At 32.5% G+C, this 72,089-nt stretch overlaps 4 protein-coding genes, 3 long non-coding RNA genes and 1 pseudogene across 7 annotated transcripts; 5 read left to right on the top strand and 3 right to left on the bottom strand.

Annotated features, from left to right (window-relative positions):
• On the top strand, positions 4,270–8,122 carry LOC109344781 (annotated as a pseudogene).
• Positions 16,714–20,844, top strand: LOC109345034 (pentatricopeptide repeat-containing protein At5g55840). The gene is made up of 4 exons (XM_019583786.1): positions 16,714–16,780; positions 16,873–20,240; positions 20,382–20,441; positions 20,683–20,844. Exon 2 carries the CDS (start codon positions 16,895–16,897, stop codon positions 20,153–20,155), a length of 3,261 nt encoding a protein of 1,086 aa, XP_019439331.1. The 5' UTR covers positions 16,714–16,780; positions 16,873–16,894; the 3' UTR covers positions 20,156–20,240; positions 20,382–20,441; positions 20,683–20,844.
• On the top strand, positions 21,115–21,783 carry LOC109345035. The gene is made up of 2 exons (XR_002107380.1): positions 21,115–21,222; positions 21,312–21,783. It is a non-coding gene; the product is annotated as an uncharacterized LOC109345035 (long non-coding RNA).
• LOC109345033 (methyltransferase-like protein 13) lies at positions 23,771–27,278 on the top strand. The gene is made up of 9 exons (XM_019583785.1): positions 23,771–24,071; positions 24,158–24,271; positions 24,884–24,952; positions 25,042–25,061; positions 25,144–25,196; positions 25,308–25,338; positions 25,448–25,526; positions 26,756–26,913; positions 27,092–27,278. The coding sequence occupies exons 1-8, from the start codon at positions 23,900–23,902 to the stop codon at positions 26,905–26,907; spliced, it is 690 nt and encodes a 229-aa protein (XP_019439330.1). The 5' UTR covers positions 23,771–23,899; the 3' UTR covers positions 26,908–26,913; positions 27,092–27,278.
• On the bottom strand, positions 27,374–30,901 carry LOC109345032 (polygalacturonase QRT3-like). The gene is made up of 3 exons (XM_019583784.1): positions 30,615–30,901; positions 30,263–30,490; positions 27,374–28,401 (listed from the first exon to the last, which is right to left on the bottom strand). The coding sequence occupies exons 1-3, from the start codon at positions 30,795–30,797 to the stop codon at positions 27,400–27,402; spliced, it is 1,413 nt and encodes a 470-aa protein (XP_019439329.1). The 5' UTR covers positions 30,798–30,901; the 3' UTR covers positions 27,374–27,399.
• LOC109345031 lies at positions 36,811–55,555 on the bottom strand. The gene is made up of 4 exons (XR_002107379.1): positions 55,536–55,555; positions 38,213–38,215; positions 37,235–37,243; positions 36,811–36,957 (listed from the first exon to the last, which is right to left on the bottom strand). It is a non-coding gene; the product is annotated as an uncharacterized LOC109345031 (long non-coding RNA).
• Positions 40,313–41,749, top strand: LOC109345030. The gene is made up of 2 exons (XR_002107378.1): positions 40,313–41,256; positions 41,395–41,749. It is a non-coding gene; the product is annotated as an uncharacterized LOC109345030 (long non-coding RNA).
• Positions 49,588–52,288, bottom strand: LOC109345029 (polygalacturonase QRT3-like). The gene is made up of 3 exons (XM_019583782.1): positions 51,847–52,288; positions 51,352–51,588; positions 49,588–50,850 (listed from the first exon to the last, which is right to left on the bottom strand). The coding sequence occupies exons 1-3, from the start codon at positions 52,063–52,065 to the stop codon at positions 49,837–49,839; spliced, it is 1,470 nt and encodes a 489-aa protein (XP_019439327.1). The 5' UTR covers positions 52,066–52,288; the 3' UTR covers positions 49,588–49,836.

Raw genomic sequence — 72,089 nt, 5'->3', positions numbered from 1 at the left:
ATTAGTATAGAAAGATACTAATTAATATATCTTAATCAAATTTAGATATTATAATTGAATATTTGTTCCCTATAATTAGAGATGACAAAAAACCTGGACGCACAGGTAAAATTCGTATGAGCATAGGTGTAAGTCACAAATGGGTACCCGTAGATTTTACAAGCGGTTTCTTTAAACTACCTGCTATATATACGAGCGAATATCGGTATAATGGTACTCGTGCCTCTAAGTATCCACAATATATGCAAATACATTTATACCTTTTATTAAATATAAAACATATTGCATACAACATACCAATGTGTCTTATGTCTTTTGACTCTTCTCTTCCATTTATATCCCATGATCATGTCCCTATTCCTGTCTCTTCCATTTATATATTGACACATGGAAAATATTAAATAATTTTTTTCTAATTCACATTATTATGACCCCCAGAATTACTATTAAGCCCTTTAAATTTCCTATTAATTACAAAATTATCACACTCCACACTTTCTCTTTCTCCTCCCTCTTTCTCTCTCTGCATTTTGCATAATAACAATGGTGGTCGTCATTCCCTCCCACCCTTTACTACCATTGTCTAAATCACCTTCCTCTCTCATTTCTTTAACATTATTCAAACTTTCTCAACCCTTGATTTGGACGCACTTCTTTCTTTTAAAACCACTTTAGATACTTCCGAATAACTCACAATCATGTTTCAAGACTCATTCTCACAAATCTGGAGCTCCAAGGTTCTCTCTTCCCCTTAACTTCTCTCACCCACCTCCAAATTGTAAGCCTCAAACATAATCACTTCACTAGTAATGGAGGTTTCAAAATAAGCCCAGTGGGTTTAATAGGAATTATACTTGGTGATGTCTCACTCCTTGGGCATGTAGTGCTTTTCTCCTCTATTGCTACTTTTGGAGGAGCTATTCTAAAAAATTGAAAGAAAGAAACCATCGGGTGTGATGAATAGGTGTGTGAAAAGAGTGAGTCTAAATATGGGGTAGAGAAAGTTTGAACAATGTGAAGGAAATGAGAAAGGAATGTGATTTATAGAATGTTAGCAAAAGGGGAGAGGGTATGTGCGCCATCATTGTTGTTGAGGGTATATAGGCCACCATTGTTCTCCAAAATGCAGGAAGAGAAAAAGGAAGGAGAAAGAGAAATAAAATGAAAGTATGGAGTGTGATGATTTTGTAATTAATGAGAAAGTAAAAGGGTTTAACATTAATTCAATGGGTTATAATAATGTGAATTAAAAAAAATTGTTTAACATTTTCCTTAGATATAAAGCAAAATGTATGGAAGGCGTCCACATAAAGAATAAGAACGTGGGAGTGTTAAGTGTCAAAATGTTAATGAAATGTATATGATTCAGAGGCAATTTGTGTGAATTTATGATGTAATTGCATACAATTCCCAATAATCTAGTAATTTTATATTGTTTAGGAATTTAAGTAATTATTGTTGTTTGTAGGTGAAGATATGATGAAAAAATGAGAGAAAAAGAGAAGATTCAAGTTTTGAACAGCACAAGCCTCACTCAAGCGAGGGAATGCTCGCTCAAGCGACAAATCAGAAAAAAATGAAGAAAACACTAACATCCCTCACCCAAGCGAGGGACTATCGCCCGGGCGCTATTCAAGACCAAAATTAGCCAAGCTTACTGTTTCTCCCTCGCCCAAGCGAGAGTGCCTCACTCAGGCGAGGTGATCATGCAGAAATTGTTATCTTCTCTCGCCTGGGTGAGGTGGTCAGATTTTGGAAAGTATCTACTCTCGCTCAAGCGAGAATACCTAGCTTGAGCGAGAGTGTGGCGGTTAGACATGAAATAGGCAGTTTTGGAAAAGGAAGAGGATCATCACTCTGGAAAAAAGAAATCTTGGCACGAAATATAGAGAGAATAGGATAGAAATCGTGGAAACGATTCTATTTCACATGATTCTTTGTATTAGTTCATGATTCGAGCGTTGTAATAGCGAGGATGAGTGGCTAGTTCTTCATAGTTGGAATGGAAATGTAATCCTCTTAACTTTTGTACTCCTGGATTCAATTCTATATTAATGTTGTTTGATTTTGGAAAGTTTATCCATTGTTTATTACATACATTATTACATACATTATTTTGAAGAAACCACTTATTACATACATTATTTTGAACCCGGAAACAATTAGTGGTGTTTTGAAAGCCGTCAGATTACAACAATGGAGAGAAGTGTCAAAATGGAGTACCTTAATGAGTTCATGCTAAACTTGATCAGTCTAAAAAGTTTTACTATAATTTATGTATGTCAAATTATAGTCCAAACCACCTTAAGTGGACTGTAGGTTATGGTTGCTGATCCAAATAACATTATTTTTTTTAATTCAATTTTAATTATTTTTAAAAACATATATCATTGGATATTAATGTGTAACTTTTTTAACATATTTACTCTTTTACGACATGTTTTTGTAAAGAATGTATTAAAATATGTATTACTAATATTGGTGTGCAAAAGAACTCAACATCTAGTCTAACTTCTCTAATACACCCATATGATTATAAGTTTATAAACTCATTATGTTTATCATAAAAAATCCACTTATAACGTCACAATCTAAAAAATCTTGTTGCTCTTCAATTGTAGTATCAAGATTCTCTCGCCCACCCAAATCTGAATTATAGGTTGAAGTTGCACTAGTCATACTCTCCTTCCCATTAACTCCACTACTAATCTAATCTACAACTTCATTCACAATATCAACATATTTCTGCTCACGGTCTTATAAGTCCCCCAAACTATACCCAGCTAGAAAGTTATTGTCACAAATTTAGTTTCTATGAGTATAATTTTTTTTACAACAATTTCTAACTCAATAATGCAGAAATAAACATCCATACAGTTTGCAACATGAGTGCAACAATGATGTATTTCCATGGCAAATTCGACTAGTGAAGCGTTGGAAGAATATTAAAGTTATGTGTGCAATCCAGGAGTTGATTGGAGTCCAATCCAACTAGAAGGTACTTGTTATGCCCCAAACTATGTCAAGGTACTTTCTACCTATAATATGAATGTTTATTACCAAGCCAAAGGTTTACAAAATGAAAAAAAATATCAGTAGCCTTAACAAGGTCTCCATTCCAATTTAAAACAACTCAGTTACTTTGGACATAAAAACTCATTTTAAGAAAAGACACCTAATAAAATAACCAGATCCTATGAACTATTGAGATTTGGTTGGCCGATACTTTTTGACAAATATAGCCATGGATATGAAAGTTGACCCAATTATCACAATTTTAGTAAATTAGGCCTATCTAAAAGTTAAATAAACATATACAACAAAAAACTTGTTAGAACCACCTAAATTTCTAAGGAAGAGGAAATGTGTCGACATGGGAGTAAAGAAGCATAAACAATGGATGGTATTCAAAAGCTATAACCTAATGGAAGTATCAATAATAATAATGTTGATTAATAGCCTATCTTGATTAATATGAGCAAAAAATGTTTGCGTTAAATGCAATGAATTCCTAATATCATTGATTACAAAAGGGTATTGTTGGAGAAATTTGGTTATAAATAAAAATGGACCTTTTAGATGACTTCAAAGAGTTGAAGAAATATTGTTGAGAGAATATGGATGAGAGCCATGTTCCATCATATGAATTCTCAATAACTCAAAATATTACAAATAAAAGAGATTAAAAAGAGTTAGGATACAACTATTAAGTTGTGAATTAGAAAATATTAGTAAGGAAGTTGATATTTATCCATATCCATCACTTTAGATGGGAACTCCTACTTAATGAGGGGAAGCCTACAAGGCTATCACTATACAATCCCCTTTGGTCCAATATAGACACTCAAAGGATGACCTCAACAAACAATTTGGCAATGTCAATCACATGGAAAGAAGTTTTATTTGCTTTAACTCATTATATAGAAATCACATCCCTTTGTTGAAAAGTTCATATTAAAAAAACAATTATTATATAAAAATTGCGAAAATAAAATATAATGATTAATATTAATTGTTTTCATATCTTACAATAATAATTATTTTTAATTGAGACATTTTTATTTGTATATTAAATATTTGTAAATTAGAAATGATTCTTTTACTAATTAAAAACATAATCACATGAAAAAAATTAAAGTTTATGAAAACAAAAAAATATTTTAAACCGTGCATGGACTAACAATTAGTTGAATTATACTACCGGTTGCTACAGAAGAACCATGAGGGGAGCATCACTGCTCACAATTATCGTGAGTGCATCATAGAATAGGCTCCTCTTATTCCCTGAACGCTTCACCTTCTTCCTTCATTCTCATTTTCAACCTCTCACTTTCTCAGTCACCGCCACACTTCACCCTATCGCCACCGCAATGAAAACCGTTAACCGCCTCATCTCCGCCACCAGAATACTCTCCTTACGACACGAAACCCCGCTCCACCTCATCCTACCTTCCAAAACCTTCTCGTCATCATCTTCTTCTTCTTCAAACCACGGATCCTATCCCAAACTCACAACACCGTTAGACAACGACATAGGTTGGGACACTCCCTCCTCCTGGTCCACTGGTTTCGCCACCGATCTCTTCAACGGCCAACCCACCCCTCCTCCTCCCACCGTTGCTGCAGCAACCACTAATTCTTACTCCCAGCCAAACAAACTCTTATCCGATTTACAAGAAACAGAGGACAAGCTGAGGGAACTTGAAGCGGAGAACCGAAAGAGCAAGGGTTTCGTTGACGGTTGGAAAGGGAGAATGGTTGAAACGACGTTGTTTTTGAAGCAGGTGTAGGAACTAGGCGCGAGAGGGTCTTATTTGAAGGATTCGGAGAAAGCATAGATGTATAGGTTGCATAAGAAGGACCCTCAGGTTTACACCGTTGAGAAGCTTGCTAAGGATTATAGGATCATGAGGCAGGGGGTTCTTGCTATTCTATGGCTTAAGGATCTTGAGGAAGAAGAAGAAAAGAAGCTCGGTCACCCCCTCGACGATTCGGTTGAGCTTTTGCTTGACAATTCCCTTAGTGAGATATACTTTCTTTGTTTAGTACACCTGTTATAACGCGACAACGAAACATAATGTGTGAATTTTATTGTATGTTTTGTCTATTTTAGAAGTAGAACAGAAATGAATGTGAATTGTGAGATTGAAATGAATTATGTTGCTGAGAATTGTACACTTGCAATGACATGTCATTTAACTTGATCAAGTGATGATTTGCCAAATTTTGTGGATTTCATTTTTTTTTATATTGAGCAACACATATTTGATTGTTATGTTGTTTGCTGGGCTTGAAGGTTTCTTCACGATCCATTCTTAGTCTTGTGTGGCTGTTAATGGGTTGCTTAATTTAATTATATCATCACCCACTGCTGAAATTGAATCACTATTATGCCATTTTGTTTTCTTAAAAAGAAAATATATTAGATGAGAAGATAGAGGTTTACAGAGAGAAGATAAGACATTCTCATGAAAATAAAAATAAACACCCTAAACTAATCAAAAGGGCCTTGCAACAAAGCATGCTAAACCCTCTGCATGTCTATACTATTATGCCAATTTTAACATTATGTGTTAGACGTTGGGACTGTAAGACAGTAAAGCTCCATTTTTTCTTTAGATTTTCTTTATCTTAATCATTAATGTAGAGGCATGTATATGTGAGGCACAATAGTGTGACTTGAATTTGATGTAAATTTTGAATAAGTGAACACTATATTGAAGCAATGTTCTCATTGATGGAGAATGGTGAAGATATATATGTTTTTCGTAATGGTTTTTTATTTCTTGTAATGATTTTTCTTGTAGATTCTTTAATTCCCATGATTGGGAGTTCCATGTTGCATCCCTTCCTTACAAACCCGACTTTGAGGTTATGCCTGAGGGGTGAGATGGCATTACCAAAGATAGGGACGAAGTTCATTATGAAATCTCCAAAAAGGAAAATGACATGCTCTATCGAGAATTTGTTGAGAAGTTGAACTTCAACAAAAAGAAAGTAAGTTCCCTCTGTAGGCTTTTCTAATTAAGAGCATACATTTTAAGAGATATATTATTCTTATGTCTTTCCTTCACTCTTATTGTACTATTGTGGAATAGTAGAAGTTGCACCTTTATCCTAGTCTTGTTTATGGTAAATGAAAGAGATGAAATTAGATATCCGCACTGTAGAAAATAAAATGGTTATGGAGATCGCTTGGCATGACATATTGGTGAGAGTTATGTTCTCTGTGATTATAGATCACCTCCGTGGTGGTGTTATTCGATGCTGGTGTTATTCGATGCTGGTGTTGACCACTGATCAGTTTACGTTGTTACATATAACCAATGTAGTTTAGAGCTTAGTGTTATTTATGAACAAACAGTAAGTCATTGATCAAGACCCTGTTTCTTCTAATTATTTAATTTTATTTAAAAATCAAACTATCTTGTGAAGGATTTACTTTTATATGGGGATCCAAATAGGTGATATAGGGTGTGAATCTTGGGATTATGGGGCTTTGCGTGGGGAGTATGGTCAGAGGGGCGCTAATGCAGAGGACAAAGCTATTTAGATTTTCCAGTAGATTGCAATTTTACAATTCATCAATTATTAACACTTGTTTTAGGAAGAAATAAGTGGAAGGCTTGTTTTGGTAGATTTTTCTATAACTATACGACTACACCAAGGGTGACTTTGAGTCCCTGTCTATTTATCTTGGTCTTGGATGTGCCTGCTGAGTATATATAGTAGCCCATGCCACAATATATGTTTTTTGCAGTAGGAGCCCTCATAAAAATTAGAGGTTCAGGAAGACTAAAAAACTTTATGGATCATGAGTAATGCTGATGCAGTGATCTTTTACAAGTTAATTTTCATTTTGGTCTTTCATTTGATGTTTTTGAAAGTCTTGCTTTTCTGCAAAGGAATTGAATTTTGGTCCCTTTTGTTTTTTAATGACATCTAAGAAAATGTTATATTAATGGAGGAGAAACATTTTCATATCTATCTACAAGAATAAAATGAGGGAAATAGTGCAAACTGCAGAGAAGCACATTCTTACGTCTTACCTATCTACTAGTGCTAGAAATAACGGGAGAGTGTAATTTAGACAAGACACCTAAATATTAGAGAACCAATCTGGGTTTTTGCTAGGTTGGTTAATCATGGAGGCTGCATACATACTGGTGGATGGAAAGGTTCAGAATGAACCAAAAAGATCTGCATATGAACTTGATTGATTTATAAAAGCCCATGATAGGTTGCTTCCCGTGGATGCCTGTAGAGAAGAAAGAAATTTGCCTTGCATGGATTTGAACTGTAACGGATATATATGAGATTGTAGATGGAAAATTATCTTAAGTGTTTAATTGATGGTAGAAGACACTAAAGGCCCTAGTAAGAAACTGAATCCAATGGAAGATAATGATCACAAATGGTTGGCTACGACCTAAAAAAATTAGGAGAAACCATTAAACATAGACATGACTATAGATGGATTTACTGAAAATTTAGTTGATCCATATAGGCCTCAGTAGTGAGATAAAAACTTGGTTATTTTCGGTTTTCCTTTTTTGTTTTATACAAAATATTTTCCTATAAAATAATTTGCTGCCCTTAAGTATGGTTGTAGTCTTATGTACTACTATTACAAGTTTTTGTTGATTGATGTATTAATACATATTCTAAATAGTAAATACTATGCCCATGATCCTACAATGAGTGCACAGCTCCCTTCACACCTGTGCCTCTTCATTGTCCCTTGTGCTGCACTGCTGCTAGTTATATTTTTGTTTGTGGAACTTACAGAATAATGTGTTTTTGGTTGTGCATAGGTGGCTGGAGAGGTGTCACATGTATAGTCGGCGACGCCCTTCGGATGGATGGACTTTTACCGTAGAGAAAATAGGACCCCCGGGTAAGCATGGAGGCGTTGGAGGGTGGAAATTTGCTAGCATGCATGACAGATCAACCCGGCCACTGAATGAGACAGAGAAAATGTATGTGAGACGAGAGACTCCACGTTGACGACGCAAGACCCTTCCTTGATTTCATGTTGCTTATGTTCTGAACTTAGTACTAGCTCTAAAAATTAGATTTTCTAGTCCAGCACATTCAATGTTTGGGATATAGGGATGCATTGTTAATTGCTTTATTCTTTTATTTTTAATTTTTTGGGTGAGTTTTTATCTATTTTAATAAGCTGAGTTAGTTCACTCCCATTATATTGCTTAAATTATGGACAATAACGTTAAGATCCTCTTTGATGTCAAAAACAAGTTCACCACCAGTCCACTAGTAACTTAATGCTTTGTTTGGTTGAGGAAAGAAAATGAGGAAGGAAAAATATGAGAGACAATAATGAGAAAGAAAAAGGTGAATGAATGAGTTGATTTTTATATTGTTTGGTATGAAAGAAATGAAGAAGAAATAGAAGAAAATGGATAAAGATATAATGTTTAAAGTATAAAACTATCCTTAAATGGTAAAGAATAAATAAGTATTATTATACTAGTAAGGGTTAAAATTGTTATTTCATTAAATTTTATTCTCTTCATTCACCTACTTCTCATCTTTGGAGAAAATTACTTTTTGTGAGTCTCACATCTTTTTTATCTCCTCCCTTTCTTCTTTCTCCTCATCCGAATAGGTGAAAAACTCACTTTCTCTTCTGCTTCTCTTCTTTCATCTTCTTTCCTATCTTTTTCTCTCAAACTAAATAAAGGCTAAATGCATGAAACCTATAATACATTCTTAAAGTGTTAAGTTGATTGAGGTGCCCAAAGGATAAATCCGTTAAGAAGGACACTACATCTAAAGGACATGTGTGCATCAAGAAGTTAAGACTTGCAGATTCAACATAAAGTCATCAAGAGAGGAACATATCTTCTATCCTGATGATGTGCTCCCCATCAAGAGATTTAGATTTACGCATCCAAAGCGAAGTCGTTCAAAAGTGTCATCTTGAATGAAGTACATCCAAAATATTAACTTCATTTTTTCTAAACTACATTTAGAGTTTTAGTTGTTCAACCTTTTTCTATAGAGTTCATACTCTTTATAAAACTGAACTTTATTAAATGTAGAATTCTGAATTAGTTGATTTATGAATGTTTGAATATTTGTTAATGAATGTTTATCTTCTAATATTCAATATATTCTTAATTGTTAAATGGAATGTTTTTGGTAGGAGAAATTTAACAATGCCAACAATGATACGTAGAAAATGTAGTTTTGTTCTATACCATGAATGGAAACAACTAATGATAAGTTATAAAGCATTAAAGACTCAATTCATTTTGAAGACAATGTACCATTCAAGTCTCAAGGAAAGAATAACAAAAATATCAAGACTTTAATATTGAGAAGACAACAAAATAGAACGATATATAAAAATCATAGTAATGTGTGTAGTTTTCTATGTATGTGTAGAAGCAAGACCAATGAATCATGGCAGATGAACCATTGAATAATTTAATGATGACTATTTCAAGGTCTTGGAATTACTTCTTGAGTCTTGAGATTATGAAGTCTAACTTAGAAAGTTGGAGTAACACTTTTTAAAGTGTCTTAAAAAGTATGACAACAATTTAATCATCCACTATGTCTTTATGATGGAGTCTTCCTCCGCTTCACTATATATAGGGGACTTGTGAGGAAGAGACACAATAAGCAAGTGAGAAAAACATCATAGAGAGAAAGTGAAAGAGTTTACATCCACATAGTGTAAGATTTGTATTCATAATGATATACTAGAGATTTTGTATTTCCATTCTTTTTGGGTGAGATTGAGTGTTATCCTCTTTGTAAGAGAGAGTCAAATATTGTAATCCTACTTTCTATAATGGAGATATTTTCTGGACTAGGTCTCGTGGTTGTTTCCTTCTCACATTGAGGAGGTTTTTCCACGTTAAAATTTTTGGTGTTATTCTTCTACTCTTCTCTATTTTCTTTATCCACTTGTCGTTTCTGCAGGTACCCATTTTGCATCACACAGAGGAGGGAAATTGGTTTTGAATTTCCCAACAGTGGTATCAGAACTCCTAGGTTCATTCGGGGAGCTTAGCCTGTGTAGTCCAAGATAGAAGGAGCCGCTAATATCTCATTTGATGGAGATATATTCAAGTTGACAGCTGACAACTATTCCTATTGGAAGCCCATGATGGATCATTTATACTGCATGGATATGCATGAGCCTATTTTTTGCAAAGACAAGCCAGAAGATAAGGGTGACAAAGATTGGGAGGTTTCGAATCGAAAAGTTGTTGCAATGATTCGGAAGTATATTGATAGAAGTTTATTTGAGCATGTGTCCATATACACAAATGCTTATTAGTTGTGGTCGAAACATGAATCTATGATTCAAAAGAAAACTCCTAGAAATAAAGCATCTCTTGTCAGAACGCTGGTGAAACTCGACTACAAAGATGGTCAGAGCATGATAGAGCACTTGAATTTATTCAAGGGTCTTGTCAATCAATTGACAAAGATAGATATGAAGATAGATGATGAGTTGCAAGCACTTCTACTACTAAGTTCGTTACTTGAAAGTTGGGATACAATGGTGATCACGCTCAGCAACTCAATCCCTTATGGGAAGGTCTCAATGGACATTGTTTCAGACAGTCTATTGAATGAAGAATCCAGAAGGAAAGAACGGCATACATCCTTCCACTCTGAAGCAAATATTGTAGAGAGACGTGGAAGAAGTGAATCTCATGGGAGGAATGAATCTCGTGAAAGAAGCAAAAGCAAATTCAGAGGTCGCCCTCAATCTCGCATGAGGTCAATAACATGTTATTATTGTAGTAAAGAAGGACATAAAAGATCTGAATACAGTTCCTTAAAGAGATACTAGAAAGCTGGAAATGTCCATGAAGATTTAGTTGATCCAAGGAAAATGGTCATAAGTCTACCACATCCGTCATCGCAGATGATGATGTTCTTCTCATTGAAGAAGACAATTACCTAAATGTTGCATATGGTGATTGTGCTTGGATCGTTGACTCCGGTGCTTCTTTCCATGTAAGTCCACATGAAGGTTTCTTCTCAAACTACAAGAAAGGTGATTATGGTACTGTGAAAATGGGAAACCATGTTACTAGCAAAATTGCAGGAATTGGTGATATTGTGCTGCTAACAGACACAAGAGGATAACTTATACTGAAGGAGGTGAGACATGTCCCAGATATACGTCTAAACCTTATCTCAACGGGTAAGTTGGATGATGTTGGTTTTGTAAGCCACTTTGGTAATGGAAAGTGCAAACTAGCAAAGGGCAACCTTGTTATTGCTAGAGGCTCAAAAGAAGGATCTTTGTACAATATGCAAGGAGGAATTTGTTTTGGAGAAGCAAATGTTGCTACCGACTCCAAAGATCTTTGGCATAGGCGATTGGGGCACATGAGTGAGAATACACTTCAGATTCTCACCAAAGACCACCTTCCAGGTATAAAAGGTCAAATTTTAGATTCCTGTACTGATTGTCTTTATGATATACAACATAGAGTCAACGTTCAGAGAACAAACAATCCCTCACAGAGAGATGAAGTATGGTGCATTCAGATGTTTGTGCACCATCTGAAAGATCTCTTGGAGAAGCCTACTACTCTGTCACATTCATAGAAGATCACTCGAGAAAAGTATGGGTGTACTTGTTGAAAATCAAAGATCAAGTACTATCAGCATTCAAAGAGTTCCATGCACTAGTATAATGTGAGACTGTGAAGAAGTTGAAGTGTCTAAAAGCATACAATGGGGGAGAGTATTATGGTCCATTTGAAGCCTATTGCAAGGCTTTTGGTATCAGACTAGAGAAGACACCACCAAAGACTCCTCAGTTGAATGGAGTACATGAGAGGATGAACCGCACAATTGAAGAGAAGATCAGATGCATGTTTCAAGATGCCAATCTCCCCAAGTCTTTTTAGGGTGAAATAGTGAAGACTGTAATGGATCTCATAAATCGAACACCTTCAAGACCCTTGAACGAAGAAATTCCAGAAGAAGTATGGTACAAGAAGGCATCCTTCAACCACCTGAGAGTATTCGGATTCAGAGCCTTCATTCACATTCCAAAAGATGAGAGAAAGAAGTTGGATGCTAAGACCAAGGAGTGCATTTACCTTGGGTCTCCAAAAGATGAATTTGGGTACAGACTATGAGATCCGATAAATAAGAACATTGTGATAAACAGAGATGTTGTGTTCTTTGAGGATCAAACGATCAAAGATGTTCAGAAGAAAAGCCAGTGCAAGTCCAAAGTTCGCATTGATTCAGGGGAGAGATTCCTCAACAAACAGATCCTGATCATCAGATAGATCCAGAACAGATAGACCAACAGGTAGATCCTACTCACACGGAACTTGACCAGATTAATGAAGAGTCAGATCATGATGAAGTGGTGGTAGACACACAAATGCATCAAGAACCCGAGCTAGTAGAACATCATATGCAGGTTGAACTGAGGCGCTCTGGAAGAGGCAGATTACCTTCTTCACAGTATCCTGAAGAAGATTATATCACATTGACAAATAATGATGAACCTGAAGACTTCTTAGAAGCTATGCAGACATTTAATAAAGAAGAATGGATTAAAGCCATGGAAGATGATATGAACTCCTTACATGAGCACCACACTTATGATCTGGTGGAGTTGCCCAAAGGAAGAAAAGCCTTGAAAAATAAATGGGTTTCTAGGCTTAAAGTTGAAGAAGGAAGCTCAAGACCAAGGTACAAAGCTCGGATTATTGTGAAAGGATGCAATCAGAAGAAAGAAGTTGATTTTGATGAGATATTCTCACGAGTCGTGAACTCTTCCTCCATAAGAGTAGCATTGGATCTAGCAACTATCCTAGACTTAGAAGTTGAACAACTTGATGTCAAAACAGCTTTCTTACATGAAGACATCAAAGAAGAAATCTATATATAGCAACAAGAAGGTTATGAAGAATCAAGCAAGGAACACGAATCAGGCAAGGAACACTTAGTGTGTCATCTGAATAAGAGTTTATATGGTCTGAAACAAGCCTCGAGACAGTGGTACAAGAAGTTTGAATCCTTCATGACCAAATACAGTTTCAAGAAGACAACTGGTGATCATTTTGTATTCATTAAAAGGTATGAAGATGGAAACTTTATTATCCGCCTCTTATATGTTGATGATATGTTAATCATTGAGCGTGACAAGACCAAGATTGTTGGTTTGAAGAATGCTTTAAGCAAGTCCTTTGCTATGAAAGACTTGGGTCCTGCAAAGCAGATCCTTGGAATAAGGATAATCAGATATCGTTTCAAGAAGTTGTTATGGCTATCACATGAGAAGTATATTGAGAAAGTTCTCAAGAGATTCAACATGGATAAGGCAAAGCCTGTTAGTGTTCCACTTGTTGGACATTTGAAGTTAACAATAATGTAATGTCCAACTAGTGATGAAGAAAGGAAAGAAATGAGCATCATGCCTTATTCATTTGTGGTAGGAAGCCTAATGTATGTTATGATTTGTACAAGACCAGATATTGCCCACACAGTTGGAGTTGTGAGTCGGTTCTTATCCAATCCCGACAAAGAGCATTGGAATGCAGTAAAGTGGATATTGAGATATCTGAAGGGAACTACCAAAAGATGTTTATGCTTTGGTAATGAAGATCCTATGTTAGTTGGATACACAGATGTTGACATGGTTGGAGATGTAGATTCCAGAAAATCCATATCAGCTTATCTAACTACTTTTGCAGGGGGGCTGTATCTTGGCAATCCAAGTTACAAAGATGTGTTGCATTATCAACAACTGAAGTAGATTATATTGCAGCATCTGAAGCTGACAAAGAGATAAAATATATGAAAAATATCTTGCATGAGTTGGTCATCTTCAAGATAGATATGTTATGTAGTGTGATAGCCAAAGTGCAATTCATCTAGCTAAGAATCCTACGTTTTATTCTCGGACAAAGCACGCTGATTATTGTTATCATTGGATATGAAATGCTTTGGAGGATGGTGAGTTGCAGCTAGAGAAAATTCATACAAATAATAACTGGTCCGACATAATGACCAAGACAGTTTCACTCAATAAGCTAATAGACTATTGTAGAAGTTCAGAACTGGTGATACCTATTAATTAATTCAGGAAGGGGGAGATTTATTGGGAATCCTTCCACATCAATTAAGAAGGATTCTCAACATATAGAAACTATTGCAAATAGAAGAGAAAACAAGAGTCGGGAAAAATAGTTTATCTAAAAGAAAACCTCAAAGAGAAAAATATTATATGTGCTAAACTGAATTATATTTAACTACTCTATACGATCAAAAAAATTCATACTTTCACAACATAGTGAGTTGGTCGTATCAAAGCCCTTCAATCTACTCGTTAAATTGTGTTGTTTGGAGAGGTTCCAAATACTCAAGGTTATAGAAACGTCACAAATACTTAGTGTTATTAAATTTAGACAAGTTAATGATTCGGTTAGCGTATTGAACCAATGAGTCATTGGTTGGATCAGTGAGTCAATGGTTGAACCGATTGACTCGATTTACATTAACAAATCTAATGTTTTTGTAATATTAGCTAACATTATTAAATAACTCTATATTCCAACTTTAAAAACATTATCATACTTATTTAACCAATCAACCAGGAATATTTCACTAATATGAAATGTCATAAATAAGTTGAAAACATTATCAAATATCATATTTTAATTGCAACAAAAGTACATATAAATTTAAAATGTAATTAAATAAGGAAAGTTTTGTTATAACATAAGTTAACAGATGCTAAATATAACTAAAAATAAGTTAAAAGTATTTGATTTTTAAAAAGAAATATTTTTTGAATAACTCGGTTGGTCCAACCGGTCTAACCACTCGAGTCACTTATTTTAGGCTTAAACTAACTGAGTTGAACTGAGTCAATTCGAGTTTGATACAAAATCAATTTGATAAAAGATTCGGATCGATCATATGTTCGGTTTACGTTGAACTGATTAGACCGACCGATTCGAGCCGAGTTTTATAAGATAGTAGTTAAATTATGTTGTCTTTATTGATTTCAATTATTACCAAATGTGAGGTTTTATCCTGAAGTGTAAGACATCCATTTTACAACTAAAAAACTTAAGGCTTTATTATTGAAAATATGGTAAAATATCATATCAAATTTAAACCTTTTAAATACAAGTCCAAATATTCAAAATTGTATTCATTCAAAAAATAGGGCACAATAATCAACAATATTGTGAAACTCGAGCCGAATATCAAATCGGAAAAGGTCTTGTATATGGTTTAACAGGTTTAAGCAGTTAAATCATCTGGTCAGACACGGTGATTTCATATATAATTTATCATTTTTATCTATAAATATATTGTTATATATAAATACAAAATTTTATATAATTATATTGAAACAATATCTTTCCGTCTTTTTTGAACCGGAGTAAAACAAAACATTAGAGTAATGTTCTATTTTTTTTTTTTACATTTTAATTGAATCATCCAATTCACTTCCCGAGTTATTGCGGTTCAACCGGATTTAACATGGTTGAACCATAATTTCTCTGGTTCAAAGCGGTTCAATCCCTCACTCGGATAAGACTACAAGTCAGAGCCATTTTCAAGTCTGATCAGTAATCACACCGGTTGGACCGTCCGGTCCGGTTATCACAACACTCATAATCAACACCAAAACTCAAAACCATAATAAATATAAAATTTACTTCAAATGTGAAAACTTTACAAAATCTTTAGCTTAAACTTCTAAACATAATTATTAGCAAAACATCATATTTTCAAAATTTAATATTTCATAACCATTTTTTTAATATTTTGTAAATATTTTTCATAAAAGACATGTTAAAGAAAATAAGTCCAAAATTAAAGTATAAGTTACACACATTCACAAAGATCAGCATTTTTTTCTAAATTAGAGCCAATAAGTCCAACATAAATGAATCATTAACTATATTTCACCTAAATTCTTCTGCTATATATTTTTGGTGACGAATGTGTATAGTGCATATGTAACAAACAAACACATGCATGAAATTTTTTATTGTTTAGTTTTTTTAATTCAATGCAAGTTGATTGTTAAAATGATAATATACATGTATGAGATTTAAATCTTTATCATGTGTATGAAAAATAGTTTATTTGTTGTTTTCACACAAAATAAATAATATTTACACAATGCTCTGATTTATACATGGATTATATTATGATTAAATGTTTTTTTAATAACTATATAATCTAAATAACACCAAGGCTACTAATTGATTTTGAAGTGTCATTTCAGCATCTTGATCAAATCCACTTTCATTGGGATTACTCATTGATCAAATTTGATAAATATAACAATAGATTGATGGAATTTGATAAATCTACTATACTTAAAAGGAAACATTATAGATAAAAAATAGATTAGTTTATTACTTACTAGAGAGAAAAAAGCCATTAAATAAAAAAATGAGTTTAAAATTATTCATAATCAATATAAATTTTTTACATTATCAACACATCATTTATCGATAGTTTATTTGAAAATAAATAATAATTAACATATGAGTAATAAATAATTTATTGTAGTAAAAAACACACTTTGCTAGTGTACATATATACATACAATAAATATATATATATATATATATATATTAAATCCATAAAAAATTCAAATATTATTAGATAGTTTTGTATTTGTATTACAACGAACTAAATTTATTTACCTAGAACTCTAGAAGAAGATTAAAAAAGACGAATTGGGAAGAAGACAAGCACCCTTCACTAACTTGCTTTATTCTTGTTCTAGGTAACTTCCTCTTCCACCTTCGTTTTCTCACTTGTACCTTTGTCCCTCTCTAAACCCACTCTGTTTTTATCCTTTTTATCTTTGATTTTCAGCATAAAGTTTGCACCTTTGGGAATGGTTTTGAATATGGAGAAGAGTATATACACATTTCTCACTATACACCGTTGGGAATCACTCAACTCTATGAATTATAGGTTAACTTCTCTTAGGCCTGTTCATGGAAGGTTGGCTTTGAAATTTCTCAAATGGGTAATTAAGCAACCCAATTTGGAGTTAAATCAGGTTACACATATTATATGCACTACAACACACATACTTGTTAGAGCTAGAATGTACAATTTTGCCAAAACAACCTTGAGATATATGTTACAAATGCCACTTGGATTGAACAATGTTTTCGGTGTTTTGATGGATACTTACCGCGTCTGCAACTCAAACCCTGCTGTTTTTGATTTGTTGATTAGAGTTTGTTTGAGGGAAAAGATGGTTGGTGATGCTGTGCAGACTTTCTACTTGATGGGGTTTCGGGGATTCAAGCCTTCGGTTTATACTTGTAACATGGTGCTTGGTTCGTTGGCCAAAGATAAAAAAGTTGAGTTGTTTTGGTCCTTTTTCAAAGGGATGCTTGCCAAGAGGGTTTCTCCTAATATTGCTACATTTAACATATTGTTAAATGCTTTATGTGAACGAGGGAAGTTTAAAAGTGCTGGTTTTCTGTTGAGGAAGATGGAAGAAAGCGGTTATTTTCCAAATGCAGTCAGTTATAATACTTTGCTCAATTGGTATTGCAAGAAAGGAAGGTATAAAGCAGCATCCGAGCTTATTGATCGTATGGCATCTAAGGGTATTGCGGCAGATGTTTGTACATATAATGTGTTGATAGATAATTTGTGCAGGGAAGGTAGGAGTGCAAAAGCGTACTTAATGTTGAAAAGGATGAGAAAGAATATCGTGTATCCTAATGAGGTCACTTACAATACTCTTATTAATGGGTTTGTTAAGGAGGGGAAGATTGGAGTTGCTACTCAAGTCTTTGATGAGATGTCATCATTTAATTTGTCACCTAACAGTATCACTTACAATACTTTGATTGATGGGCATTGTAGCAAGGGAAACATTGATGAAGCATTGAGACTTTTGGATATGATGGAATCACATGGTTTGAGATATAATGAAGTAACGTATGGGGCTCTTTTAAATGGGCTATCCAAGCATGGCGAATTTGGATTGTTTCCGAGTATTCTTGAAAGAATGAGGATGAATGCGGTGAGAGTGAGTCATATAAGTTATACAGCAATGATCGATGGATTGTGTAAGAATGGTCTGCTTGCGGAAGCTGTCCAGCTGCTGGATCATATGTTAAAAGTTTCTGTCTATCCTGATGTTGTTACCTTTTCAGTGCTCATAAATGAATTTTTCAGGGCGCGGAAGGTAAATAATGCAAAGGAGATCATGTGTAAAATGTATAAGGCTGGAATTGTGCCGAGCAGCATTTTGTATTCGACGTTAATATTCAACTATTGCAAGATGGGAAACCTAAAAGATGCATTAAATACTTATGCAGTTATGAACCTCAGTGGTCATGTTGCAGATCACTTCACATGTAATGTGTTAGTTGACACTTTTTGTAAATGTGGGAGACTTGAAGAAGCTGAGTATTTTATGGATCACATGAGCAGGATTGGTTTGGATCCTAACTCTGTTACTTTTGATTCCATGATAAACGGTTATGGAAATTCTGGTGATGCACTAAAAGCATTTTCGATGTTTGATAAAATGAATAGTTTAGGCCATTTCCCAAGTCAATTCACATATGCTGGCCTATTGAAAGGACTCTGCGTTGGTGGACATATAAATGAAGCCAAAGTTTTTTTGCACAGACTTCGTTGCATTCCTTATGTCATTGATAATGTTTTGTACAATACAATACTTACTTGGACATGTAGATCAGGAAATTTATCAGATGCAGTTGCTCTTTTCGATGAGATGGTTACAAATTGTTTTCTACCTGACAGTTATACATACACTAGTCTTATTGCGGGGCTATGCAAGAAGGGTAAAGTAGTTGCTGCACTCCTTTTTTCTTGGAATGCAATTGAAAAGGGATTATTATCTCCAAATACTGCTATGTACACTAGTTTAGTGGATGGTCTTTTTAAGGAAGGGCACTCAAGAGCTGCTATGTATATTTTTGAAGATATGCTGACCAAAGGTGATGGCCCTGATACTATTGCATTCAATGTGCTTATTGATCGATACTCAAGGAAGGGAAAAATGTCAAAGTTAAATGGTATCCTTTCAGCAATGAGGAGTAGAAGTCCATGCTTCAATTTAGCAACTTACAACATTCTGCTGCATGGATATTCAAAGAAGCATGCCATGGCAAGCTGTTCTATGCTATACAATGACATGATCAGACAAGGTTTTGTGCCAGACAGGCTAACATGGCACTCTCTTATTCTCGGATATTGTAAGTCTGGATCGTTGGATGTTGCTGTAAAATTTTTTAGAAGGATGATACTTGAAGGTTCTATAGCTGATTGCTTTACATTTAACATGCTTATTACCAAGTTCTGTGAAAGAGATGACATAAAAATAGCGTTTGATCTGGTAAAACTAATGAGTTCGTTAGGTATTATTCCTAATGTAGATACATACAACGCCCTTTTTAATGGACTCATTAGAACTTGTGCTTTTGATAAAGCCCATTGTGTTTTGCAAGCCTTGTTGGACAGTGGTTCGGTTCCTACATGTAAACAGTATATCACTTTAATCAATGGTATGTGTAGAGCGGGAAGTATAGAAGGAGCAATGAGGCTGCAAGATGAGATGAAAACACTCGGTGTCAGCTCCCATGATGTTGCTATGAGTGCTATTGTTAGAGGTCTTGCACGTTCAGGGAAGACTGAAAATGCTATTTGGATTCTTGATTTCATGCTTGAGAAGCAAATCATTCCAACTGCTGCTACTTTCACAACCTTAATGCACATTTATTGCAAAGAAGCTAATGTTGCAAAGGCTTTAGAATTGAAGAGTATAATGGAACATTGTCGGGTGAAGGTTGATGTTGCTACATACAATGTTCTTATATCTGGCCTTTGTGCTAATGGTGATGTTGAAGCTGCTTTTAAACTTTATGAAGAGATGAAACAAAGATATCTTTGGCCCAATACTTCCATATATATAGTTCTTATTGATTCTCTCTGTGCTGGAAATTATCATATTGAAAGTGAAAAGCTGTTGAGGGATTTACAGGCCAGGGACTTGGTTTATTTGGATTTAAATGGATGCAGTGAAAGATTAAATGGGTTATTGATGGTTGCTGGGAAAGAATTAGTAAACTTGAGATACAAAAGGAGAAGAAAATTTGGTTGATCGCCGGGTGCTTTTTCTCCAGAATATGAGTTGGCTGGTGAGGCGAGATGGCAGTCTTGTTACCGAGCCGAATGTCATATCGCTGGTATGGTTTGCATTACATTCCTCTAATCATATTCTCTTGGTTACTTGTACAGTATGCAACCTTGATTCTTATTTTTGTTTCAGTAGTACTTTTTTATTCATTCCAACTACTTATCTATTTCTTTTATTTACTTCGCTTCAGGTTGGATTTCACGAGAAACACTCTTCTTGGAATAAGGTTGTACACAATGTTGGAGTGCAGGTATTGTTGTTTTATTGCATAACTAAGCTGTGGCACACTGGCACTACATCACTCTTTTTTTATTCTCTTTTTGGCTGCTGAACTGAATGTGTCTTGATTTGTATGCTATACGATCTTAAAAGCAGAAAAATTAAAGAAAATGGCAAACAAGCACACATGGCTAATTTCAGTAGCTTTTTTAATCTCAAACCTAGATTATTCTAATGATTTACAATCTGAAAATAATTTCTCGTGTCTGTAGGGATCTATTCTGTAATAGATCTGCAAGTGATGATGGACATGCAGGAAGTCTTGAGTTGGTGCATTCTTATTTATAGGTGTCTAATCAGGTCATTGTCACGAAGCATTTGTTTGTGCTAATATCATTGTTATGTATAGGTGGTGTGGATTTTGAGATAATAATAATGAAAAAGATCACCATTAGCAAAGCAACCACTTCCTGCTTCTCGAAAGTACCTTGGATGTGTCATCATCTTCCCAAAACAGTGGTTGTTCCAGATTTACGGAATGAACAAGTGTCAAATGAAAGGCTCATGATGTGATAAAGGTATTATGCACTGCCTACAAATCTATGAGTAGAATAAATAGCTTCAGTCTGCTGAACCTCCAATACGTGCTTTACTTATGCAGGAAATCTGATCGTGAGTGTTTAGCCGCTCCGCCTCATACCCTGATTAATTGGTGATTGCATGTTAGCCGGTGCTATGAGGTGTTATTCATGATGACTTACTCATGGCCCAACAAAGACCTCAAAGATATGCCTGCTGGCTGAATACACCCTGTATGACCTTCATAATGCACCAATTATTGCTATTTTCATACTGAATTGTCTGTTTCAGTCTCTAACTTAGCCTTTGGTAAATCATGTAGAAATTTCTATCTTGCGGTGATGCGGTATGCTGCATGTAATGGTTGTGTAGTTCTTCATGGTAAGCGCTTTCACTTCTTCAGAAGCAACCATTTGTGTACTTTTGCTTTATGAAGTCACTAGTTAGGGAACCAAGAAATGGGTCATAATCAGGGCTGCAATCATTTTTACAACATCACTGATACGTTTAATTTGACTGGCTGATAGTGATGGAATGAAAAAAGCGTCCGGCTTAAAGGTGAAGGAGATTGGTGAGTCACTTGAGGATGAAAATGCATTTGAACTGGAATATGATATAGAGATAGACAAGTCTAGTTGTTTTTTAGATTGAGTTTTGTTCAACATCCTAGCATGCTAGATATGTAAAATTTCATCTTAACCCTATACATTCGATGTTACAAGGGCTACCCTTATATGTCTTTAACTTTGAACATTGTTTATGTAAGCTTTAATGTGCAAAGTTCTGGAATTTTCTGGGGTCTTGATTTGAACGTTGTTTTTACTTAGAACTCTTCATCTTGAGCAGCATTATGCCCTCTAATTCCAGGTAGTTAGACTTTCTTGGCCATCAAAATTAGAAAATCAACCTCAATTAGTAAAGGGAGGAGATCCACTTACTCCAAAAGTAAGTCTTTTAAACTTACTCTACGTCCTAATCATTAATTTGAAGGAAATTCAATGGTTTGAATTAGTGAGTACATTTAAACTATTAAATTTTCCTAGAATTGATGGTTAGGATGTGGAGTAAGTTTAAAAGATTTATTCTTAAAGTAAATGGATCATGTCTCATTAGTAAAAACAACAAATAGCCACAATTCCTATATATCATACTCTTACATTTTTCCATTGCTCTACTTGCTGAGATGGAAATGCCATACATAATTCTTAGATCTGAAGCAATGGATAGTTGCTTTGTATTTTAAAAGGTCAGCAGTGTAATAGTTTGTGTTTAAGTTGTTTTTATCATGTAGCAAATCATAGTGATCCCTCTTTTTGAAATAGTGAATCTCTTTTGTAGTAAATATTTGAGACTTCAAAAGTAGATTGTACTTGACACATTATTAAGAAACTACATTTTCTATATTAAGAGGACAGAAATATTATATTTATATAAAGATGACATTATATTTAATTGTAATTACATATATAAAATAATATCTGCCCTGAGATAATACTTCACTAGTTTTAACCTTTTTCTAATACTTCACTCGTGAATTTTTTTGTATAACGTTTTTTTTATCCGATATGTTTTCACTTTTTTGAGTAAAGACTAATTACTTTTAAGTGTGTAGCTGTCTTTTTTAACGAGTGTCATTCTTTATAATTAAAATTTTAATCTTTTAGTTATCCTGAGATCTAATAGGACTTTGTATCATTATATTAATACTAGCTTTGATCTCACGTATCCACAGAAAATGAGTTCAACCCTTAAAATTCCGGCTCAGGTAATTTATTTAAACTCATTAATTTTAAAGTTTGATTTTAACTAAATATAAAAATATATTGACAAAAAAACACTTAAAAATATGAAACTTTAAGTCTGACCCATTTAATTCAATTTCACTTTATAATGTTTTCATTTTCAAATTTCTTCTTGGATAAATTTTAAATTAATTAATTTAATATTTAATAAAAAGTTGTTTTAGAAATGGAATATAAACAGAGATATAATACAATTTATATTATAATATATGACCTATAATGTACTGTCATTGCTCTCTATAATATATGACATATTCAACTAAGCTTATGATCGGGAAAAAATTAAACTAATATGAAGCCATAATAGTGAGCTTATTTTGTTAACAGTCCCGTTTAATAATTTACTACGAAGAAGGGAGACAATGAAAATGATTATAAAAAGAAGTTAATACATATATTTAATACATCACCCATCATTCATATATTAGTCTTCTAAGCTCTCAAAATTTTAAACACCAATGGATAAATATTAAATTCTTGTAATAAATGGTCAAATTGAAATATTTGGAAAACAAAATTAAAGACAAAAAAATTATCATATAACTCATCTACACTTGTTACAAACTAATGTACAATGACCATAATACCCCTATCTACAGCATAACATATAGAGAAAACTATATTTTATGAGGGTATAATCATTTTATACACTCTGTTAACTATTCAAAAAGTAATACAAATAAATGGTAGATTAATGATATAATGATTATGTATACATAGTTATATAGGGAACTGGATCTTCTGTCCCTTGGAATTCTTGTCCCTATGTCCCAATCCAATCACTATTTGCCAACAAATAAAAATAACACTTTATTTTAATTTTATTTTATAAAAATAAAATATTAAATCCATGTGTTTAAACATGAATGGTGTGAGACAGAATTGGGAACACCATTTTGGGACAGGTGATCCCCTTTCCGTTATATAGTACCTATAGTTATTCTTTCCTTCAGCATTCATCATCCTTGTGTTCCTAACTTCCCATATTTACCTTATGAGATTTACATCAATGAATGAATACAACATCATCTAAGTCCTAAATCAGTCACAATTACATATCTATCTAACTAAGATTGAAACATTCAAACATTGAAACAGAACAAGAGTGATGACAACAGCAGGGTCACAAGCCTACGGTGAACCATGGTATTGGGACAACCGTTACTCCAACGAGCCTAATCCCTTTGATTGGTACCAAAAGTATCCCACTTTAGCTCCTATCATCAACCTCTATGTTCCTCGTTCTCTTCACATCCTTGTTGTTGGTTCTGGAAATTCAGGTTTCTTCTTTAGATCTCTAAACTTAACATTTTTATGATACCCCATTTTGTTTTTATTCAAAAAGATACGATTTTTATATTTACAGCTTTCAGTGAAGGCATGGTTGATGATGGGTACACTGATGTTGTTAACATTGATATATCTTCTGTGGTAATTGAAGCTATGCAAAACAAATACAGTGATCGCCCCCACATGAAATGTACTTTTCTTCCTTTCTTGTGTTGAACATTATGATTTTATTTTTCAGATTGCCAATTTTGTAAACAAACACTGGATAGTATATGAATTTGTAGGACTTCGATCCCTTAAGCGTGTGGCCCGTAATTTATGCATATGAGAAAAATCTATTATGAGAGGTTTATGCTTACATGACTATACAAGAGAGATTGGTCTATCATATATTTTGTAGGAGGATATACCCAGAAACCAGAAAATGTAAATATTAGACTCTATGTTAGAGGGTGAGCCTCGGCAAGCAAGGTAAGGATGTTTGCCTTATGACCTATAGGTTATGGTTTCAAATCCTGGATCAACCCCTTTGTTTGCGAGGATAAGCTTGTGTATATCTATCTCCCAGAAACATCTCTGTAGCATGTTGTCCAGGTAATAGTCCCGTGCTCTAGGTCGTCCTTTATTAGAATCTATGTTATGGAGGTTTGGAAGTGGTCAACTTTAAGAATTTATTATTTATTTACACAAGAGTCGTTGATCCATGTAATGGACCTCAACTAGTTGGATTAAGCCCTACTTGTTGTAAACAAGAGTTGTTGATGATGTTTTTTAAGGTAAATTATCCTTAATGATTTTGCAGATATAAAAATGGATGTCAGAGACATGAGTCCTTTTGAGTCTGGGTCTTTTGGTGCCATTATTGACAAAGGTATGTTTACCTTTTATAGTTTTTTTGTTGTAATTAGAGCACCTATTGGACAATGAATCAGGCTGATACTTTTTGATATTGTTTTTCAGGGACTCTTGATTCTATCCTGGTGAGTGATAATGCTCATTGAAATACTTGTATGTTCAAAAATCAAGAGTTTTGATTTGCTCATTGCATATTTTTGTTCATAGTGTGGGAATAATTCAAGACAACATGCGATAAAGATGCTTGAGGAAGTATGGAGGTATAATAAAACCATTATAAAAGTATAATTATTTAGAGCTCCTGTTTTATTTTGTATATTTTTATTGTTGATCTATTCACCATTATTGAAGCAGTTGATGACATACTATAGGGTCCTCGGGGATAAAGGAGTCTACATTCTGGTAATTGCGTCTCTTTCTTATGGTACCAATCTTCATTCAGATTTACTCTCGAATAAATCGGCGAATTGTGTCTGTCTTTCACCTGATCAGCCTTGACTCCGTGTAATAGGTAACATATGGAGATCCACTATATCGCCTGCCTTTGCTAAGGGATTCATGCTCTTGGACAATAAAGCTCCATGTGATAGGTTGGTTTTAAAACCTAATGTTAATATCATTCTCTATTCCAAATTTTATGACCCTCTTTACTATTTCTCTGTTCTGTATTTCTCAGATGTTTGTTTCTAGGCTTCTGTTTTTGCCTGATCTTTAGTTCTATCATTTACTTTTTTAATTCAGAAAGTCCCAAATAGCATACAAGTTGGAGGAAATCTGTGGGTTACTGCCTCGCAGGCAGTGGCAGATCTTGAATAAATTTTTTGCAGGAGCCACTAGACAGTAGAAACTAACTAAAATGATTCATTCAAAAGTTTGTAATGAATCATTCATAAATTTATCGAAATTTTAAAATAATATATTAACACAAGTAACAATAAAACATACAAAAAATGAAGTTTTAGATTTTAACAACATAATTTATTGTGCATATCGATACACCTTTATAATAATTTATTGTACATTTATACTTTAGATAAAATGCAACTCTACATTTTAAAGGAGCCAGTTCTTCTTATTGAATGTTCCAGTCTATTCATAAATCACTTGTACATTGGAGTTTGCGGCTTTGTGCCCAATAACGTAATGTACAACCTAATTCATAAGGCTTTATGGCCATGTCTATGATCATGAACTTAGTTTTTTCATACATAATCGAGGGAGGGTAGATTTTAAATTGTCTGTCTTTATGCAAAAAGGATTTGGATCATCTCCAACAGCTGCACCTTTCCAGCAGCTTCTGGAGCCATGAGACCATGCGGAAATGATGCATATTGTGAACTTTTATTTATTTATAATCATCCCATATGGAGATGGTGTAGGAAAGAGCTCCAACAACTGTCGGAGAGGTGCAACCGCTCGAGAGGATCCAAATCCATGTGGAAAAAAATTGTCAGTGAAATCTACCAATAGAGTTATGCATAAGATGTAAGGTGGTTGGCACTGTGGAATATATTATCCAATTTTCACGGATCTTAATAAAACATGAAATAGCCTATCAGAAACGAATAACACTAAAACTGATCTAATCCTTCGGAGAAAAGTGATGGCAACTTTTCTGATGGTTCCGTAATAAACTCTGAATTTAATGCTCTTTTATTGATTATATATACATAGGGGTTTAAAATGAAGACTGCATTAGACCCGACTGCATACCACATTCGCTGCATCAAGCTGCAACGCAATCAAAACCCGAATATGCATTCGAAGTTGAAGTACTAATTATGTCCTTGTGAATAACCAGAGCCTACTGTATTTGCAGATAAACTGGCATCAGAAGATGAACCTGATAATCCAGTTTGGGAGCTGACAAAACCAGTTCCACTTAATGATGATGGAAGCTCTGTGGATGAAGCCTTAGGACAGAATCCTGATGTCCACTATATATATATCTGCACTAAGGAAATTAAATAATTCATGGTACCTTCTCTTTATGCCCTTGGTCGTTAGTTATTTAATACATTTCGTATGCAACTTTTCGGAATAATTAATCTTCATGATTTGATGTTCATACTTCTTTCTCAGTAAAGTTGAGTGTAACTTCATATATCCTTTGCCATCTGAGCTTATATCATTATTATTGTAACACTTGTGGCAGGAAATTTCTGTAAACTCTAGCATGGAAGCATTATTGGGCAGTTTAGAAAGGAATGCATGCATCTTCACCCTACAATCTTGTGTTTACAACTCTCTTAGTTGATCTTAGAATTTGTAATGTTAAATCCAAAGTTAATGAACTTTTCTTTGTAACAGTTATGTACTGTGGTTTTCTCAATGATTGTGAGATTTAAAGACAGAGGTATTAAGAAAATAAATAAAAATAAATCACATGGAACTTTTTTCTTCTTTCCATGAGTCACAATTTCATTTACGAGAGTAAAATATATGATCAACTCACATAATAACTCATTGTTCAACTAAGAAGGAAACAACCCCTTTAACTGGCTTTTCACTTTCCACAACTACAATATTATTTGACACATTGGTCACTGAATGTGCTATAAATTTAGGCCCCTCTTGAGAGAAAAATGAATACTGAAAATGACTAATCCTATTAGGGAATACCAAAATGTTAGAAAAATCAGCCACCCATTTTGTGCCATTTCCATCCATATTTAATTTCCCAATAGTTGATTTGATGCTCATACCAGCAACAATGTTCCTATCAATAACCACTTGATCAATGTTACTGAATTTCCCATCTAGACTTATAATTGGGAACTTAGCTTTAGGGTCCCCACTGAACATATTATCAACTATAGTTAAACCAGAAATTTGTCCATTAATTGACTTCAAAACAATATTACCATCCCCTAAGAAAAATGCATTAGTGACATGAACTTGAGTCGGATCTTCCAAGACTATGGCATTATAGTCCATGTAACAATTGTCAATTCTAGTTGCTGAATTTCCTGGTAACTTCACCAAAATGCCAATGCCACCAAAACCTGTGGCCTTATTATAACAATGCACACCAGTAATAATGTTAGCTTGTCCCCTTAGAAGAATACCAATGGCAGCCGAGAAAATTGCGACATCTGTGATTGCATTGTCATTGCTCGCGAGATCAATGGCAGTGCCTGTGAAATTCCTCTCCCCTTTGTCGCCGCCCACCGTTGAGTGTTGTCCAAGGAAAGAACTAGATATGAAGGTCTCATGGCCGCGTTGGACAAGAATTCCTTCGGTTTCGAAATGGAGGAAGAAGCAATTGTTGATCCTGATTCTAGCTGAATCAACAATGGAAATCCCTCCACCTTTGTAGCTCGAATCGAAGAGGATGTCATGGAATGTTATGTCTTCGTAATGAACTACATTATTTTGTTGAGGTGTGGTTGTTGATGCTATTAACTCAATAAGATAGCGATCAGATGGGAATGAATCAGAAGCTCTCAAGGTTCCTCCTTTTACCTAATCAATCATTCATGTACAAGTTAAAGTGCAAGAAGATTAAATATGGTGCTGCAACATTTACCAATCAAAAATTTAGAAACTGTCCAAGGTTGTCACTATTTTTGGGATACTAATAAACAAGGATAAATCATAATTTGCGTAATTTCACTAAAATTCAAAACATGTTAGTATTATTTATTAAAAAATGAATTTATTTTAATAAATTATATTTAATAGATTTGTGTCAAACTCAATGTTATTAATATCGACGTTATTAACATTTTTACCGGTCACCAAATCGACCAGGATGTTGATGATATTGATATAGTGGTATAATGCTTCAATCAGTGATTCACTAATTAAACCGCATACAAGTGAAGTTAAATATACATATATTTTATACTAATATTAATGTTGGAAAATCAATAAAAAAAGACAATAACAATTTTTATTTATATTACTTGTTAAAAATATATATATCGTACCATGTTTTAGATGTATAAAAAATGGGATCTGCTGTAAAAGTATATCACCCTATATGAAACTGTTTGTGATTGGTTAATGCATTTAAGTTAAAAAAAATAATTAAGTATTTTTTTGACCAATCATAAATAATGGCACATGGAGTGATACACTTTTATGGGACAGCAGATGTTCACCCATAAAAATATAGTAGTTATGTGTTTGATCCTCCATATCAACATTTTGTTAAAAATAAATCATTTTCATCAAAAAATAAGTTTAAATGAAAATGTTCGGTATGACCAATATGGTTTAATTAAAAACTCATCGTTATGATCGATTTTAATCGGTTTTGACCAGATAATTACATGACCAATATAAATATTATGTCGTAGCGGTTTATTGGTTAAAATGACTAGCACAAACCAATTTTTATAATAGTGTCTTTTGTACTACAAAAAGTATGGTAATTACCAAAAAGGTATTAATTTTTTTTTTTTACACCAGCAAAATGTGTGATTTAATTGTAGAGCATGGTTTAGACAGGTGATGGTGGTATCAGGTATGTATCCACGACAATTTTTTTGGGTACAATTTAAGTGAACTCTTATATACTTTTTGTAATTTTAAAATAAAAACTGACACATATGGCTAATATAATATAACAAAAGAGTGTAAAATCTTATGCACATGCATTTCATTATCTACCCTTCATTTAGATTATTTTTTTTAAAAAGTCAACCATAATTAAATATCAATTATGGATGATGCAATGATAGTATATAAAACTGATACACTGTCAATGTGTACATCTTTTTCTCATCAGAAAAACCGATTTGACCGTTATTATTGTATAATTTATATAATTAATGCATTTTAGTGGTATGATATCCAGTTGCAACATGGTCCAGTTTTCATAAACTATCAATTAAAACTCGACAGAAGAATAAAAATTCATCAATGGAAAAACGAACCCCTCACCTAAAAGAATTACAAATACCCAAACCCGAGAAAATACATAGATGCTAATAAAACCTCAAACATAAAATCTAAAAGTATGATGCTGAATGAGTTTATAGAATAATCACACTGGTTCTTTTTGAGGTTATTTTTAATAAAAAACATTTTTATTTTGTTTTGTGTCATTTTTGTTTTTAAATAATAACAATTTTTTATTGTTCTTAATCAAGAGAAAGTATGGAAATAGACATAAGAGAAAAAAAATGATGTTTGTAATAAAAAATATTTGTTATTCTTATTTAATATAAAGTCATCATAAAATATAAGATAATATGTAGTATCCAACTAAAAATGAATATTTTACTTGCGGGAGATGTTCTTAGGCCTAATGATGTGACAAGTTTGGAAGGATACAACAACTGCATCAATGAAATAATGAGAGAGAAAAGATACTAACCACAACATTACCACCACCAGAAGAAGGAAATGTGATGGGTTTGCTGATTTTGTAGTTTCCACCTTGCAAATCAATCACAACACCACCAAGGTCTTTAACTCCTGGCATCAACTCTAACCCACTCTCGGTCTTAAAAGCATCTCCTATAGCATTCAGAATTGCATCACTACTATCATTTTTCCCTGTAGGGTCAGCACCATACCCAGCTGGGTACACCACTCCAACACTCTAGTTCACATTTCAAAACACAAACCATGCAAAAAACAATGAGATTATATTGTTTTCTTTCACTTTAAGAGATATCTAGAAAACTGAGTAAAAAATATATGAAATTGAATATTGTAACACTTACCCTTTTTGCTTCTGAAGGTGCTGGTGATGATGCTAATAAAGGTGGTGAGTTTGAAAGGACAGTGATTAGTTTTTTCTCAAGCGTGTTCCTTAGCTGAGATATTGGAATATGATGCTGGAAGCAAGTAGTTACTTGCAAAACCAGTGATGATAATAAGAGAAAGGCTAAGATAGAGGGTTTCATAGTTTTGGGCAGTGTATCAAATTTACTATGTGGATTTTGGTTTGTCAAACACGAAGAAATAGTCAAAATCAGATAGTGAAGAGTAGAAAAATCTCTAAAAAGCAGAAAAGGGAGTAGATAGAAGTTATAACTGCTTCATCCCCTTCAAGATACTTTCCTCCTTTTACGCTGTTGATTGGTTGTCACACTGCATGTTCCCTATCAGTCCTTAAGAACACACGTATATATAGAGTGAGAAAAGAAGGAAGCTTTGTTTCTTTATCCATTCGAATCTAGCGGAACTTTTTACCACTTAATTAACACAAGTTAATTTTATTATACGTAAACGGTAAAATTGTTATGCCACGTTATTTTTGTTTTTGATATCTCTCTTTCCAATATTGCATATTAAGTAATATTGTTAGATAAAAAATCTAGTGTAAGTGAAGCATTTATTACAAAATATAAAATGTGACTTCTATTACCTAAAAATAATGTTATTTCATTTACACAGATGTCAAACTCATCATTTTCTCGCCCTTCACTTTTCCTTTCCCTTTTTCATTAAAGGGGAAGAATACTCTTTCATTTAATGAGAAGATTACCTACAAGAAAATAGCATTATTTCATTTACTTGTAGGATACATGTTAATCTCTCAACCAATAACGTGTTGTTTTGATTGGGTAAGACCTACTTATATGCTTAGTATGATCAAAATGTTAAAAGTTTAATTTTTATGAGCGAAACTTGTTGGAAGAGTAACTATAAACTCTGAAAGAGTTTAATTCCTTACCTAGAAAAGTCATAAATACTCTTGTATATACTTATAGAGTAATAATATATTCTCCTACTATTTCATTTTCCATATATATGAAAATAGTTTTCTTTCATTTACTAGTAAGACATGTGTCAAACTCTTGACATTTGTTTATAGAGAAAAACTTATTTTGATACATATAGAACACGTCATGTTTAGAGATAAATGTATTTATACTTTTGTGTTGCTATTATTTATGACTAAATTTTAATTAGAATAACTTTTTTAATGTATTGTCCACTTTTTATTGATTGTCTCTACATACATGTATTCGCATAAGTCTTTCTGTTTTTTATATTCTTAACTTTTCATTCCCTTCTTTATTACATTGTGTTTGGCATGGAAAGAAAATGTAATGATTTGTAGTTGTGTGGTATGGAAAGAAAGTAAATGGAAAATAATATAATTGTTATAATAATAACATTGATATGCATTGGTTGGTTTTTTAGTATAATTTCTATAGAGTGTGAGTATAAAGATTTATATTATATTTATATCATTCATTTTTATATTTTTTTTGAAGAGTCAATGATAATAAAATAAGAATAAAATATCATACAATGTTAGTATATAAAACTCATACATTGTCACTATATACATTTTTGTTGTTATTGTTTTTTAGAATTTTAGTAAATTGTCGATATTTATAGGTGTGTCTAATAAGAAATACTAATTTTGTAAATGTAGAATGTAATATATATCCAGTGTCAGTATAAATATTTATACACTATCGACATATTATTTGTTATTTATTTATATTACTAATATATAAAATTGGTACACAATTAGCTCTGTTTCCACATGTTTTCTTCCAAATATTGGAGAAAAAATATAAAAACATTTGCCTAATAATTTTTTCCCTCCCCCAATTGAATGCAAATCAAACATTGGAAAATATTATTTTTCCTCCTCATCCTCATTCTTTCCTTTCCTTTTAATTCGTTCACTTTTCAAACTAACCTTGAAAGGAAAATCATTCATTCATTGAAAGAAAAGATTACCTATATCAAAAAATAATTTCTCTCATTTACAAATAGAATAGGTGTCAAACTCTCCCCATTTGTTTTCTCCTTTAACTTTTCGTTTTTGTTTTCATAAAATGGAAATATTCTTTTTGTTGAATGAGAAGATTACCTATTTAAGAAAATAGTTTTTTTATTTACCATTACCGATCGAACATGTGTTAAACTCTCAACGTTTTCCACCTTTAACTTTTCGTTTCCATTTTCTCTAAATGGGAAACTCTTCTTTCTTTGAAGGAGAAGATCTTTGTCTAGATTTTTGTCTAGATTTTTCTTTATCAATAGCATGTTTCAACTTTCAACCCCCCTCAAACCTCATCATATTATTTGGTTTCCACTTTCATTGAATGAGAAGATCCGAGACACTAATTTGCTTTTTAATTTCACGTTTCAATTACCATTTGAGAAATGAATATATAGATTGATAGCACAAAAGTTTTTATACTGTAATTATATTATTCATATTTAATCATCGTTGACTTTTAAAAATAAGTAATACAGATGAATTATAGAAGATATATTGACTGTATATAAATATTTATATTAACGGTTTATAAATATTACACTATTTACTTCCATAGATACACCATAAAGTTTCTTTTTGTAATAGAGAAAAAGTAGTATGCACTTATAGTGTAATTTTTTTTTTGCACATCATCATTAAATTTTAATCGTTATTGATGTTTAAATATAAATAATACAAATAAATGATATATTAATTATGTATAAATTTTTATACTTATAGTATATAGATTTTGCATTCTTTGTAACAATTATCATTCTGTTATTACCCTTGACTTTTAATTATTTGATTCTCTTTTAATTTACCGTTGAAGTTATCTTTTAATTACCCGTAATTCTCTAATAATTACACTGATTGTCTAATTACACTGTATGCTTTTAATTAGTTTCCCATTAAAGGTTGATTTTCCATTACTTCGTTAGAATACACCACATGAAAGTTTCTTTTTGTAATAATAGAGAAAAGGTAGTATGCCCTTACAGTGTAAAATATTTTATATTGTCGTTACATTACTCATCATTAAATTGCAATCATCATTAATATTCAAATATAAGTAATACAAATAAATAATAAATAAGATATTTCTGTATATAAATCTTTATACTTATAGTACATAGAGATTGTATTCTTTGTAATAATTATCATTCTCTTCTTACCGCTGACTTTTAATTATTTCATTCCCTTTTAATTTACAGTTGAAGTTATCTTTTAATTACCCTTAATTCTCTAATGATTACACTGAATGTATTTTCAAAAGTTAGAAGTTAGTTCTCTAATTACATTGTATGCCTTTAATTAATTTCCCATTAAAGGTTGATTTTCTAATTACACATTATTTGCTTCAAAAAAAAAAAAACTATCAAGTTACTCATGCATTTGCATAGATAGTGTTTTTTTACTGCATAGTTAAGAGAACACATATTATATGTACACTCACATGGTTAATAACACATATGTTACTCGTACGTTCACATGGTTAAAAACACATGTTACATATACATTCGTATTATTAATAACAAACATGTGACTCTGCATTTAAGCATATATGTTATTCGTACAATTATATTACTAAGAACACACATGTTACTCGTACATTTGTATAGTTAAAACATACATGTTACACATACATTCATATCGTTAAAACACACATGTTACACATACATTCGTATCGTTAAGAACACACGTGTTACTCGAATTATCAATGCAAGTACAATTTTATGAAATGATTAAATGTTATTATTATTACTATCGTGTTGACCTGCATTATCGTGTCTATCAACCCGCTTTCCTATCATTTATAATGTATAGTTTGTATGTCATAAATGTCAAGTATAATATTTTATGTTAAATATTTGCAATGTATAGTTGAATTTATTCGAATTGTGTAATGTTCAATTTAGAAAATTGAACATTCATGTTCTACATTCAAAACTGATAGTTATAATGTAAGAAGAAATATTTAACCAAATAATATGGAACATATATTGGTTGGAGAGGAACATTGGGTTATATATGGTTTTTTAGTAAAAATTAGAAAATAGCGATAACAAAATAGGGAGAACCACAAATTACACCATGGTGGATGGTTATTTTGGGTTTTCCCTTTATAAGTAGCATAGATATTATTAAATATTATTATTATTATTAAATAATATATTGGGTAATGAATAATAAGTAGAAGTGTACTTTTATCCTATATGAGAGGATGTATATTAAGAAAGTGAGATGTCTCTAAGTGAAAAAAATTCGCTAGAGTTGTGACATGTGTCATGGGATGACATGGCGAAACATGTTTTTATTATATAGATTTTCAAAGTTGGAAGTTTGTTCTCTAATTACACTGTATGCTTTTAATCAATTTCTCATTTAAGGTTGATTTTCTAATTACACATTATTGTTTTCAAAAACAACTACCAAATTGCTCGTGCATTTGCACAGTTGGTGTTTTTCTACTACATGGTTAAGAACTCATATTACATATACATTCACATGGTTAATAACACATATATTACTTGTACATTTATATGATTAAAATCACATGTTACATATATATTTATATTGTTAATAACAAGCATGTGATTCGTGCATTTAAATACATATATTATATGTATATTTGCATTGCTAAGAACACACAAGTTACTTGTGCATTTGCGTAGTTAAAACACACATGTTATATGTGCATTCGTATTGTTAAGAACACACTTGTTAGTCGTATTATCAACGCATGTAAAATTTTATAAAATGATTAAATATTAGTATTATTATATTACTAAATGTTATTGTTATTATTAAATAACAATGACGTAAAAACCGTACCGTACTGGTCAGTTTGACCGAAAAACCGGCGAACCGAACTCCTAACCGGTATGGTATAGATATTGAACTGGTCAAGTATCAAAACCGGTCAAAACTGGTGAACCGGCCGATATTTGACTAAACAGGCTGGTTTATACACATATGTTTTTTTTAAAAAAAAAAACTTAAAAACTCATTACTTTCCAACCATTCTTCAAGGCACATGTTTTCAAGACATACTTAGATTACACATTTTGGTTCCTAACATTCGTGTGTAATCTCAGTGACATTTGTGTAATCTTGGAGTACTGTCTGAAAATAGGATTTTGTGCAAAAATATAATTTCGATATGAGACAACTTTGACTCCTTAGTGTTAAATATTAAAACTCCAAATTTATTTGTTTTGTAGAGTAAGTTGTGAACTTGTGTCATTTATTTATATTTTGGGTTGTTAAGTGATACTTTTGGATTGATATATGTTTTGTAATTTAGACTTTGAATTTGTTAAAGACTTAAAGTTGTTTGTTTATGTGAACTTTGAGTAGATTGTGAATATGAATTATAAATTTGAGTATGTAACTATTTGGAAAAAAATGTTATATGTTTATATATATAAATATAAGCATGTATGTCCAGTGTAATCGACATGCAATTTTTGAATCATTGTACCACTATACCAGTCCTGTCACCGGTTTAATAACTGGTAAAATTTTAACAATACTGGATTTAATATATTAGGTAATGAACAATGAGCAGAAGGTGTACTTTTACTTCATTGACTTTTAATTTCACATTCAAGTCACCTTTAAATTCTCACTGTAGTTTCGTTCTCTTTAGGGCTTTTTAATATTTTTAATTAATTCTAAACAATTGAAAATATCATACTTTTGTTTCAAATTTAATTAAACATGTAATTTGCACGAAATCGTGTCTCAATTTTCAGTTAAAATTTTAAAACATTGAAAACTATATTTAACCCATTTTTAAAATGCAACTATCCTTAAAATTGAAATATTGGTCAAGAGCATAGTTGTAAAAACCGGCTCGGATCGGCCGGTTGAACCGGGAACCGGCCTCCAAACCGGTCCGAGCCACATATCAGATCGTTTATGGCACATGAACCGGGAAGAACCGGTTTGACTCGGTCGGGTTATATAAAAACCGGTGACTCGGTCGGTTCTTGGTTGAACCGGCGAGTCACCTTTATTTAAAAAAAACCGCTAATCTCAAAACGACGTTGTTTTGTGAGGTATATTTTTAAGAGAAAAAAAGCCCAAAACGACGTCGTTTTGGGCTATAACTAATACCCTAATTTTAGAATTATTGAATAGTAGCATACAATAGTATATTAGGTATTCTTATGACAAATATTCTTTACAATATTATATTAGGTATTAATATTATTTGAAATTTATTGATGAAAACCGAGTCAACCGGTTCAACCAATGACTCACCGGTCCGACCAGTGACTCATTAACCCGATAGTCTGACCGAGTCGATGACCGGTCCGAGTTTAATAACACTGGTCAAGAGTGAATTAGAAACCGAAGAATACAACAGACCCTCTCTACCCATTGTAGATAAAGATGACAAATGAATGAATTTCATGGATTTGGATTTGTTACATAATGGATGAATGGGAAGACATCTATTGATACATTAAAACCTATTTTAGATTACTTAATTTATCCATATCCAAACTTAATATGCATTTAAATCCATTCATGAATCCATATGAATTAATGGATATTCAATCAATTTGATTTTTTTAATTATATCTAGTAATACTTTAGGAAAACTTGTTTTTACTAAGAGCCACTATTTCAATAAAGTATTTCTTTTAAGATCACCGTTAAAAAAACATTATTTAAACAAACAACTTAAAAAAAATTAAATAGAAAATCACTTTTAAAAAAAATCATATTTAAAGAAAATCAAATTTAAAAAGTACTTTTTAATTTTTTTTTAAGAAACACTTTTAAAAAACGAGATTTTATGAATTTAAAAAATAATAATTTTTTTATAATATTTTATAAGAATGTGGCATTTAAGGATGTATGCATAAAATTATAATGAATATTTTGATATCTTACATATTTAAGAACAAATTTTACTATTAACCACACCTCATCTATATGTCCTATCTTTGATCTCACTATCATATTAGCAAATAAGAAGAGATCAACTCCTCAAGTGACTAATAACTCACGAGAATAATTTGGATGGTCCATCCCAATACCAAATATGATACTAGGCTAATTAGAGGCAAAACAAATGTCCCTCTTATTTGAATCATTATCTATAATACTTCAGTTCAGAGCATATGTATGTGCTATAACTCAAGTATTTAGTGCTAATATGATGGAAAGCATACAAACCTTTATTAAGTAAAATAAATATCAGTCTCGAAAGCTGCAAAAAAGGATGATGAATAAGTATGTACAAACAATTAATTGAAGCGAAAAGTAATAACACATAAATATACTTTTTTAAACATAGTATGTAAGTCTATGAAATTAACAACTATAGACCTAACTCTCTTAGGAAAAAAATCCTCAATGAAGTCGTCAATTTTTGTACCCCAATTTTCGATCGAACACTAGTTACATAACTTATTTGGAGTCTTTGGTACATTTTTTGTGGTTTGGTACTTATAAAACTCTATTCAAGCTCACTTTTAAAATTCACTTATCCTTAAATTTAAAATCTAGATTCAATAGTCAATTACGAACTGAGAAAGATATTAATATCACGTTCTTCACTTCTAGATAATACACTTACTAATAGCTGGAATGAAGTTATTTCTTAAAATTGTTTATTTATTTATTTATTTTTAGAAGAAAAGGCTTATTTTCATTTTTGCATCTTACAATATATTAATCTTAATCATACGTGTCCCAATGGATAATAGGGTATGGTAGAAAAATATTTGTTTGTTGGGATTATTAGTTTTTAGGTTCAGAAGCGGTGTAATACAACTGTCCAAATGATGAGTTGAAGAAAGTCTTTTAAATAATCTCGAATCATATTTCCGTTGAATCATCTTTTAGAGAGAAGTGTTATGTCGTTTCTACTCCTAAAAAGTAATAATCCCAACAAATAAATACTTTTATACATATAACTATGTAGTCTTGATACTTTATTGCTCATGGTGATATATAGTCTTGATACTTTATTAAACAATTTGAAGGTATAATTGTATCTATACTATTAATAAAGGTATTGTCTTGACTGATTCGAATGGGTGCTAATATCCTTCATAGTTTGTAATCGACTCTCAAATCCATTTTTCAATTTTAAGGATAAAGGCATTTGAAAAACGGAGGCAAGTTATCTTCTCTGACCACCACAATCATGACATGTGTCATATTTAACCATTTTCTATAAAAATATTTTTAAAACTAAACAAAATAATACACATATCATACTTTTACTAACTAGAGGAGATAAGTTATCTCCTAGTATGAGAATACTTTATTCTCTTTTGAAAATGGGCTTAAATAGAATTTTCTACGTTTTAACCCATAAAAAAAATATTGGCAACTCTAAATAAATCGCGTAACCAATATCGACTCAAAACTAAGGCGCAACACACCAGAACTAGAATGGAAAAATTTTGCAATTTTAAGGGTCATCATAATGATTCTTTTTCTAATGCAGGAGAACTAGAATGATCATTTCATGTTACACAAACTAGATGAGCAAAAACCAGAAATAGATGGATCATTTTTTTCTCAATCTCACATAAGTATGATGTTATCGAGTTAAGGTCGACATAGAAGAGGGAAAAACTATTCCTTTCCATCAAGTTAAGGTCCACCATGAGGTTTGCCCTTGAAAATGTAAGCTATTTTTTACTCTATCTTAGTGTAATCTGCACACGCCATATTCATCTTACCCAACCTGTAGAAATTCATGTTCATGATGAAGACCAACCATTCCACTTTTGCAACTTCAATCCACTTTCAGTTCATTTTTTTTCATTCAAACTAGAGTAGGGCTAGAAAAATAACAAAATGTTCTCCTAGAAAAGCTAGGTAACCCAATTTTGACCTATGATAATGTCAATGTTGTCAACGATTTTAAAATCACCGTCTTTAGGTATACTAGTCCCGAATGATGTTCATTTTCATATCTCAAGCCAATCAAAATGAGATTTTTTTGTTTTAAATGTTTTCTTTTATTCATATAATAAAATATAATAGGTTTGAGATAAGGAGTGAGACACAATACAATTGGATGCATGTGATCCTTGTCAGTTGTTAGACCACTGTTTAAAATCGTTCTCATTATATTCCACCACAGATATTTTGACCCAACCTTATAGTTTATGTAAAATCTTTCTCCTATCTTTTTTTTTTTTTTTTAAAAAGGCTCACATAACAAAATCAGTATACATAGTTGATATTGAAGAATGAAGAGTCCACTTTCTCTTTCACCCCCTCTCTCAAAACCCTAGGATCTAGCAACACCATGATTGCATATCTTGCTGTTGTCTACCTCGCAACACCAAGGTCGTGGCAATCCTTGTCTACCTTGTCATCAAGGTAACTTTCCTCAATTGATTATGTATATATTCAATTCTTTGATTCTAGAGTTTCAAATTTGGGATACGTTTTCGTAATTAGTGATTGTCATCAAACAAATGACTCTCTCAACTTCGTTCATCTCTCTCTTTTTTAGTTTTAATTAAGGAGATTTTGATTAGGGTTTGTGAATATGTTGTATTATGATGCATTGGTAATGATGATTCTAATTATGAATACAATAGTTATATATTTACTTGATATATTCCTAGACAACTTTAGTCTCTAACTCTATATGGAAAGGATTTTGTGTTAAAGATTCTAAAGTTGTTTTATGCGTTCATGGAACATTTTCCTTTGGACTTGCCTTTAGCCTTCAATTTTCTGAACTCGAATTGGGAACAAAAAGTTATGCTTTTTTGAATGAGTAATTTTATTGTATGTATTTTATATTATGCCAGCTCTTTTGTATTTTATGAACTTAAAATTTTGTAAATGTTACTTATTAAACATCTCATGTTCCTCCCTTATTACCACTTTCATTTCCGAAACTACCATATTTCTTCCACTATCAAATAATAAATGTATGAAGCTCAGTTAAACAGAGTTCTCTTTGTACTATTAAGTAAAGGTACATAGTATCTACTGATGCATGTTTGCTTAAAATTTTCTATATATGTTGTCTTTATGCTGTTTGGAATTACTAGCTTGTCAAAGTATGGATTAATGACTGAGAATGAAAATACAATGATGCTCATTACTGGTATATTTTTTGAAGCGTAGTTATGATTGCATGCTCTGTGACTATGTTTATCTTGTGTAATTAGAAGAAAATGATTCTTTTCCTATCTTCATATTTTCTTCCCACATTCTTTCTTATTCCAATATTTGATAAATAAAAAGCTATTATTCTAACCTTTATGTCTCTTTGTTCATTTTTATTTCCCTGCCAATTATAGGCAACAGTTCATTATAATGCATATATTGAAATGGTTAACACTTTGTGGTGATTCATGGAGGAAGCAATGGTCCATGGTGCTGGTATAAGGTTGATACTATGTTGAAATCTACTAATCACAATGTTACAACTTTTGACTTGGCTGCTTCTAGTATCACTCCAAAGCAAGTGTAAGAGATTGGTTCAATGGAGAAAAAGGTGATTATTGTGGGTTATAGTCTTGGTGGGGTGTCAATTTCTGTACCTATGGATAGGATTCCAGAGAAAATCAGTTGCTATTTTTGTTACTGTATACGTGCTTGGTGAAAACCTCACTCATCTTGCTCTTTTTCAAGAGGTACTTTTATTTTCACTTCCGTTATCATTATTATATCAAAGTTTAACCAAATTTTGTTTTAGTCCTTATAATTAGTTGTGTTCCTTATATACAGGAGAATTTTTGGCACATATAAATCTTGTATTGATATTGTGTCAGGTAATGAAGGTCTAATTTACTTTGGATTATATAGCACTTTAGGAGTCTTTAGGGGATACATACTTTGGATTTAGAGAGGTAGAGGAAAATGACGAAGAATCAGACCTGCATGAAGAGTTCAAAGTATTTGATGAAAATGGTGATGGTTATATATGTTCAAAGGAATTGCAAGTGATGTTAGGAAAACTTAGACTCAATGAAGGGAATAAGATTGATAGAGTTAACAAGATGATTGTATCTTAGCTACCTTTTCTTGTTATAATTAAGATCAGTGTGATCTTTGCTTTTAGTTTGTTTGTTTCTCCATTTAGTTTATTTTACTTTATTTATTAATGGAAACAACGGAAATGGTTTTATAAGTGTTCTCCATAAACTATTATAGGCAATGGTTTTTAGTGTTGTCTATAATGGTCACGATAAAAAATTGTGGTATTTGTAAAGTAAATAAATTGATGCCTATGTCAATTATAAAGGCAACAGTTTTTTCCACTGTTGCCGTATGTCAAAAAATCGTTGCCTAAACAAAAGGCAATGCCTTAGACTACCATAGTTAGAAAAACCATTGTTTACGATAAATGTTGGGAATGTTTGAAATATGTTATTATATGAAGTCTAACATTGTCTTCTATTAGATATAGAGTATGAATCAATGTTATATATTGCACTCAAGTCCCTTGTTGTAACGTGCACTAGACACTATGCTAGAATTGACATTTAACAACGCACATTTAACGACGTTTATGTGTTGAATGGTGTTAAATATAAGGCGAAAAAGAATTAATAGTGGCTATTGAAAAAAACATTGTTAAAGGTGTTATCTTTAACAATGCTTATTGAAGAAAATGTTGTTAAAGATCATACTTCATATATTTAACAACACTTCTTCAATAAGCATTGTTAAATATGTGTTATCTTTAACAACACTTATTGAAGAAAGCGCTCTTAAAGACAATATTTCATATATTTAACAATAATTCTTCAATAAGCGCCGTTAAAGATAACACATTTAACAACGCTTGCTTAAACAAACATTGTTAAAGATAACACATTTAACATCACTTATTGAAGAAAGCGCTGTTAAAGATAACACCTTTAATGAGCGGGAATTTTTTCAAATTAAAAAAAAACCTCACATACAATAATACATATATCAATCAGTTTATTATTTCTTTTACTTTTCTTCTTTTCCATGACATTTTTTTCTCTTTTGTTTTTAGTTTCTCTCTTCAAACAAGTTATCGGTTTTTGGTTTTTCTCTTCACGCATAAGGTAAATCGTTATCTTATTTTAGCTCATTTATTTCTTTTTGATTCAGTCTTGATGTTTGTATTTACACCATAAATAACAAGTCTTTATTTGTTGTGAAGTTATACAACTATGATATTATAGGGTTTTGGCGATGGTTCACTGGTTTAGAACATAAGGTTTGAGTGTAATGGTAAATATTCTTTATCAATTGCTGCTAATTTTGTATTTTTTTCATAACTTTTGCAATTTGTTTAGAGATGACATTTTTTATTTGTATTTGCAGCTAGCATTAATCATTGAGGAACACATGAACACTCTATAAGGACTTGCACATTGGAGGAGAAAGAATGAACAATTTGTGTAAGATCTCATTACTAATATGTTATTTTATAGTATTGAAATATGTTAAAGTTGAATGTAATTGAAGTCGTTCGCGATTTAACAAATCTATTGTAAATGTGGTAGAGTTGGACATGTTTGTTATGTGTTTGATATAATGTCTGAGAGAGATATTGTTTTATTTAAAAAGTAGACATTTAACAACACTTGCTTCAGTGAGCGCTGTTAAATGTCTACTTTCTACAGTGCTTCAATAAACAATGTTGAATATAACTTTATGTACTACTGCATTCACAAGAAAGCGCCTCAAAAGCATTGTTAAATGACAATTTTAAGCGCTGTTGTTTTGCTATTATGGTGTAGTGAGATAAAAGCACCAAATAGAAACACACCATGGGCACTTGGGCCCATGGGTGTGCTAGGACTTGTAATCCTTATTCTCTAATAATATATTGGTAGTCGCTCAAGGCTCACAAAGATGTAGGCAAAATTGGCCGAACTCCGTTACCAAAATCTTTTGTTTCTTCTCTTCTATTTATTCTATACACTTTATTTGACTGCTTGTGGCTAATGCTGCGCAACGATCGCTTCTAATGTATCAACAATTTGTATCAGAGCCAATTGGTAGATGACTATTAACCTAGGCACCAGATAATGGTTAAAGAGGGTGAAGGCGTGATGGCTAGACAATGTGTGTCAAAGGTACTGCATATGGATAAAGTAGATGAGTTGAAGGAGAAGAAAACATGACGAAACTATAGTGAGGGCGATATATGTTGATCCAGAAATCCAGAAGTTGATGTATAGGATTAGGATTAAGGTGAAGATAATGGCTCATGTAGTGAGTTAGGCCGTGAGATAGGTGATGACGATATCTCTCTAGATGTTGAGAGAATGATCTCATTTAAGATGAGAAGCAGAATATCCTGATGGTGTGTCTGGGATGTTATAGTGAAGGATATTATTTGTTAGTGGATCCACAAAAGCAGAGAGGTGTTGACTGACTTTGATGTAGAGTGTAACATGGACACTGACTTTGATGCAAGTTGTAACACGAGCATTGGTAGAGATGCATGGTGTGACATGTGCATTGGCTTGGATGCAAGGATGTGACACATACATTATTTAGCATTGAGGCAATGTATGTGTTGTGGGTATACTCCTTATGGTGGAGTATGATAGTTCTTTTGACTAAGTATTGAAGAAAGCGGTTGTTGGTGAACTTTTGTGTAGAGGCTGCAATGTATCAAAATACTTCCTAGCAATAGGTGGCTTGGCAGCGTGTTCCATTTGATGGCGGTACGAGAAGCTGCACTACAAGTTTAGAGAGCTAGGCTCTTGGTAAAATCATCAATGATATTCAAAAGGTTTATATTGTAGGGGAGCAGACTCTTATGTGGAGGAGTTGTTAAAAAGAGAATTAGGAATTGAGCAAAGTGAAGTCATATATTTGCTAAGGTGAAGATTATTGTGTAGATTTCCTAAGGAGTGAGATATTTGTCTCCTTCAATCAAGGTTGAGATTGTTGAGATGTTTGAAATATGTTATTATATGAAGTCCCACATTGCCTTCTATTAGAATATGGTCCTCACGTGGATCCAACATTCCATAGACGAGTCCATCGTGAAGTCCATCCTATGGATCAACTCAGCAGCAGAAGCTTAGGAATTTGAAGGACAGATTCTCTCAATGAGACATTTTCAGCATTGCATAGCTCCAAGAAGAATTCCATCACTTCAACCAAGGTAACCTTGGAGGGGTAGACTTTTTTGAAACATTCTCACTAGTTGTGAAAAGTACCACAATTCGTCTTGTTCTTGCCTTATCATCTTGCAATTCTTTGTTCTTAGAATAACTAGATGTTAATAATGCTTTTCTTTATGGTGAGTTACATGAAGAGGTTTACATGACCCCACCACTAGGCCTTATAACACATCACTCAAGTCTTTTATGCAAGTTAAACAAGTCCTTATATGGCCTCAAACAAACTAGTCGTGAGTGGCATACCATCCTATTTTCTAAACTTGTTTCACTAGGCTACACCCATTCTAATGTTGACTAGGTCTTATTTACTAAGCAAACTTTAACCTCTTTTACCACCATTCTGGTCTATGTTGATGACATGGCTTTGACTTGAAATAACATGACTGAAATCAACCATGTAAAAACTATTTTGGATAAATCTTTTAAAATAAAAAACTTGGGAAGCCTTAGCAGCAAAACCTGATGCCACTCCTTTTGATCCAATTGTCAAATTACAACTCAACAAAGCTACTCCTCTTCAAGATGCTTCCTCATATAGAAGATTGGTTGGAAGACTTATATACCTGATAATTTCAAGACCATATATCTTCTATACAGTCCAACAATTAAGTCTTTCATGGTTAATCCTCTTGACTCTCACTAGAAAGATGCACTAAGGGTCTTGCATTATCTCAAAAGTTCTCCTACACAAGGACTTTTCTTCTCAGCCACTTTTCCTATGCATTTTTCTGCATTCTCTGATTCTGATTGGGCTTGTTGTCTAGACTCAATAAAATCTATTACATGATTCTGCATTTTCATAGGCCCTACTCTGATTTCTTATAAGACAAAGAAGCAAAATATAGTAAGCATATCTTCATCAGAAGCTGAATATAGAGCCATGGGCAGCTTAGTTTGTGAATTTCAATGGTTAAAATACTTGTTAGGTGATCTTCACATTCCTACCGCTGCTCCAATTCCTCTATATTGTGACAATAAATTAGCCATATACTTAGCTCATAATTCGAGTTTTCATGAACGCACAAAGCATATCGAGATTGATTGTCATGTAGTCAGAGAAAATATTCAACAAAAGTTGGTTCTTCTGCTTCTTGTTCCACCATCTTTACAACTAGTATATCCTTTTACAAAGCCTTTACCAGCCATTGTTTTTCAGAATTTCATTTCCAAGTTGGGTATTTATGATATCCATCGCCCAACTTGAGGGGATGTTAAATTAATTGATTTCCTCAACCTCGGTTTTTCATAACCTTCTTTTTATCTACGCTTAACCGTGTTCTAGTTTCTTTTCCAATATAATGTTTATATCTAATATTTAAGTTTTTTTGTTTGAAAAGGAACTTGAAATATTATTAAGTAGGAAACTGAATTATATGAAAGATAAAATGGAATAAAGTATCTCCACATATCAGAAAATAAGTTATATTCTTCAATCATTAAAATTATAATATATCATATTTAATCATTTTCTATAAAAGTATATCTAAAACACAATAATCCAAGTAAATCATATCTATGTCACCAAACATAACCCATTTAATTAGGCGATGTGAGGCCATATTACCTATTCAATTGAAGATAGAAAATTTGTAAATAATAATGGAAAAATATATACAATGCAACCACTATAAACTTTATCACTATGAATTATTTTTTATTCTTAATTATTCTATAAATCTTAATTATTTGTTGAAATTGGTTCCAACATAAAAATGATATTAAATTACTAATAGGCTAACAAGAAAATCATTCACATAACACTTACAATAGTAGCAATTGGACTACTACTATAACAATACATGTTAGCTAGGGTTGATGGTCCAAATAAATCCTCCTAAAAAATTGATTGAGAACAAAATGATGAGTGGATTTAGATTTAAAAAATGATATTGGTATATAAAAAAATAAAATTAAATAAAAATGATACGACAGCCCAAAATTAAAAAGTTGATGTGTAAATTTTTTTATTGTTATTAATGTATCATTTTATCTCTATAAATGAACTAATTTTACAAACAATTAAATTTTAAGGGTGATTAAGAAGAAAAAATAATTCATCTAATTACTTATAGAAGACATAAAATTTGAGAAAGTTTAACATATTTTTCTTAATAATAAATTTATTAACTTTATATCTAATATCATTAACTAAAACTCAAAATTCAGAAATATACAGTATATTAGAATTGAGTTATAAATAAAGGGCAAATATGTTAGCCACCGTGGCCAAAATCCAAGTGAGGAAAAATGTAATATTAAAGATCCACATAGACAAACCCCAAATGAATGAGAGGCAAAAAAAAATGGTATGCAAACCTATGTAGTTATCTAGATATTATAATATCTATGTATTGTTAATGTAAAAAATTATATATAAATATTGCATTATTTATCATTCGTTTGAATTATTTTTGAAATATCAATCATTTTAAATATGAATAATAAATGGTGCTTTTATAATGTATAAAAACTATACACCGTCAGGGCGTACATATTTTCCTCTTATTTAAAATGGATGCAACTAAAATGTAACTTATTAGTAGTTTGTGGATGAAATTCAATTAATACACTTTTTTGCTAAAGTAAGTAGTTGTTAAATTTTCAACTACTTTGCTATTAAAGTGAAGTCACTATTTTTTTTTGTTATAAGGTAAAGCCACTACTTTCTTTGGTTACAAGGTAAAATCACTACTTAAGGATAACTTTCTGTTGAAAAGTAAACTTGATTTTATACTTCAAAGTTAAGTATTCTTGAATATAACATTACCGTCTAACAAAGCAAAACAGCCAACCCAAGAATGTCAGAAAAAAATAGCAAAGATGAGTTAAACTAGCAATTTCATACCGCTGGTGCTTGTGAAATTGTGATTAGAATTTTTTAACTATATACAACATCTACTTTCAATTGTTATGGATCCATAAATTCCGAGGAACAACACTTGATGTTGTTGGAAGAGGTAGTCACAAATCCTAAAACGATTAATTCATTGTCAGGTGAAGAAATATTTTTAGTAGTACCAACAAAAACAAAATCTATAAATTTACTTATTATTACGCACTAAACTTAATTACTCCATCAATAATTTATTTCAGGTAAAGGGAAACTTCCACGATCGAAACAAGACCTTAGAGAAATATGGTCATAGAGTATCTAATAAAATCCTATGTCATACATTTGAATTGCTGAAGGCTTTTGTAGAAAAAATAAAGTACTACAAAAAATATCAAGTTTAATGTATGAGATATTTAGTAAATGCAGGGGTGGAGAGTTCACAAAGATCTGTTATTCTAAGTTGTGTTTCAAATTATATTATAGACTAATGAAATTGAATAAAAAAAAGAAAAATAATAAATATTTTTATAATTTACATAGTATACTTTTATTGTCTCAAAATATAGTTTGAAATAACATACCCAATGAACTATATATCAAGGTTGGTTTGTTACACAAATCACAAATGACTCTTTATTCACCCTTCTACCTCATCAACTAACCTCTTCAACTACACCCATGTACAAGTTGTGGCCCTTAACATAATTAAATTTGGCTAGTCAAATATTATCCACTCTAGTATTATTACTTCTGGAAGGTGGTTCTGAAAATTAAATTCCATAACAATGATGATGACGTGAAAGAAAAGCACTTGTGTAAGTTACCACATGAGTTTTGACTGATTAACGACTTGTAACTCCTGAAAAAAATGGACACAGCTAAGTTCTATTTTGAAAAGCTAGTCATATCTAGACAACAAAATTTTCATATTTTAGTGGGCAACTTTAGATATGTTAACTTCAAGCAGTTAGAGCTGAAAACCAGTTGAAAGCTAGGTTTTAAATTGGTGTCTCCACCGATTACAAAGGGATCACATTTGTTATCTCACTTTTTGTATCACTTTATGTACTCTAATTGGTTGAGAAAAAATATTTCAGTTAAAATTGCAATTATTAAATATTTATTTGACCAATCATATTTTCAGACACTTGAAGTGACACAAAGAAGTGAGACAGCAAATATGTACCCAATTACAAATATCAAAAATATCAAAGTTTTTGGAGTAGGTGACACCACACTATGATTGCAAACCCCACGGGTTCACTCTATATGGCTAGTTATGATTGGGTCTAAATAAGATTGGTATAGGACATGTTTTCGAGTTCAAAAATTATTTCCATCAATATTTAGGGTCGGGTAGAGAATAAGTATAATTTGATTCGTCTTATTGTCACTTATTCATCACCTATCGGTCGAAAATTTTATTGATTTTCTAATTTTTTATATTATATAAATATATAATTTATATGTCAAATTACGTATTCATAGTAATAAGTAAGTAACATCGGAAAGACTTTATTTAAAATGAGTATGTATTATATTATATTTAATCGAGTTTAGGGTCGGGTTCAAAGACTAACTCAATCAATATTTAAGACTAAATTAGCTTCAGGTTTAGGTCTAGATTCAAAACAATGACCCAAGTCTTATCCAACACGCTCATCCTTAAATGCAATTGTAGATGTATTTGTCCAAAATAATTGATAAACTCAAGGTTTTGGGAATATTAGAAATAGCAGTAGCAATAGCTGCTAAAAACTGACTCGGAACGATCCAAAATTTGGTAATAAACATTAATAGTGATTAATCAATTGTAAAGACAGCTTAACGATTAATCAAACATCAATTAAATAAACTATGTATTGTGGATTGGTTAATCTTTTCTTAACTGGAAACTTATTTACCTGAAATTCTTATATTACAAGTCTCTCAAAAAAAAATCTAAGCAAAGAACAGTATTAATAAAGCACAAGGAAAATCAGAAGATGGGATAAGAATTGCACATTAACAGCAGAAATTTTCAAGTTGATTCAGTCTAGGTCTAGTTTATGACCTAAACTGTTGGAAAAAGTATCTTCTATCAACCACTTACAATATAATATGTTGTTCAATCTTTCTAATTCATATACTTTATAATAATGTTTTGTATGGTTATCTAAGTTGTCCAAATTAAGCAAGGAAGACTTAACAACCAAGGTATGCACAATTCCTCTTCATTCAGGACTAACAGACCAAACATTTTTTGGTAACCAGCTACTTCAACTTGCTACACTTTGATCCACCATAACAAAAACGTCTGCATTTACTGCTTCCTTTGTTTCGATCACAACTCGATTTTCCGAAACATTCCTCAAAGCATGATTTGGGAAGGTGCAGCATGTGGAGCCTAATGAGTACTGAACATTTTTAATAAGGTTAGGAAAAAGCAGAATGTTGTTAAAATCAAAAGACCATGATGTTCCATTCCCTTGCATAGACATTTTAGCAGTTGTTGTCTTTAATTTCATCCCTCTAGCAATGTTCCTGTCAACAAAAACTTGATCAACTTGATGGAAAGGACTATTTGATTGGTCCAAATGAACAATTTCAACGCCACTATTTTTGCCCGAGAACATGTTATCAACAATGCTGACACCATTTACAACACCATTCATAGATTTTAGGACAATATTTGCATCACCAAGGAAGAAACTGCTAGAGATATGAAGTTGAACAGGGTCTTCAGCAACAATACTAGTATAATCCATGTAAGAATTCACTATCCTAGTTTGAGTTAAACCGGGTAGTTTCAAATATATACCAGTACCTCCAAAGCCAGTGGCCTTATTGTAACAATGCACACCAGAAAATGTGTTGGCCTGACCGGTCACCATTATTCCGACAGCAGCCGAGAAAATTACAACATCCGTGACAGCGTTATCGTTGCCCTGAAGGTTTATTGCTGTGCCAGAGAAGTTCCTTTCGTTTTTATCCCCGCCGGCCGTGATGTGCTGGCCAAGGAATGAGTTTCTGATGTAGGTTTCATGACCACTTTGGACTAAAATTCCATTGGTGGTGAAATGTGTAATGTAACAATTGTCTATGTTGATTCTGAGTGAGTTTATGACTGAAATTCCTCCTCCCCTAAAGTTTGAGTCCAACAAAAGGTCCTTGAGAGTTATGTACTCAAAATTGTAGGATGGTGAAGGGGTCTTATTAGAAGATTTTGACAAATCAATGATATAGCTATCTGCTGGAAAATTGTTTGAGGCTCTTATGGTTCCTCCATGTATCTGTTTTTTCATCAAATTACAAACCAAAAATCAAACTATACTGTAATATTTGAATTCTTTTAGATGCTAAAATTGATTAAGAAAAGAAAGGTAAATACAGTTTGTCTTGACTCTATCTTTGTGGCCCAAATATAGTTTACTTTAGCAAAGAAAAATAAACTAAACATAGTGACAAAAGATGAAACAATTGAAGGAATATATTTTTCTATAATCTAGATAGTATATTTTCTTCTTGTAGTTAGACCAACCATTTCAACATTATGACTAAATTATACTAAACTACGACCACCTCTACCTAGCTCCAAAAGTACATTTTCCCTGTCATAAAGTCTAACAAAATGTGCCAATTGTCAAATTATCAGGAATATGCAAACCATGTCAGATATTTTTCATATTGTATACTAATAAATTAATAATTTTCACAGATTATATTTGTCATAGAAATATTATATTGGTCAGGATGACATAATCAACTAGAAAAGTTTGTGCAGGCATAAATACCATTAGGTTCCCTACCCCAACCACTGGTAACTTTAGTGGTTGGCTAATCATGTAATTTCCACCCTCAAGATTGATTTGTGCACCTCCAAGATCATTGATACCCTCCAACAAATATCTTTCACTAGGACCCTTTGTTGCATCTGCTATGGCTGCAAGAAGTGCTTCTGTGCTGTCTGAATTACCACTTGGATCTGCTCCATAAGCTGTTACATGGTACACATGCGGATTGTTCACACCCTGCATGGCAAAAAAATATCAAACGTTTGATATTTTCCAAGAAAAAAATATCACTAAAGTAATGGAAGAATGATCTGTTGTCCTGAACCATGTCTCAGACCAATGACATTCAAGCAAAAACAGAAAAAATAATGAATACTTAATTTTTTAATTGACATAGTATGTTTTCATTGGTGTACCAGGACATGATTTGTGATAGGAAAGTAATGTTCATGTTTTTTTCTAAGAATAGTAATGAACTAATGATCATATGCTTACTTGAGATGGAAGAGGAGAAGGGCTATAAGATGGTGTTGAAGCTATGGACTCATGTCTTGTTAGAGAGGTTTTAAATGCCTTCAATCTATGCATTGCTTCATGATAGTTGCCACTAGAAATGGTCCTAGAATGATGCAAGTTCTCACCATAAGTGCCAACAACTATGAAACAAGATAATAGTCCTAGAAGCAAGGACCATAATAGAGATCTTTTTGCCATAGTTGGTTCAATTTGTGAGAGGTTTGAGGTACTCACGTTAGGAGGAACTGGTTAGCATCATAGTTGTGTGGCCATTTAAATAAGAGAGGGGCTATGGAGACATGAAAAGAGGAAGGGTTAACTAAGATTTGATTATAAAATTTGTAGGGATATTTTCATAGTTGATCATTCATATGACACCCTCATCATTTTGACTATGATATTTATGTTTTGTGTTACATGCTATGTAACCCTTTTTGTTATAAGATTTTCATTTTCCATGACCTGACAGAAACGTAAGCTTTTACCAACTTCTTACTTTAGGGACATTTACATGTTTGACATTGTGAGAAAAGGTATTTTGATCTGTCAAGGAATTGCACACTTTGGAATTATAGGCTAGAGGGGGCCACCACACAAATATGTATGTATCGATTGTATGAATTTTATATATTATTATTATATTATTTATTATTCATATTTTATTATCATTGATATCATTAATTCTTTTAAAAAATAGAAATTAATGATAAATGATATATTAATAGTGTATAAATTTTTACACTGAAAGTGCATACTTATTATACTCAAATTTTATATTGGTGTCTCATGAATATTGATGAAGAAGTTTGTCCGTGGTTGATGATTTTAGGTAGTGAGGGGAAAATAAAATACAAACGTAAATGTTTACTTAGGTAATGAAAACAAAAATAGCATATATAAGTATTCATATTTAGGTAAATATATAAGTACAATTGTATAAATACTTAAATGGTAAGAGTAAAAACAACATATACAAGTACAAAAATTTAGGTGATTAAGGTAAATATATCATAAAACTATCAAAGTTATTCGTGCATTCCATATTAAGAATACATATTACATGTGTACTCATATGGTTAAGAACACACATGTTGTTCGTGCATTTGCATGATTAAAAACATATATGTTACATATACATTCGTATTGTTAAGAACACACATGTAACCCGTGCATTCACATGGTTAAAAAACAAAAATGTTACCAGTCTATTCGCATTACTAAGAAAACACATGTTGTCTATGCATTTGCATAGTTAAAACATTTATGTTACTCGTACATTCACATTATTAAGAACACACGTGTTACATGTGTATTTACATGTTCAAACACATAAAATGAAAGTAAATGACAATTTCTAATTTGAATTTTCTAATGAAAATAGGAAACTAAAAATCTGAAACATGATACTATATGATTTTTTTTAAAAATAAATATTTTAGAAGTTATAAAAAGTGAAATTATTTTTAAAATTTCGAATATGGTCTTTATTTAATGAAAATAGGTCAATTAAATCGTAATATTATATGAGTCTTTTTTATTAAAAAAATATTTAAAAGTGATAATAGGGAAAAATTAAAATCCAAAGAATCTAACATTTGATATTAAAATTTAATGGGAAAGTATCACAAAGTTTTGATGGGGTAAAAAGTACTCTAATTCTTAGAGTAATAGTAAACGTTAAATATTATAGATAGATTAATGGGGGAAAATAGTCTCAATGTGAAAAAAGATTTCAATCTCATCTAATATTCAATGGTTATTACTTTTTAACATTACAGAACATAGAGGGTAATTACTAATTAATATTAAATTATTAAAATATAAATGTATAAAAAATAAGGATATGGTGTGAGAAGGAACTTAGTAATAACATAGAATATTTTAAAAGTGAGGAGGAGGTGACAAGTGTCAGAAGTTTTTTATATTATGTAGTTAATAGAATAAAAAAATTAGGAGTGAAAATTAACCATAACTATTATATAATAATAATATAATAAAACAATTTTCAATTGGTGCCCTCATTATGTTAATGAAAGAAATTTGTTTGATTGTATTTTCATTCAAAGAATATATACAAAATTATCAGCATAATTTAAAGTTGCACATTAGATAAGATATTTCATATCATAATATAAAAGATATACAAAAATATGAAAGATATGGAAAATATTTATAAGAATATTAACATTTGGATCCTTATAATCTTCTACTATTTTATCATATAAGTTTTTCTAGCAACATGAAACAGATGTGTCATGTATAAATCATTCAACATTGAACAGCAAAGGTAGCAAATCATTGAAATCTGCTAGGTTGGATCATTGAAAACTGCTAGGTTGGATGTTAATTAGTTAATGCAATAATGCATAGAAGAAATTTGAATTTTATTATATCTAGCTACAAACATGAAACACGTGTCTTCGAAATATATAAAAATATTCAAAATTTTCACTATCTAATAGTTAGGACGATATTTAGAAAGTTATGTCACGAAAACGTTTTATTTATTGCTTTTATACAAATTCCCAGCTTTGAATATTCGTAAATAATATTAAGGTAAAAGGTCGATTTATTAAAACTGTAAACCTTTTAATTAAGTCCTTTGATTTTGTAGAGGACAAATATTAAATCCTTTAGTTATTAGCATAATAAAAATGACTACACTTGTAAAAGAAAACTATTGTGTTTCTTAATTCTTTGGTTTTTTTAAGTCTTTCACATAACCTGTTAAAGAAAAGAAAATGGTATGTTGGCATGGAAAAGAATCATCTATAGTATAAAAGTATCATAGTATTATACTTAAAGAATATATAGAAGTATCATACTTTTTTGCTTTTATATTGTTTATGATATACGTGTGTGTTCGATGTAGAAGATTATCCACTCTCTCTTCATGGGCTGTAATAAAGATTACTCTGGACTATCTACCAGAAAAAACCTATACGCTTATTAAAAATCTTGTGTTTCTAAGTTCTTATACTGAGTTTAACTTTAATGAATAGAATCTTTCACCCAAACCTTTTTCCTTTTAAAGAAAAAGACAAAAACAAAAAGTTGGTTTAAACGCATCAGAAGGCACCCATGGTGTTCAATTTTTTATATATATGGCACTCATCAGTTGATGATGTCATGGAACACGACAACACGTATTTATTCATTGAAAGAAGAGTTAACATGATGTGTGTCATATAGGTGAAATGGCTAAGAGAAAAAGCATGTAAAGATTGCTTTCCTTAAATTTAGAGGATCCTTGTAAACTATGCGATCATGCTTTGGGCACCTTAGAATTTTAAGGCAACAAGTTATTTAGGGTAAGACGTAAGATAGCAACATGTATTACAACGTTGTAAATGTTTCCCTTCGATCATACAAGTGTAAGGCATTAAGACGAGTGTTACTCCGTTCTACCCTCTGGCTTCTGTTTAATACACTCTTCCCACTCAATATGTTTTAGGATTTAATATTTATGCACCAGTTGTCCCGTAAATTATCAACAAGATATTAATTTAGTTATGTAATGTCTTATTAAATCCTAGAAAAACCAAAATATTAAGGGTTTGATTTATAGAAAATACATTTATTGGAGGAGCAGTCACACACTCTAGAGAGATTAATTCTTTAACAATAGACTAAAAAAATACTCTTGATAGTATCAAAAAATTGTACACAGATTTTTTATATTGTTAATCAATGTTTTGATTTATAAACCAATGAAATACTCTTAATAGTAACAAAAAATTATAGATAATTTTTTTACGTTATTAATTAGCACAACATTATTATTATTATTATTATTATTATTATTATTATTATTGTTGTTCTCTCTTCTGAAATATATATAAACAATAAATGATATTGACCTAATATAGAACTTTAGAGCAACAATACACATATATTAAATTCTTTATTATCTTTTGCTTTTCAAGTTTTTAAAAATATTTTAATGTTTTACACGCTCAATAAATATTTATATTTTATTTTTGAACTATCTGCAACCCATTTTTTTACCTTGTGATATATCGTTACTTCACTTTTACAAAATAAGTTTTCTACAAAATATTGTCTTATCTACAACCTTTTTTTCACCTTTTGTGTTTCCATAATAGTGCTTTACTCTCCTATAACTTACACTATTATCTCTCTTGCCTCTATTCCAGATAGTGAGATACGAAGAGGTGGTTGATGGAAATGGATGGAAGCAGCTCAGTAGCTACAACAGTCCTTCTAGGATCAATGATCACCATTTCAATACTTCATATTATTAATACATTCAGTTAGAGTAGCTCGCTACATTCATGGACCAATAAAATTCAACTAGGAAGATAAACATAACAAGGAGAGAAAAAAAATGTATACTTACACAATGTAAGAGTTGTATACATTGTATTGACTCTTCAAAAATAATATAAATAAATAATAAATGATAGATATTGATTATGTATAAATTTTTATATTAACAATACATAAATATTATACTTATAAAAAAACATAGAAAGAAGATGAGTCAGAATATTTATGTGGAGAAAACTTTAAAATTAGAGTGAAAAACTCCATGGAAAAGAGAAAACAATATTATTTACAATGAGGGAGTAGTGACGATTCTAGGACCCAAAAGCAAAATGTGTAAAATAGGTTAAAATTAAAGTAATAAATATTGTCAATAATTATAAAATGATACATTAATCTCAAAATTACAAAAAATTAAATTATTTAATGAATATTTAATGAAATAAATTACATATTTTATAATTAATCTCTAAATGATATCACATTTTTTTTAGGTACAATCAAGGGTATTCCTTCATCCTATGGGTAAGGAACTAATCATTTTTTACTGTATGATTGCCCTTCCAACAAGTGTCACTCTCAGTAACCAAATTATTGACCTTTTGGTCGTCGTGAGGATCTAGCGGGACCTTGCACTACTAGACCAACGTTTGGCTGGTATATGATGTCACATTTTGAAATTGTTGAATGGTTAGTTCGTTCTCAATATTGTTGAACATTTCTCGCTAAATATAACTCACTAGACAATCATTCATTCATGCATCTCCTATTCGATTATGAAACCTTTTTTTCAAAAAAAAAAATCATTCGAAAAAACTCTTTCTATAATTGTATTGCTAAATTCAAAAGAAAATAAATTAATAGATAAACAATGTGTTTTTCATTTTAAAGCAACTTATCTAAAAAATGATTGATTCCTTTCAAAGAAGCAAATTCAAAACTTTTATGCATATCAATGATGTAAGTTTCAACTTGGTTGTCAGACATCACAAGCAATTGAACAAAAATTATATAGATAAAATTTTGTAAGTTCAATCAATTTTGCAATATCAAAATTATAGAAGAAGTCAGTTTGACTCAAACAAGACATACAAAAAACAAATGAGTATTTTCTAAGAGAAACAATCATGAGATTCTTTAAACAACATTATAATTTAAGATAATAATGGTTAGTTATTTTTCACAAAACATATGTTATTTATAAAATGAATAAATTTGAGACCTATAAAATTATAAGTGGTATACATTTTCTTTTCAAAAATATCCAATTGCACACCCTGAACTGTAAGTGGCTTTGTCTCTGTGGGGGAGAATGAGTGTTTACAATGAACCACAAATACATAATTTATAATAACACAAACTCTGATAACAAACCGGGTAAAAAAACTGAGGATAATCTTAGACAACAAAACATGATAATATTAACATATCTTAAACTTTTATTTTTCCTTCTTAAATTCATGAGCTTGTTTTTTAATGTGTAAAATGTCATTGAAGTCTTTGAATGATTTCTCACCCACCAACTTATTTCTTCTAGGACTAAGTTTATCAGTTAAGTTTCTAAAGGAGTCAAATATACATCACGTTCGTCATTTGTCTCACATAACATGTAATTGAAATATTATGTGAGATACATGTGAAATATCACGTTAGTTTCACCGACTAATGTGATATATCTTTTAATCTTTTTAGAAGTTATTTGTCTACTCAATTATAAAAGAACTAAGTTGATTGATCAAGAATCTTTCACGTACCCAAATTAATTAATGTAAATCAGGCTAAACAATTAAATGGAAAATCGTAACAAAGGCCAAGTGTTAGAAGAAAAAAAGAGGAAATGGAAAAAGTATTCACTCATAAATAGTTGTTAGATTTTCTTGGGCTTCATGATGAAGCAAAACTTGTTATGAGAAAGGGTTTCAACTTTCAAGAACGTCACGATTCAGCCATGGTTTAAAGCCCAAAAATATATTCACCAACCTTCTTCTAAATGAGCTTTGATGATGACTGCTAAGAGGTTTTTTCATCCCATTAAGAGTGGAAAGATACCAATCTTTCCCTTAAACATACCAAATTTATATAGCATAGAATAGTTTGTGTTTAAAAAAATTAAAGTCCAATTCTAACATATTAAATTAGTCATTTAAAAGTCTATTATATCATAAGACTTTCAAATAGGGTAACATGGTTACATTTAAATAGAGTAATAAATTTAGTTTTAAATATGTTCATATAACAATAACATTTATATTTTATTTACATATTTTTATATTAAAATTTATATATAACAATATAGTTAAATAGGTTGACATGTTATATTTGAAAAATTAAAGCTTGGTTTGTTAAGCTTGAGCATGAAGCTAAATATGTTATTTTAAATGTGTAAGTGTGATATGTTAAGTCATTTCAAGTAACCTTTCACGCAAAAAAGAAAAATTTGGTACTATCAAGGGTATTTTCTTACCTTTGGATAAAGAAGTAATCCCTTTCAGGATTGTGTGACTGTCTCTCTCAAAACAAGTGTCACTCCCAAAAATCGAATTATTAACCTTTTGGTCGTCCTGAGGATCTAGCTAGACATCACACTACTAGACCAACATCTTATTGGTACCTTTTATGCAATTTGAATTTACAAGTAATCATGTCATTTTATATTTTTTTGTACTACCAATGATATCCCTTCACCTATTGGGTAATGAACTAATCCATTTCGGGGTCCGTGGTTGCTCATCTTAACAACTATTACTCACAAGAATGAAACTCTTGACATTTTGGTCGTTTTCAAAAATCTATCGATACTTTACATTAGGGGTGAGCATGGGCCAGGTTGGGACAGGTTAAAACTTGTCCTTACCCGACCCTAAATATTGGTTGGGTCACATTTTTGAACCCGGACCTGACCCTAGATCCGAAGCTAACCCGACCCTAAATAGTGACCGAATCAGCCTTTAAACCTGACTCGACCCTATTCCCGATTAAATATAATGCATATTCATTTTAGATAAAGACTTCTCAATATTATTTATTATTATGAATATGTAGTTTGATATATAAAGATATATGTATATATATTATTAATCATGTATATATTAAGGAAAAATTAAATAATAAATGATACTTTCGACTAAAGGGGTATCATTACTCTATACACATTTGAGTAAAAACACATACAAATATGATGAGCGAGTGACCCTAGGACGGGATGAGCCATATCATGCTTGATCCCTGTCCGACCCTAAATATTGTCTAGGTCTACTTTTGGAACCCGAACCCGACCCTAAACCCGATCGGACCCAACCTTATTCGGACATGATCATAATTGAACTGTGTCATGTGAGCAGGTAGGGTCAGGTCTTACTCACCCCTACTTTACATCACTGGACCAACATTTGTTGCTACATAATATTTATTTGATTTCATTTAATTATTCAAAATAGGAATAATATCATAACAAAATGATACTTCTTTCATAAATTAAACAACTTGACTTAATCATATCTTTATCTATTAAATTATTATACAAGACATAATTCTTAAAAAGTTTTTAATAGTAGTAATCATTTTTACATTTTCTCTTTTCTATGTATCAAAATTTATTTGTTTCTTATTTATCTTTATTACAGGTTTTAACTATTTATATGTTTTTGGTTGTTTATTAACAAAAGTAAATAAATCTATAAACTTTCCAAAGAATCTTAAAAACATAAAATTATAACGTTATAGTATTTTTTGTAAATAAAAAATTAACTACTCTATTTTTTTTAAAATATACTGGAAATACAAAAAAATATTAACTATATTTTGTAATAAAAATCACATAGGAAACATATCACTTGAGGAAGATGCAAGTTATGATTTTTATGTGCATGATAATGTTATATTATTGTATTTAAGGGGTAATAGTATGATTAGTATTACATAATCCTAACTTCTTTTTTGTTTTTTTGGATGCACTCTTCTCTGCTAGAGGATATAGGATATATATAATTGTTTTAAAAAGTGTGATACTTTATAAGTTATTTGTTAGGATTTAGGATTGGTCAAAAATATATAAATTTAATAATTAAATATTTTTTCATCGATCAATTATAATAAATAATATATAAAGTAATATATTTTTTAACTTAGAAGATACTGTCCCATCATATAGTAGGTCCAATGGTATCTTAGCAAAAAGACAAGAGAGCGACTCATGGAGCATATTCAGATGATCCAATTGGATAAGATGGAAATAATCTCATAAACAAAATCTATCCAGTATCTCGCGCCCACTTGTAATTTTTATACCAATTATTTTTATACTTTAATATGCTACATACACTTTAGTAGTTTGGTATGTATTTAAATATTTTTTATCAGACGCCTGAATTTCCTAGTATTGGTGGATCATGCAAGGAGTAGGTCGGGATGTTATTAATCATCCATGCACCGATTAATATCTAAATAGTCCATATGGTGGATGTATTGCTTGAAAAATATCATCTCTATTTGCTAAAAAATGTGAGAGCTTTAGTTCATATCTAGGGGTGAAAAAAATATCCAACCCATGAGTTGCCGTCAAAATAGTTACAACAGTATTTACAAAAATAATTTATGAATGAGTGGGTATATGATATTTGTCATGTGGGTACCCTCGTATATATTTTATTTTATTATTATTATTTTAACATTATATTTTGTATATTTTATTTGTGGGTATTTTTGGGTACCTGTGTGAGTAGCGGATATTCATTGGGTACCCATAAATATCTGCTACTCGCACAAGTACCCACATATAGTACGTTTATGAATATGAGTATGTACTACTCTGATAGAGACCAAGAGTCATCAGCAAGACCCAAACGAACTCACTCAAAGCCCACCTGGTTAAATGACTTTGTTATGGATTAATATTTACTATTCTCCTAACAAAATATCTACTTCACAATTGTCACTAATGTCAGATCTAACCATATGTATGGTTGAGATCAATTAGTAATTTTCCTTTTAGTCCTATAAAGAACATGTTTTGGAGAATCATTAAGCATGAATGAAGTATTGAATTATCTTTTCTAAAGTCTAGTCTTATTTTATGATTATCTTTATATCATTTTGGTGATTTCATTTCCCTCAAATGCCTCCCAAAAAGAGCTAGAGGTCTGCATCACTCTCTTACTCATGGAGAAATTAAAGTAAAATCAAGAGCTACAAGATGCTAGACATGCTGCCATTACTTCTTTTTACACAATATACAAATAAGCTTGCTGAAATTAAATTCATTCCCTCTATTTCACCAGATCCTCCTCATGGATCCCCTGTTCATGCATCCTCTTTTCATCGTACTCATAATATTTCCAACCCTAATGTCATACACCACGCTCTTCACACTAATAACCAAATACCAAACCCACCCCCTAAACACCCCACCATCAGCCTACCCACAAGCCACATTTCAAAACTTACCACATATGCCACAACCACCACCACAACCTCGACCCCCTAAACTACACCTCATCCCCTTTATTGGATCTGAACTGTTAGACTGGATCTTTTAAGATGAACAATTTTTCCAACTCTATATAGCTCCCTCAGATCAGTGTCTACCAATGATTTCCTTTTATATGCAAGGGGAAGCACTCAGTTCGTTTAAATGGATGTTCCACAACTCCCAACTGTCTGATTGACACACTTTCACTCTTGATTTGGAAACCCGTTTTGGGCCATCCTCTTATACTAATCACCAAACTGAGTTGTTCAAATTAAAACAAATGGGTACTGTGGCTGATTACCAGCAACAGTCTGAGAAATTGTGCAACATAATTTGGGGTCTATGCCAAGAGATAATCCTAAACTGTTTTATTTCTAGACTATTACCATAAATTAGACGCAAATTAGATATTTTGCGCCCTAAATCTATCTCAGATGCCTTGGGCCTAGCTAAGTTAGTCGAAGCAAAAGTTAAAGACACTAACAGAGCTAACCCAAAACCTCAACGTTTCATACCCCAAACCCCTCCCACTTACTTGCCCAAACCCACAAATCCTTCTCCAACTACCCAAACAACCCATCTTATTCCCTCAACCATTCTAATTTGTCGCTTATCCACTGCACAAATGCAAGAGTGATGCGCACAAGGCCTATGTTATAACCGTGATGATAAATTTTTTGTTGGACATAGATGTCAACCTAGGAAATTCCTATTGTTGCTTGATGAGGATCTTACTCTACCCTTAGATGTTGCATTGCACTATATGGAACCCTCAAATGATCAACCACCCACTCTTTCTCTTGAGATTTATTCTGAAGATCTCATCCATTTTCACATTTCTGATCCGGCTTTTGGTGGTCAAGTTTCCCCCAAAACCCTCAAATTTTCAGGGTCTTTATATGGGCACACGGTGATAGTTCTAGTGGACACATGGGTTCTCACAATATTTTACAACCAATAATTACAAAGCACTTAAACCTACCCATTACCCAAACTCCTCAATTCCCAGTAATGGTGGGCAATGGGGCACATACCTATTGTAGTGGCCTATATGACAGCACACCTATCACTCTGCAAAATCAAGAGTTCTTAATCCCATTCTATTTACTGCCCATAAAGGGGCATATGTGGTGTTAGGTATTGAATGGTTGCGCACAGTAGGGCCTATTATCTCTGATTTCTCAGTACCTTCAATGGAGTTTACAGTGGGAGAGACTAAAATCATACTGACTGGTGAGACCTCTTACAACATACAACCCTCCACCTTACATTAGTTTACTAGACATTTTCAAACAGACAACATTGCCACTTTTCATGCTATTACCATTGTTCCAACCCACTTACCTACAAACCCAAAACCACCCTCCCACAAACCCAACCCACATATTCAAACACTTCTACAAACTTATGACCCCATTTTTCAACCACCCACTACTCTACCGCCATCAAGACCCCATGATCACCATATACCCTTACTCCCAAACTCTTCACTAGTGAACATAAAGCCATATCGCTACCCCCATTCAAAAAGGAGATTATGACCTATATGCTACATGATATGTTGAAAACAAGAATTATGGTCCCTAGTACTAGCTCATTCTCCTTACTAGTTCTCCTAGTGAGAAAGAAGGATGGCAACTGGAGATTTTGTGTTGATTATAGAACTTTAAACTCAATTACTATTCCAGACCGTTTTCCTATACCTACAATTGATGAATTATTAGATGAGTTGGGTGGAGCAAAAATCTTTTCAAAAATCGACTTGCAGTCCGGTACCACCAAATTCGGGTCAACCCATCCGACACACACAAAACTGCTTTCCGCACTTTTGATGGGCACTATGAATTTCTTGTTATGCCTTTCGGCCTCACAAATGCACCATCCACCTTTCAGGCAACCACGAATGATTTACTCAGACCGCACTTAAGGAGGTTTGTCCTAGTTTTCTTTGATGATATATTGGTATTTACTACAACTCTCACTGACCATTTATATCACTTGCGGCCAGTGTTGGACCCATTAGCTTCTAATCAATTTTATGCCAAATTATCGAAGTGCATGTTTGGTGATGATTCTATTAGCTACTTAGGTCATATTATTTCAGCAGCTGGTGTGCAGCCAGACCCTGATAAGATCAAGGCCATGGTGGACTGGCCACCACCTCAGTCTTTGACGACACTTAGAGGTTTTCTGGGCCTTACCAGTTTTTACCATAAATTTGTCAAAGGCTATGCCTCCCTTGCCGCCCCACTTACTGATATACTAAAAGAACACAATTTTACATGGACTACAAAGGCCCAACATGCCTTTACAACATTACAGACAAAAATGACTAAAACTCATGTACTTCAGCTACCTGATTTCACTTAACTCTTTGAGGTAGAAACCGACGCCTCCGGATTGGCCATTGGTGCAGTGTTGACACAAAAGGGACATCTGATCGCCTTCTTCAGTAAAAAGATGTCTATGCGCATGCAACATGCCTCTGCCTATGTAAGGGAGATGTTCGTTGTTACATAAGCACTAAAAAAATGGCGTCAATACTTAATCGAAAGACAATTTTGAATTCTAATAGATCAAGAGAGTCTAAAACATCTAATGACACAAGAGCTACACACACCAGAACAACAAAAATGAGCAATAAAACTTATTGGTTTCCAATTTGAGATTAAATATAGATCTGGTACCTCTAACAGAGTTGTCGATGCCCTTTCAAGGTGCCAGGAAACTGATGTTGCGATCTACAATTCCTTAACATCTCCCATTCTAGACCTCTTGGTGCAACTCTGCAAACACTATCAAACATCAACATGGCAACAATTTGTCACAAAATGTGAGACCGATGAAAACATGAAACATAAATTTCATTTCTCTAATGGGTTGTTATTTTTCAAACAATAGATTTTCATACCTAAGATTCATCACATGCGGGAATCCTTGATAACAGAATATCACTCATCGCCGACCTCAGGTCATTCTGGTTTAAAACCAACTCTGGCTCGTTTGGCTGCATCTTGCTACTGGCCTAACCTCTACAAACAAGTTAAGGAATTCATCCGACTTTGTCCAACCCGTTAGTACAGTAAATACATTCCAACAAAATGAAATGGGTTATTGCAACCATTAAAAATTTTAGAAAAGTTTTGGGATGATATTTCAATGGACTTTATAACACACTTACCTAAATCACAGGGTCACACCGTCATTTGGGTAGTTGTGGATATAATCTCCAAGTATGCTCATTTTATTGGACTCCCATCTAGTTTTAGTGCTCCGGTCCTGGCAAACTAATTCTTATTCGAGGTTGATCGACTACATGGAATCCTAAAGTCCATTGTATCGGAACGGGACAAGATCTTCATGAGTTCCTTCTAGAAAGAGTTTTTCGTCGGTTGGGTACCAGACTTTGTTTTGAGCACGACCTACCACCCCCAATCGGACGGACAAGCCGAGGTGGTCAATCGTTGTCTTTAGACATATCTCCGGTGCTTCATTGGGTCGCACCTACAATAATGGTTTGGTCAACTTTTGTTAGCTGAATATTGGTACAATACCAATTAGCATTCTTCAACGAGAAGCACCCCATTTGAAGCACTCTATGGGCGACAACCACCAACACTAAAGGACTTGATGGCAAGCAGCACACCAACCTCTCCAACAGTCTAAAACCTGCAAATGAGGAGATAAATGTTAGCAACTCTAAAAAAATTTATTGAGAGCACAAAAACGAATGGTTTCACAAGCTCAAACAAGAAGAATGGATATTACCTTTGTTGAAGGAGAGTGGGTCCTTTTGAAGCTACAGCCGTATTGACAAAATATAGTGGTTCACCAACCAAGTCAAAAGTTGGGCCCTCATTATTTAGGATCGTATCAAATACTTTGCTGGATTGGAGAAATGGCTTATGAGTTGTCTTTACCCAACACCATGAAAATACATCACGTATTCCATGTCTCACTACTTCGTAAATTCCATGATGATATCAAGGCTAGTTTCATGCCACTACCCTTAGCCCAGAATGAAGAGAAAGGAAGTAGTCATGGTGTTGAAGAGAATGAGAGGGGAAGTGAAAATTTGGAGAGAGAAAAAGAGTTTGCAAGTGAACCAGATAACTCTTCACTTCATTTGTTTAAAGAGAAACCAACCGTCACGAAAAATCCCCAGCCATCGGATTCTATTGAAAGTAATGAAGGCACATCTAAGGGTCTATAAAAAGAGTCTTTGGGCACTCATTTCACGAAATAGACCTTGAAAAACTAAATTTATCTTTTCCCACACGACACCTCATCTAGACCATGCATTCAAAATAATTCATTGGAAAAAAATTCATCACAACCATTCAGTACTTATGGTATACTGCCATACAGTCTGGACACTGCAAAAAAAATTAATGTGCAACAATAGAGGAACACATAACACGACCCAAGGAGCAAACATCTCCATTAAACGCGTGCCACACATTCTAGACGTTGCACTCAAACATACGTGTGTCGCACAAGGAATGGACTACGTGTTGACACAGGTCCACACGGAACATCCAGTCTCCCGCCCAAAACCAGCCAGTTGTCTTCCACAAGCTGCCCTAACAAGTCATGTGAAAAGTACACAAAAGAGCGCATCAGGTTCCTTCATCCCAAATGCAAATTCAGCTAAGATTCTAGAACATGCATTAGTGGGTCTTGAAGATATGACAACCCATATACAAGACCTTGATGGCAAGGTTGCTCTTGCAGAATTGGGCAATGATAGAGACCAAGAGTCATCAGCAAGGCCCAAGTGAACTCACTCAAAGCCCACCTGGTTAAATGACTTTGTTATGAATTAGTATTTACTATTCTCCCAACAAAATATCTACTTCACAACTGTCACCAATGTAAGATCTAACTATATGTACGGTTGAGATCATTTAGTAATTTCCCTTTTAAACCTATAAAGAATATGTTTTGGAGAATCATTAAGCATGAATGAAGTATTGAATTATATTTTCTAAAGTTTAGTCTTATTTTCTGATTATCTTTCTATCATATTCATGCCCGTTCGACTTTATTGCCATCCTTATTCATATCTTAGTTTACATGGACTCAAAGTCGATCTAATCATGAGCGTGGTAATACGTAGGACAAATTATCTCAAACTGATATATAAATACAATGGATAGTTTTGAACATTATACATAACTAAATCATAAAATTAAACAATTATGAAACTAAACCTAAGGTATGTTTAACAATATATATTTCAAGATAAATAATATGAAGATTATATCCTTTCAGAGAATGTTTAACATTTAGATGTATTAGGAAGACTCAAAGTATATCACAAACTTGTTCCAAAAGTACATTAGTTCATTTGCTAAAGCTCGAACCCTGTAAAGAAACAATAATAAGAACTTGTAAGGAAATAGTTAAACAATAAAGATTTCTTATTCCATGGAAGCAAAACTAGATGGCTTTAAATAAGCCTTACAAATAAAAAACTGTAGAGAAACTAGGAATAACAAACCTAAAAACTAGACCAATTCAAATTCTCATTCAACTCCTAAGAAAAAACTTATTGACTGCAACAATACTAATAGACCCATCTTTCAGCACCCACTACTTCCTAACTGCACCCTAGTAAAGATTCCAACAAATTCTTCCCCTTAAAATGAAATGCTCATTAAGCATACAGTTTAATCTTCATGTGGTTGTACTCCCAATAGCCTTCGAAATTTCACAAACTGATCTAACTTCATTGGCTTTGTCATAATGTCTACAACTTGTTCATGTGTTCCACAGAAAATTAACTTAACTACTCCCTGATTTGAAAGATCACGTAAATAATGGTATCTAATATCAATATGTTTAATCCTTTGATGCATCACATGATTTTTAGACAACTTGATTGATGAAGTGTTGTCACAGAGAATGTCAATACACTCAAAATTTTCAGCTCCCATCTATTCAAGAACCCCCTTTACCCAAACACAATGACAAGCATATGAGGTTGCTGCCACATATTCAGCTTATATAGAGGATCAAGTAACTATGGTCTGCTTCTTTGAACTCCAACAAACAACTACCTCACTTAGAAAAAATACATACCCAGAAGTACTCTTTCTGTCATCCATATCTCTTGCATAATCACTATCAATATATGCCAAAAGTTTGGAATTTATCCTTCTAAAAAAAGATCAAAATTCATTGTACCTTTTAAATACCTTAAGGCTCTTTTGGCAACCTGCATGTGTTCCTCCTTTAGATTAGCCATGTAACGTGAAATCAAACAAACTACATACATCATATCCGGATGTGTTGCAGTCAGATATATTAGGTTGCCTACCAATTGCTTGTACAAGGTTGTATCAACATCTCCTTCTTCTTTTGCAGCACAATTCCAGGCACTATTGGATTTTTGACAGAATTAAAGTTCCGCATATTGAACCTTTCTAGAACTCTCTTGCATACTTCTTTTGGCATAAGTGAATTCCATTTGTATTCTGACTTACTTCAATTCCCAAGAAGAACCTCATTTATCCAAGATCCGTCATCTCAAATTCTTCCTTCATTGATTTCTTAAATACTTTCCACAATTACTATTTCTTCTCTTCTTTTGATGAATAGAGTATGATCATAATTGCTCTTTGTAAATCCTTCTTTCTGGAAATAACTCTCGATTATGCTAAACCATGTTCTTGGTGTCTGCTTCAGTCCGTATAAGGCTTTGTGCAGCCTATATACCTTGTCTTCCTCTCCCTGCTTTATGAAGCTCTCAGGTTGATCCACATACACTCCTCCCTTCAGTTCTCCATATAAAAATGCACTTTTCACATCAAGTTGGTACACATTCCATCCCTTTTGTGCTGCCATAACCAACAAGATCTGAATCGTGTCCTATCGAGCTAGTAGAGCATACACTTCATTGTAATCTACCCCTTCTGTTTGTGTATACCCTTTTGCAACCAATCAGGCTTTGTAGTTGTCAACCTTGCCTTCTTCATTAAGTTTGGTTTTGTAAATACATTTCACACCAATTTTCTTGGCTTGACTTGGCAAAGTCACGAACTCCCATGTCTTGTTTTTCTCAATGGCATCCATCTCAAGCTTCATTGCTTTTATCCATTTTTCATCATTCATAGCTTCATTATAATTTGTAGGATCATCATTTGACATGAATAAAACCATACATGGCTCTTGTTCTTCTTCAGAGAGGCCCTCACCACTTTCGTAGTCCTACAGCCAACTAGGTGCTCTTCTTTCTCTTGGTTGTTCCTCAGAATCTAGTGTATGCTTAAGGTTGTCAGCATTACTTACTTCTTATTCTACATCTGATTCTTCGTCAGACTCTTCCATATTAGATCCATCATCACCCCAATCAAGAGTATGTTGTCTTGTTTCTTCTAAGTTCAGGTTCCAAATCTACTTTTCTCCTTCTTTAAATATGACATCCTTGCTGACTACGATTTTCTTCAACATAGGATCATATAAATGATAAGCCTTGGATTCATCACTCACTCCAAGTAAGATACATTTGCAACTTCTATCGTCCAATTTTGTTCTTTTTTGCTCAGGTATATGGACGTGAGCAATGGATCCAAACACTCTGAAATAGCCAACTCTAGGTTTCAGTCCACTCCATCTTTCTTCTGGCACCATTTCTTTTACTACTCTAGTAAGGCTTCTATTTATCACATGGTTGGTCCACTTTGCAGCTTTTGGCCACAAGGTATTTGGCATATCTTTCTCAGTGAGTAAATAGTCACCATATTCATAATCATTCAATCTTTTCGTTCAACAACTCCATTTTGTTATGGTGTGAAAGCAGTTGTTAATTGTCTTTTGATGCCATGCTCTATGTAGAACTGGTTGAACTTGTTTGAGGTGAATGCTCCTCCTCGATCTGTTCGTAAACAACATATTGCTTTGTGGACTTCTTTCTCAACCATATTTTTGAAGCATTCGAATGTCTCAAATGTTTCACCTTTTTCTGCAAGAAAATAAATCCAAGTTTTGCGAGAATAATCATCTACAAGCACTAGCAAATATCTCTTACCACTGTGAGAGGTTGGAGATATCGATCCATAAAGATTACCATGCACCAATTCAAGTTTTTTAGATGCTCTCCAATGACTTTTCTTTGGTATTTTGTCTCGATGTTGTTTGCCAATGTTACACACTTTGCACACCCCAACACCTTCCTTGAGTTTTGGTAGCCCTTTCACCATTTGTTTCTTCTCCAGGGTAGCAATGAACTTGTGCTTTACATACCCGTACCTTCTACGCCATAGGTTTTCCTAGTCTTCCTCCTCAGTCTTTAAGTATCTCCCTAGAAGTGGTTTTAGTGTTGCACAAACCATAAACATCCAGTTCAGAGTCATCTTGATGTCTACAATTTTCACTCTTTGAGGATGATAAATTCTGCATGCTCTTTCTTTTATTATGATTGTCAAGCGCCTTTCTTGGAGTTGGCTTAAGCTTAACACATTGTTGGTTAGGTCTAACACAAAGTAAACATCACTCACAATTTGAATTATTCCTTCCACTTCAAACCTAACACTTCCTTTTCCTAACACAAACATTCTTCAGTTGTTTCCCAATCTGGCAGTACGTCTGAAGCTTTCATCAAGTTCAACAAACCACATTTTATTTCCTGTCATGTGATTCGAACAACCAGAATCGAGAAACCTTATCCCTTTGTGATTAGTATCTTCAACTTCCGCATGGGCCATTAGAAGCAACTCTTCTTCCTTATCAAACTCAGCATAGTTTGCTTCTCTTTCTAGATTTGGACACTCAAGTTGGTAGTGTCCTTGTTTTTGACACCGATAGCATATAATAGCATTTATGTTTACAAATGTTCTGGTCATTCCTCGTCCCCTCACGTAGTTGTTACTTCCTCTTTAAAAGTTGTTTCTTCCTCTTCCATGTCCATACCTTGTGCCATGATGAACTTTCAAAACATGTTATTCACTCCTTGTCTCTCTCTCTTACTTTTTGCTCATGGACTATTAGTGAACTTTGCAACTCATCCATAGTTAGTAGATCAATGTCCTTAGACTCTTCAATTGAACATACAACAAAATTGAAGTTGTCTATGAGAGATCTAAGTATTTTCTCAATGATTTTTACATCGTTCATATCCTCCCCGCAATTCCTCATTTCATTTGCTATTTCCATCACTCTTCCAAAATAATCGTTCACTGATTCACTTGTCATCATCTCTAAGGTTTCGAAAGTCCGTCGAAACCTCGACAGTTGTGCATGTTTCACCCTAGAACTTCCTTGATACTTGACTTTCATGGATTCCCATAATTGTTTAGCAGTTTCTTTATGTGCACGTTTCACCCTTTGCTTTCAGGTCTTTGAGTTTTGCATCATCTAATTCCTTATGTTGCGCTGCACTTATCTTCTCATTCTCCTCTGGTTCCTTGATTCCAAATTCAATAACACTCCAATGCTCCTTTGGTCGAAGTAGATTCTCCATGATCAAACTCTAGTGATCATAATCTCCATCAAATTTGGGTACACACGGTGTGCTGAAATTGTTGGATTCTGCCATTTCACTTACTCTAATGTTTTCCCCCTCAAACACTCCTCTATTAGGCCCCATGGTGGAGCTCTGATGCCAAATGTAAAGAAACAATAATAAGAACTTGTAAGGAAATGGTTAAACAATGAAAATTTCTTAATCCACAGAAGCGAAACTAGATGGCTTTAAATAAGCCTTACAGATAAACAACCATAGAGAAACTAGGAATAACAAATCTAAAAATTATACCAATTCAAATGCTTATTCAACTCCTAAGAAAAAGCTTATTGACTACAACAACACTACCATACCTATCTTTCAGCACCCACTACTTCCTAACTGCTTCATAGTAAAGATTCCAACAAACCCTCTATAATGAGCTTCAACAATGAGAAGAGTCTTCCTCATACCTAATAGAAATCAATACTTTAGTAATCGATTTCTTTTAATGGAAGATACACTTAATAGACATATAATATATTAATAAGTTTGGGAATAGACTATATGTTGAAGTAGAAACAATATATTGCATGTCAACAACTCAATACGAAAAAGATATGACTTGACTATTCCATTTAATGTGATTATAATGTATCACTATTTCCATCAGAAAACCAATGAATTGAACTCCATACTAGTAGAGTGCATTAATTAGATTGGTCATACACTTGTATTGATGAGAACAAGTGAAAACTGAACCAAATGGATTTGTGCGAATCAAGCAAGTCATTGCATTTTCTGTTTTTAAAAACCAATGCACAACTACATCGTTTTACTTTTAAATCCAACATTGACAGTAGGGTTGTGAGAGAAAGTGAAGTGGTGGCTCTTTTATGATGGGATAAAGATTTGTTGTACACAAACATGTCTCTAACTCCATTCTAAATCAATCAAAAATATTTCATGTCAGTTAAAAAAATTAAATATTTAAGACTTTTTCTATTTTTGATTCATTTTAAT

Source organism: Lupinus angustifolius, chromosome LG04, assembly GCF_001865875.1.
Source record: "Lupinus angustifolius cultivar Tanjil chromosome LG04, LupAngTanjil_v1.0, whole genome shotgun sequence".
Classification (NCBI taxonomy): Eukaryota; Viridiplantae; Streptophyta; class Magnoliopsida; order Fabales; family Fabaceae; genus Lupinus; species Lupinus angustifolius.
This window is presented reverse-complemented; position numbering and strand designations above follow the sequence as displayed.

What these genes read in the sequence shown, in the direction of transcription:
- LOC109345034 (XM_019583786.1), top strand. Translation starts at nt 16,895, where the DNA reads ATGGTTTTGAATATGGAGAAGAGTATATACACATTTCTCACTATACAC.
- LOC109345033 (XM_019583785.1), top strand. Translation starts at nt 23,900, where the DNA reads ATGACAACAGCAGGGTCACAAGCCTACGGTGAACCATGGTATTGGGAC. An exon ending in GGACTCTTGATTCTATCCTG is followed by an intron (nt 25,062 to 25,143) that starts GTGAGTGATAAT and finishes TTTTGTTCATAG; the next exon opens with TGTGGGAATAATTCAAGACA. An exon ending in ATGCTTGAGGAAGTATGGAG is followed by an intron (nt 25,197 to 25,307) that starts GTATAATAAAAC and finishes GACATACTATAG; the next exon opens with GGTCCTCGGGGATAAAGGAG.
- LOC109345032 (XM_019583784.1), bottom strand. Translation starts at nt 30,797, where the DNA reads ATGAAACCCTCTATCTTAGCCTTTCTCTTATTATCATCACTGGTTTTG. An exon ending in CACCTTCAGAAGCAAAAAGG is followed by an intron (nt 30,491 to 30,614) that starts GTAAGTGTTACA and finishes AATGTGAACTAG; the next exon opens with AGTGTTGGAGTGGTGTACCC. An exon ending in CTGGTGGTGGTAATGTTGTG is followed by an intron (nt 28,402 to 30,262) that starts GTTAGTATCTTT and finishes ATGATTGATTAG; the next exon opens with GTAAAAGGAGGAACCTTGAG.
- LOC109345029 (XM_019583782.1), bottom strand. Translation starts at nt 52,065, where the DNA reads ATGGCAAAAAGATCTCTATTATGGTCCTTGCTTCTAGGACTATTATCT. An exon ending in CTTCTCCTCTTCCATCTCAA is followed by an intron (nt 51,589 to 51,846) that starts GTAAGCATATGA and finishes TTTGCCATGCAG; the next exon opens with GGTGTGAACAATCCGCATGT. An exon ending in TTGGGGTAGGGAACCTAATG is followed by an intron (nt 50,851 to 51,351) that starts GTATTTATGCCT and finishes ATGAAAAAACAG; the next exon opens with ATACATGGAGGAACCATAAG.